The sequence below is a fragment of the Nicotiana sylvestris genome, chromosome 8, assembly GCF_000393655.2.
Source record: "Nicotiana sylvestris chromosome 8, ASM39365v2, whole genome shotgun sequence".
Taxonomy (NCBI): Eukaryota; Viridiplantae; Streptophyta; class Magnoliopsida; order Solanales; family Solanaceae; genus Nicotiana; species Nicotiana sylvestris.
Genome location: NC_091064.1, coordinates 37,914,867 through 37,986,955, shown reverse-complemented (window position 1 = coordinate 37,986,955; position 72,089 = coordinate 37,914,867). Strand labels below are relative to the sequence as shown.

At 39.1% G+C, this 72,089-nt stretch overlaps 2 protein-coding genes across 2 annotated transcripts; one reads left to right on the top strand and one right to left on the bottom strand.

Moving 5' to 3' along the window:
* Positions 1-35,011: 35,011 nt before the first annotated feature.
* Positions 35,012-47,933, top strand: LOC104248429 (calmodulin-binding receptor-like cytoplasmic kinase 2). The gene is made up of 6 exons (XM_009804681.2): positions 35,012-35,334; positions 45,442-45,677; positions 45,767-45,935; positions 46,036-46,125; positions 46,233-46,534; positions 47,344-47,933. Exons 1-6 carry the CDS (start codon positions 35,064-35,066, stop codon positions 47,548-47,550), a joined length of 1,275 nt encoding a protein of 424 aa, XP_009802983.1. The 5' UTR covers positions 35,012-35,063; the 3' UTR covers positions 47,551-47,933.
* A 5,316-nt stretch (positions 47,934-53,249) lies between these two features.
* On the bottom strand, positions 53,250-53,828 carry LOC104248421 (agamous-like MADS-box protein AGL29). Its single transcript, XM_009804668.2, has one exon. It carries the CDS (start codon positions 53,826-53,828, stop codon positions 53,250-53,252), a length of 579 nt encoding a protein of 192 aa, XP_009802970.1.
* Between the last annotated feature and the right edge of the window lie 18,261 nt (positions 53,829-72,089).

The following is a 72,089-nucleotide window of genomic DNA, read 5'->3' as shown; positions in this document are numbered from 1 at the left end:
AATGGGTGTACTCTTCTTTCTCTGACGGTGACAAGTGAATGCTTATGGGGGTTTCTTTTACTGTTTTAGAATCTCCCAAGTTGACTATCTCAGTTTCGTCTAGGTTGGACCTAGGCTTATTCTCAAAATTCTCAACTTCTCTGAGAATTTCCTCAGATATCACATCATCTTCAACTATCTCTTCTGACTCACTATCCTTATGTTGTGTTGTCTCATTACATGTCACGGTCATGTGTTCATTAGGATAAGTAATAATAACATTATGGAGATATGTAAAGGATAATAATGAATACTAAAAATAGCAATGCATTAAATACACCTTGAAAACATCAAACAAGTATGGCTCGATAATTCGAGCATTTATTTCAATACAAAATACATTCAAAACAAAATAATGAAAATGTCTTAAATGCTTAAAACTGCTTTAAAAAGATATATCATGCTAATTGCCAGGCTACCCAGGAACTCGAGGGGCACGGGAGGGTGAAATAGTCCAGTTCTTGAGAATAGCTCCCTTTCCCACTGTCTGAATTGTAAGCTTTTCCTCCTTCTCCTCCTCAACTATTGCACTGCAATCCTTGTTTCATCATCCAAAAATAGGTTCCTTAGGCCAGCTAAAGCGTCATCTTCATTAGACCCCCATATCACGTCAGTCTGTTGAAATGTCTAGTGCAAATGTGGTATTGGTTGTTCAAGGGGTAATAAGGACCATGCTAGGGTGGCGACCAATTCTGATACTCGTGCCAGGTGTATTCATACCCAAGTCCAAAGGTTGTGGCGTGGCGCTTTAGCTGTATCGATTTGGTGATCCCTTGGAGATTCTTGTCGAGACCCTTGCCGGGTTCATATCCTATCAATGTCAATATACTTTCTATCTTGTTACTCCACCATTTGTCTTTCTCGATTGCATTGACGCGCTTGATGCAATGGTCCATTTCTCCACCCAACTTCCTTCTATTCTCGTCAACCGGAATGGTTTGATTAGTTTAAATGGGATTACTTCTGTCTCCATGAATGATTACTTCCTGATGATTCCATTCAAACTTCACGGCCTTGTGTAGCATAAAAGCTACGGCTCCAAAAATATGTATCCAAGGTTGTCCCAACAGTAGATTGTATGTGGCAGATATGTCCAATACTTGAAACTCAACATCAAACCAAGTTGGACCCATTTGCAGACACAGGTTTATGTCCTCGATCGTGGCCCTTTGCAACCCGTAGAATACTTTCACATTTATAGTTCCTGCTCGTATCTTATACAAGCCTTTACCCAACCTCTTCAAAGTAGTAAATGGACAAATGTTGAGGATTGAACCCCTATCTATTAGGACCCTGGCAATGAATTTATCCTCAAACTGCACTGTGATATATAGTGCCCTGTTGTGACTCAGTCCTTCTGGTGACAACTTGTCTTCGTGAAAAGTGATCTTGTGGCTTTCTATTTACCTTGAAAATGGTAATTACAATTATATTTAATTTTGTGGTCCTAAAATATGTCATTTATTTTTATGCTAGTTGTTAGGCAGCAGATGCTAAGTGTGAGACTAGAAAATAAGATAAGAACTCGAAAGCAGTGTGTTTAAGCAAACTGAGTAGCTAAGAATCGGGGCTTCGAGCCAGGTTATACGGGGCCTCGAGGTCGATCTAGGTTCTGAGTTGTGACCGGCCGATGAAGGTCTAACAGTTTGAGAGCTTTGATGAAGGCTATGTATGATCAATAATGCACAATAAATGAAGAACAATTAATAGAACATAATAAATGCAAGCAATAAATATAAATAATAGAATCAAGAGAGAATGTGTTCGAGAGCAGGGAATGTTCTTGTATTGAATATTGTAAGTGGTATTATGTATGTTACAAAATGACAAGGGTCTCCTTTATATACTAGGGGGAATCCCAACATAGTACAAATATATTTTTTACAAAGATATATGGCTAGTATAGCCATATAATACCACGGTACAGGCTTGAACTAGCCTAATAGACTTGGTCAGCTTTAGTCACGTGCCTTGGGAACTTCCCGTTAGTCCATCATAGCCACTGATTAGCATTGCCTCGAGGTAGATCATTGAGAACCCTCGGGGTCGAGCCCCAAGCTGAACTTTGAGCCTTCTGGGGGCGGTCTTTACGAGGTGCCTCAATGGTCACAAAATTGGACCCTCTGAATTTTGCCGTATACAGACAGTCCCTGCGTTTCTTAGATTAAAATTACAAGAAATGATTTTGACACTGATCTCCTCGAGCCTCTTGTGACGATATCATTCTTATGACGTAAGCTTTTGTGATAGCTGAGACGTCTCATCGGTACATCTTTCTAGAAGCATCCAATGTAGCACCGGTTTATTTTCTTAAAGAGATAATGTCACCACCGATTTGTCTCCCAAAAAGCATAGATTGCGCCTGTCGATACGTTTCCCAAAGGCATTGATTGCGTCGTCGGTTACGCTGCCACCTTTCTATAAATAGAAGCTTTCTTGAATCAAAACTTCATTCAGTCGTTCTTCAACAACCTTTAACTCCTTTCGTCTCTTCATCCTCATCCAACTCTACTTCCCATGTTTAAAGCTCGTGGCCATAAGGTCACACGGTAGTGTTCTCACCAGTTATGTCATGGCTCTTTCTTAGAGCTTTCCCCTACTGAGTGGGATCGCACTGGTTTATTGTTGTTGTTGTTGGCTCAAAATAATAAGAGAGGGGCTTCAAGCTATTCCTGTAGTAGAGGATATGTGGACCATGAACTTCTTCTCACCTCTCTTAACTTCAAGCTAGTGTGGCGCTTCAGTCCTTTTGCTTTCCATGGAGTGAGGTGGTGCCATCTACTAACTTTTGCATCCCACACCGGTGCAATGTCTCAAGAAGTGTCTTCCCAATAGTAGTGATAGCGAGACCCATACTAGCCAAAATTTTCACCCAGCCACTTCATCTTTTTCTGCTTCTTCATCCTTTTCTACTTCTTCATCTTTTTTTGCTTCTTCATCTTTTTCTGCTTCTTCATCTTTTTCCGCTTCAGAGGAGGTTCTCGAAGACGTCGTTTGGAAGGTCGAGATAGGGTCTCCGAGGGAATGGTTCTCTAAAACATTTCCCCCGAGGGTGTACCTCCGAGAGTAGATTAGACTTTTAGCTATTATTTTTTTGCTTCTTTGTTTCTGTGTAAGGACCCTCTGTGGGCTTTTGTGATCATGTGTAAGGACCCTTCGTGGGCTTTTGTAATCATCTTTCATTAATACAAAAATGTTTCTTCAATTTGTCTCTGATTTGTGCTGGATTTCCCTTTATTTGCATTTATGAATAATCTAAGCACGTGACTTTACCAATCGATCCGAATACCGAACTCGGGCATAGGTATTCCCTCGATTCCTGATTGGTTAATATGATATTCTATGGAACCCTTTGCCTTTCCTTGGAATGTGCCCGGATTGAATTGATACAAAGATAGGCCGCCGGGACCCCTGACTTCGAATTGAGTGAGAATAGGGCTTCAAATTTTAGAACGAAATTTAGCCTTTTAGGCCTTGTTGATAGTCCTCGAGGGAGCATTTGCTTGAACATCTGAGAATAAAGATAGCCCTAAGACTTTCACAAACAGTCCCCGAGTGAGAGGTAGCTCGAGTTCGGGCAGCCTAAATAACTTGATTTGAACTTAGAGTGAAGATAGCCCTAAGGCGTTATATATACACCCCAGATGAGGATACGCCTGGACTCGGATGGCCCCTGGACTAAAGTAATCGAGAGAGAAATTAACTTGATCTGAAGGCGAAAATAGCCCTAAGGCTTTATTAGTAATTCTCAAGTGAGAACTGGCTCGGGCTTAGGTAGCTCGAGGGCCAAAGAATCGGGTGGTTGACCTGCACTTGTAATAGTAGAAACCCTCGAGATAGGGTACCACCTCGAGGTTAGGTTTATGCGAATAGCTCCTTAAAGCTTATTTTTTGTTTTGACAGAGATCCTCGAAATCGGGACCATCTCGAGGCTTAGAGTGATATTGATGGCTCCTTAGAGCCTATTTTCATTTTGACAGAGATCCTCGAGATGGGGCACCATCTCGAGGCTTAGAGTGATATTGATGACTCCTTATAGCCTATTTTCATGGTATCATAGATCCTTGAGATGGGTACCATCTTGAGGATAGGTTGATACGGGGGTCTTTGATCCCTCGAACATTGTACGACAGTGTTAATTGTATGACACGCTCATGAAATGATCGAGGTGATTCTGCGGTACATCTCCCCGAAAGTGATAATGGCCTAGTCAAAATTAATTGGAATTTTAGGGTAGGCGGACAATCGCCGCTTGCTCTATATATGAGTTTATTTCCTTCTTTTCTGAGTATTCCGTTATTTTGAGCCGTTATCCCTTTTCGTAGAGTTCTTCTTCCTTGCTTCAGCTTTTTCATCATTTTAATTCAAAGTTTTCGCCTGAGTTTTCATTTTCCTTCTCTTGTTTTATCATAGCCATGGGTGCTATGCCCAAATATCTTCACCAAGAAGAGGAGGGTTCCGCTTCTTCTTCCCGCTCAATCGTTGGTACACCACCAGCGTCTGGCGAACCAATCCCAAGATGCTTTGTCTCGAGGAGGGACCTTTCGCTAGAGAGGCCTCCCAATGTCGAGTGCCATTGGGATCATGCATCAAGGTTTACTTCATCAATAGAAGAGGAATACCTCAAGGCAGTGAGGAGAGACTGCGGATGGGGATAAAAGGTGGTATTGCAAGTACCCTTCCCGGAAGAGAACATTACGGCTTATACAGAGGGGGTTTTACACGTATATATGTACCCCTTCATGATGGGACCTCTCGATAAAGTCGTGCTTGACTTCTATCGAAGATATAGGGCTACACTAGCACAGGTTCACCCGTCGTCTAGAGGATAGTGCTGATGAGGAAGTTCTTTGTGGAAGAAGTCGGGCTCGAGTTCACCCTTAGCCATCTCATCAGATTGTACCAACCCTTTCATTGCCGAGGCCTGATAGCTTTGATATGCTGATCCACTAGGCCCTTCATTGTCGGCGCTAAAGAGGACGGGGGCCGAGGATGGATGAATTGATTCATACGAGTAAGTACCATCGATGTTATCCCCGTGGAGTTCCTGCCATTTCCTGAGAAATGGAATGTCACACGAAAGTCGTACACTTGTGTTTTTATCATTTTTGCTCATAGTGGAGATGGATTCTGAAAAGACGCTTTCTTTTTCTCTTTGCACCAACCTCGTGGATGCCATACGAGGTCCCCGACCTGATGGATTGGTCTTGGAAGCTGGTAGCCCGCTCGACCTATAATGAGCGTAAGTGGCGAGATCTATCTATGGATAGATGGGAGGCAAAATACCACGGTACGTGTTATGTGGTTTGCTTTATTTGGAGGGTACTCTGTGTGTACTAACCTCATCATCGTAGGCATTGGAGAATTTCCTTAGGTGAGATCGTTCTCCCTCGGAGAGGAGGAGGGGTCGTTGGCTTCAGGACTGAGGAATAATAACAAACGGAAGGAACCCTCGTAGGACGATGGTGCTCATAGGGAGACAAGTCCTGCCTGGAGGCCTAGAGAAGATGTCTCGACTGAGCCTGCAACACCCGAGGCTTCCAGCCTTGGAAAAATGGTTCCTCCTTTGCCATCATCTTCTTTTCCCATCGAAGGTACTTTGAGAGGTGTTCGAGGCCACACGTTCCTATTGGGAGCGGTTCTGCTGGGGCCGACGAAACCAGACTGGTAGATGTGTATTTGACCTTCGAGGAGGTTCAACGGCTTTGTTCCATGGTGAGTTGTGGACGATTGTATCAGTTTTTCAGTTTTGCACTCCCACTTTCTTATTGAGCTCCTTTTTCATAGGCCTTTGACAAGCTCAAGTCCGAGTTGCTCCGCCGTGAAGCCAAATTGAGGAAAGCCTTGGATGGGGTGAAATCCCTCAGGCTTCTTTATGATAAGAGGGGAGATGAGTTGGTATACCTGCGGTCGAGGCGAATCGGAGCCTGAACTACGAAAGCCACCTTGAGAAATAGGCAACCTTTGCTCCGAGGGAATGCATGCTTCTCTTTCTATCCGCAAAAACTAATGTTTTGGTATTTCAGTTGCAGATCAAGACAGAGGATTTGCAATACCTTTGGGGTGCGGTTGGCCAGGACAAGTGTGAGTGTAATGGGCGAAGGGCTCATATAGATGCTCATGTTGCGTCTAAGAAGAATGCTTTGGCCAAGGTTTCTGCCCTCAAAGTGCAGCTCCAGAATGCCCATAAGAGCGGCTCGGTTCAAATGGGCTTGAGTCCTAGCTTTTGGAGATGAAGGCCGAGGTCAAGGATGCCCGGGCTGAGGCTAAAGAGATTCGGGCTAAGGCCGACAAGAAAGTGACCGTCTATTTAAAAACGCTGCTGATGCTCGAGCTAAGTTGAGAGGTGCTTTCGATCGAGAGGGCAGAAGTAATGAATGTGACCGGTGCAAATCTCGGAGGGAAACCCTCGAAGAGATTCATGCTAAGGGCTTCGATCTCTCGGAAGAGATAGTTCAAGCCAAGGCGGATGAATACGATGCCAAGTTCCTTTTGTCCGATGCCGAGGATAATGAGGAAGACGCCGACGGGCCACAGTCCCTAAGGGGGACGTAGACTAGGCTTTTTCTTTTTGATTCTTTGTACAGGGCTCTTAGAGAGCATTTGCAAATATAGCCTTGCATTGTTTCATATGTGCATATATAAAGAAACCTTTCGGTTTTCTCCTTCCATGAATTTCTATTTGCTTGTGTATGCCTTTCTTTGTCTTCAGTTTTGACATTTTGTTAATGATTAGCCAGACGAATTGTCCTTTGAGTAAAACCCCTTAGGTTTATAATTCGGCCCTGGGGCTTGTTAGGCTGGCTCGTAGGCTCTTACGCATTTGCCCTTAGGCTCTTTTAGTAAACTATTTTAGGCTCAATCTTCGAGTCAAATATAGACTCAAGCTCATTGAACCTTAAGTTTTTGAATTATAAGCTGTCTCTTAGGCTCTTACGCGTAGGGTTGGTACGACCTCTTAATATAGGCTGGCAATAGTGGCTCTTACGCGTTGGGGCGGTACGACCTCTAATGTGGGCTGGCAACAGTGGCTCTTATGCTTTGGGTCGGTACGACATCTTATGTAGGCTTTATTTTTCCCTCGCTAAAGACTTTTTGAAGTTTTTGTGCTCGCCCGACTCTTTGACGATTTGATAAGAACCTCGATTATGAGTCGTTATGTAGTGATAAATGAGTACCTTAGAGGTTTCGCTCGATGGTTGAATTGTTTCGAAGCCTATTGTTTGGAGCTGATCTCAAAACTTTTTTGCTTATGTTGAGGGTAGCCTGATTAACCGGGTTTTTTCGAAATTTTTTCGAAGTAATTGAAGGCCTATGATTTATCGCGATGGTCGAGCGTCCCTGAGTCACGTGAGTTTGGCCGAAGCCATGTGACCGGAATCATTGAGTTTGGCTGGAGCCTTTTAGTCCCCGAGTGAAGTAGTTTCAGCATTTATATCGAGTGTATGCCTTTTTAGGGGTCTTATAAGTTCGGATATATAGCCTTAACTTTAAGATCGAGATTATACCTTTTGTAAGGTCTTACAAACTTAACATGCCTTACTTGAGGTCTTATAGATGAGTTACTTGGTACAAGTATGGTTCATGCCTTGCTTGAGGTCTTACATGTAAGTTACTTGGTACAAGTATGGTTCATGCCTTGCTTGAGGTCTTACAGTTTTGGTGTTGCCTTATAGAGGTCATACATTGCTGACAATGCCTCGTGGAGATCTTACAATTTCTAGTATTGCAGCATGGAGGGTTTTTGGGCTCGAGGTTACCCGCTTGGGTTCTTACGGCATTGAGTTTCAAATTGCTCGATGGGATGACAATTGACGACAGTCCCCAAGACGTCAAAGGTTTTTTGGCTTTGGAGCCATTCTTTGTAAACTTGGTGTTGCCTCATTGAGGGCTTACGAGTTTGAAGTTTCCGACCCGGAGGTCGTATGGCTTCGAGTTTTTGACATCAGTCCCCGAGTGTTCGGGAAATTTCTATCTCTGAAGTCGTTTCTTGTAAAAATAATAGCAGACTTCTTTGAAGCATAAAGCGTTTTGACGGAGGAAAAAATATTCTTTGATTACTTTGCACAAGTATACATGTTTTTGCCGTCAAGGGCTCAATTATTCTATGCGGACATGGTTCATTCAACCGTTTGGCTCGATACAACATTTCCCTATTGAGGCCCTTTTTGGCTCATCTTGACTTCTTCGAGAAGGAGATCTCCCCGAGGGATGCCCCCAGTATTCGAGGTTGATTGAAGAGAAGCCTTGGATACTTATTGAGTTCTCCTTAGGTAGCATATAGATGTTTCCTCGTTAAAAACCTTATCGGTAAAACCCTTCTTGGGATAAAACCCGATCGAAGGAAAAGAGTGCAATGTATGCTTTGAAACCTTAAGGTCTTCGAGCTGGACAGCGCTTCGGTTGTTCTGATCGGACATCTGCAAAAAGGTTAGTGTAAGATTTAAATAAAAAGGGAGATGCTTATACCTTAGTGGCGATGGCGCTTCGAGCCTCGATATACCTTCAATGTTTGCTTCGAGGACGCGGCACGGTCCTTTGCTTGTTTTATTCACGTATAGCCGAGAATGTGTCTCGTGATTGCTATTTCATTGTTTGCTTATCCTGTAGCTCCTTCGATGTCGAAGGTGTCGATGTCGGTGCTACGTTGTGAACCGCGAACAACTCTCTTACTGTGTGTTGTTCTCCGTACACGGTTTTTACTCCGTCTTTTGTCGGAAACTTCAACATTTGATGAAGGGTTGATGGTACTGATCTCATGCAGTGTATCCATGGCCTTCCAAGCAAGGCGTTGTACCTCATGTCTCCATGGATGACATGGAATTTGGCATTTTGTGTTGCTCCGGCCACGTTGATCGGGAGGGTGATTTCCCCTTTGGTTGTCTTGCTCGCCATATTGAATCTGTTGAGGACTCGAGAGGCGGACACGATCTGGTCAAGCAGTCCGAGCTGCTCCATGACTCTTGACCTAATAATGTTGGCCAAGCTACCTGGATCTACAAGTACACATTTAATTTGAAATGTATTCACAAGAAAAGATTACCAATGCGTTGTTATGAGGCTGAGATAGGATCTCGATGTCCTCATCGCTGAACGTGAGGGCGTCCTCGGGTATGTAACCTCGAGTTTGCTTTTCCTTGGTGATGGATATTTTTATTTTTCTGATAGTGGGTTCTTGTGGGATGTCGACTCCCCCAACAATCATGTGGATGACATGTTGTGGTTCATTTGTTTTGTTTTTCTTGTTCGCCTCTCTTTCCCGGAACTGATTTTTGGCTCGGTCACTAAGGAACTCTTAGAGGTGTCCTTTGCTGAGTAGTTAGGCTACTTCTTCTCGGAGCTATCTGCAATCTTCGGTCCTATGACCGTGTGTGCCGTGAAATTCGCACACCATGTTAGGGTTCAATTGTGACGGATCTGATTGTATGGGCCTTGGCCACCTAGTGTCTTTGATTTTACTTATGGTCGATACGATGTCTGAAACATCAATATTGAATTTGTACTCGGATAACTAGGGTGCCTCTATCGGTTCGGTGTATCTATCGAATCTGGCTTTTTTTATGAGTCCCCGGGGATTCTGACCTCGGTTTGTCCTTCATTTTTTTTTAGGGTATGCTTCGCCTTGGGGCATTTCTTCGATCTTCAGTATATGGTTGGTGCTTTTATTTGTTTGGCTTTAGCTCATTTGCTAGGATTCTGCTTAGATATACCGAGCCTAAGGGGGCTCCCAACTGATTGTCCTCGACCTTGATCTTTGATTGGTATTGATTGTGGACATCCGACCAGGTCACGGCGATATATTCAACCAAATTTTACTTTAGCTGCATCGAAGCCACCTAGCTTCGTTCATTCAAACCTTGGGTGAAGGCCTGCACTTCCCAGTCATCGGAGACTAGTGGTAATTCCATTCATTCCATTTGAAAGCGAGATACGAACTCCCGCAGCATCTCGTTTTCTCTTTGTTTAATTTTGAAGACGTCGGATTTCCTTATAGCCACCTTGATGGCACTGGTGTGTGCCTTTATGAAAGAGTCTGTCAGCATGGCAAATGAATCTATTGAATTCGGAGCTAGGTTGTGATACCACATCATGGCCCCTTTCGAAAGTGTTTCTCCGAACCTTTTTAGCAGGACGGATTTGATCTCGTCGTCCCTCAGGTCGTTGCCCTTCATTGCACAAGCAGGGGTGGATCTACCATGTAAAACATGGTTCACGTGAACCCGTAGTCTTCGGGTTAAAGTATAGATATAATGTATATAATTTGGTGAAAAATAGGTATATATACTTGATGGAACCCATGGTCAAAAGAGACCAAGTGGTGCACTGGTTTTGATCTCTTATTTCCAATAGCCTAAGGTCAGGGGATCAAATCCCCTACAAACCTTTTTGTTTAATGTTTTTTATTAAAAAGTAATAGTGCACCCATCCTCCGGAAATCCTAGATCTGCCTCTGCACACAAGTGTAAGTAGTGATGTGCTCATTGGGGTCCGAGGTTCTATTGTACTTCAGAAGATCGGGCATCCTGAATTTCTTCAGGATGGGCTTTGGAGAGGCATTTGATGTTAATGGCTTTTGTATGAATTTCTTTGAATCAACACCCTTCAGGATCACGGGTGCGCCCGGGATCTGGTCGACCCTTGAATTGTAGGTCTCCACCTTTTTGTCGTTAGCTCCCATCATTTTTTTGCTGATTAAATCCTCTTTATGAGGTCCTTGAGCATTTTCATAATAGCGGGGTTGGCTGCTGACCCTTTGTTACTCGATCTTTCCGGTACCTATTCGGTTTGAGGGGCCATTTTCGGGGCCGCTGCACTTGGGGTTTTTTGGTGGCTTTGCAGTTGAGCAATTGTCAGCTGTTGTGCCTACAACATCTCAAAAATAACGTGAAGGCTAACCTCTTGTTCCTCCTGAGCTGGGGTTTTCTGATCTTCTTATTGGTCTCCTTAGCATATGCTCCTGTTAGTATGGGAGCTTACATCGACGTGTTGGGCATCGCGTGAGACCACATCCGTGAAGATTGGCTTTGGTGCGTCCTCAGGGTTTAGTGGTGGTACACCAATATCTGGAACGGCTACACTATTCTCTCCATGGTCTTCAAGACCGTTGTTTTCATATGCATTCACTGAGTTAGACATTCTGACCTGAAATCAAAGATTCTTGGACAAGAAAAGCGTGAAAGATGACTTGGTTATGTAGTAAACCAGTAAGAAAACAATCACTATTATTTTTAGCCCCACGGTGGGCGCCAAACTGTTTACCTTGAAAATGATAATTACAATAGATTTAATTTTGTGGTTCTAAAAATACGTGATTTATTTTATGCTAGTTCTTAGGCAGCATATGCTATGTGTGAGACTAGAAAATAAGATAAGAACTCGAAAGCAGTGTGTTTAAGCAAACCAAGTAGCTAAGAATCGGGGCCTCGAGCCAAGTTATACGGGGCCTCGAGATCTATCTAGGTTCTGAGCTGTGACCGGCCGATGAAGGTCTAACAGTTTGAGAGCTTTGATGAAGGCTCTTTATGATCAATAATGAGCAAAAAATGAAGAACAATTAATAGAACATAATAAATGCAAGCAATAAATGTAAATAATAGAATCAAGAGAGAGCAAGGAATATTCTTGTATTGAATGTTGTAAGTGGTATTGTGTATGTTACAAAATGACAAGGGTCCCCTTGATATACCAGGAGAATCCCAACATAGTACAAATGCATTTATTACAAAGATATATGGTTGGTACAGCTATTTAATGCCACGGTACAGGCTTGAACTAGCCTAATAGACTTGGTCAGCTTTAGTCACGTGCCTTGGGAACTTCCCATTAGTCCATCGTAGCCGCTGATTAGCACTGCCTTGAGGTCGATCATTGAGAACCCTCAGGGTCGAGCCCCGAGCTGAACTTCGAGCCTTCTGGGGGTGGTCTTTATAAGGTGCCTCAACAGTCACAAAATCGGACCCTCTGATTTTGCCATATACACTTTCCAACACTCGTCCCACCATATTGGCCATTTCTCTACTAGTAATGTTATTGGGTGCGTAAGCTTCATTCAACACTTTCATCAGTGCGTTCCTATGCATCTCAGAATTTTGTAGTAGTGATAGAATGGATATCTGAGCAGGGGTTCTGTTAAGGTGATCAACTACAGAGTACTCTATTGCTTGCACCTTTCTCCAAAGATCTTCTAGTCCTGTTTCAATGATAGGCTATTTGGGAGAGGCTTCTTTACTTGTTCCTCCCAAATGCTCGAGTGTATAAGCCCTGCCGGTCCTGGTCATGCCTTGTGCGGCACCTATTTCTTCCATTTTCCCTTTTCCTTTCCTTCTCGCCTCTGCAGCATAGTCCACCTTAAAAGGAGTTGGTGCGGTTGAGGGCGTTGTTGCTTTAACCTCAAACGGAGTTGGCGTGGCTATTGCAACCTCAATTGGCTACTGAATCTGCACTATAATAGGTATGAGAGTGACTGGAGGTACTTTGGGTTCATCCCCTTCACAAATGAGTCCAATTAATCCTTCTGGATCCTATTCTTCATCAGTTTCAATCACATTTATTCCCTCGCTCCTGTGATCTAGAAGGGGGTTACTGTGGACATTTAGTGCAGCCTCTTTTGCTTGTATAACTTTGGTGTCAATCAATGTTTGGATCTTATCCTTCAAAAGGCGACATTCATCAATATGTCCCTTCATGCCCGAGTGATAAACACATGTCTTGTTTGGATTAACCCACTGGGAAGAGTTTTCCATAGTAACAGCGGGAATGGGGTGACATAACCGGCAACCTTCAGTCTTTCATACAAATGATCGATAGGTTCAGCAATAGGAGTGTATTGTCTGGGTGGTCTGCGATTGAAATTTGGTCTGGGTTTCTGGTATTTGGGCGGGCCGGTGGTGGTGAGTGGTGATATACAGGTTGTGTGTTATAAGTATAGTAGGTGGCGGCAGGTTGTTGGTACCTGGGAGGTGAAGGATGATATGTGGGTAGAGGTGTTTGATATGTGAGAGGAGATTTCGGGCCTTGGGCTACCATCACGACTCCTACTTCATTCTTCTTGGATATGCCTCCTTACTGCAAGGCCTTGTTTGTAGCTTGGAGTGCCTCAAAGTTTGTCACCATTCCGCTTTTAATTCCCTCTTCTATTCTTTCTCCTAATTTGATGATGTCAGAAAATTTGTGGTTTTCAATAACCATCAACCTCTCATAGTATTGTGGATCCTGAGCTCTGACGAAGAACTTATTCATCTGTTCTTCTTCATGTGCTAGCCTTACCTTTGCAGCTTCTGATCTCCACTGTGTAGCATACTCACAGAAATTCTCTGTTGGATTTTTCTTAAGATTATTAATATAGAAGACATCTGGTGCATTCTCTGTATTGAATCTGAACTGATCCATAAAATCTGACACCATGCTTGCCCAATTAACTCATTTCTTCGGGTTTTGACTGATGTACCAGGACAGGGCATCTCCTGTAAGGCTCCTCATGAACAACTTCATGCGGATTCTTTCATCCTTATTAACTCCTATGAGCTTGTCGCAATATGTCCTTAGATGTACCTTTAGGTCACCTGTTCCATCGAACATCTCGAACTTAGGAGTTTTGTAACCCTCTAGTAGTTTGACGTCCGGCTGAATACATAAATCTTCATAATTTAGACCTTTGATGCCTTTACCGCCTTTAACAACCTGGACTTGACTAGTAAGCTTCTTGAGCTCCTATGCCATATTATTGATGAGTAGGTCCTTCTCGGTGGATTCGGGTATGTATAAGGTTTGTTGAGAAGTGTGGGGTAAGGTTTCCACATATATGGGGTTGCTTTGATGGACTCCAGGAATTTGGGTATAGTGGTGGTCATTGGTTGAGTTTTGAGGATCGGGGGTGGGTTGTGGTGCGTTATGAGGAGTGTGATAGGTAGTGGTTTATGGATACTGGGTTGGCTGATGATGATGCTGTGGAGGAGTTGGTACTGGTGGAGGATTGGGATTTTGAGGCGGTGTGGTGTATTGGTGAGGTAGGGGAGGATTTTGTTGGTTTTGTGTGTTCTGGGGAGGTACTGGGTTTTTGATGTTTTGTTGGTTGACGTCGGGGACGTTAAGGGTAAGGGAAAGGTTTGCCAAGTTTCGGACCTGCTCAAGTTCCCCTTGTAACTCCAGTATCTTCTGTTCCAAATGCAAAACCAAGTCATTCTGTGCCGGAGTGCTTCGACCATCTGAAGTTTCGACATTCTCTTCATGCGTAGCATTGTCCTTCCTGATATGTCACGACCCGGATTTCCCACCCTGGGGAGTCGTGATGGCGCCTACTAATGAGAGTTAGGCAAGCCAACCCTTAACTATCTAATTCCTTACCAAATTACTTCCTTTTAACCATTACGAGCAATAACATAAAAATAGCAGAACTTTAAATAATTAAGCGGAAGATAACCATGAAATGTCTGAAGGATACGTCTATTACAACTTTTAAAACCTCAAATACCCCAAAACCTGGTGTCATAGTATCACAGACTGTCTAAGAGTTTCTACATACAAGGTCTGAAGAAATGCAATACACTATTTCTGAACAAAGGAAATGAAATAGGAAATAGAGATAGAGGGATATGCCAGGGCCTGCGGACGCCTACAGGTCTACCTTGGGTCTCCGAGTGGACTGAAGGAAGCTCTCCAACTACTGTCCGAAAGCTGCTCCAGGATCTGCACACAGTGCAGAGTGTAGTATCAGCATAACTGACCCCATGTTCTGGTAAGTGCCTGGCCTAACCTCGGCGAGGTAGTGACGAGGCTAGGACCAGACTCCAAATAAACCTATGCAATTCTATAATATATGGCGGAAAAGTAAACAGATAAGAAGCAATTAAAGCTAGGAAAGGGGAACATGCCTCGGGGATAGATGATAAAGCAAAATAGCAAGGAATAAATAAGGAAGCTGACAATATAACTTCTAACACAGCTAAGGAAAAGTAAAGACAACTTTAACTTTCAGTTTCCATCTTGTTGCAGGCGTGCAACCTGAACCCATTTCTCATATCTTGTGGTAGGCGTACCACCCGCTCCCATTTTATAATATCTTGTGAAAGGCGTACCACCCCCTCCCATTTCATAATATCTTGTGATAGGCGTACCATCCGCTCCCATTTCATAATATTTTGTGGTAGGCGTACCACCCGCTCCCGTTTCATAATATCTTGTGGTAGGCGTACCACCCGCTCCCATTTCATTATCTTGTGGTAGGCGTACCACCCGCTCCCATTTCATAATATCTTGTGGTAGGCGTACCACCCGCTCCCATATCATTATCTTGTGGTAGGCGTACCACCCGCTCCCATTTCATAATATCATGTGGTAGGCGTACCACCCACTCCCATTTCATAATATCTCACAATTTCAAGGAACCTCGGCAAGGGAAAATAATCAATATAATAACTTCTCGGCAAGGGAACACAACAATGTAATAATTTTCCTGGCAAGGGAACCACAATATTGAAATAGTCATTCCGGAAAGGGAGAATCAGCTATAACCAATCTCACTTAGCTGGTACTCAGTTCAATTAATGGAAATGCTCAATCATAGAAGATCATTAATTAAAGCATACAAGGTGTTATTCAAGAACACAACAACTTTCAATTTAAGACCCACGGTCATGCTTGACACCAACATATAGATACTCGTCACCATGCCTATACGTCGTACTCAACAAGAAGTAAGTAGCAAATATGACTAAACTCCTAATTCCTCAAGCTAGGGTTAGACCAAACACTTACCTCGATGCCTTGAACACCACTCAAGTCTCAATTATAGCTTTACTCCTTGATTCCACCACCAATCCGCTTGAATCTAGTCATAAGTTACTTAATTAAATCAATAAGTGCTAAATGAATCAACCCCAATGCATGAAAATGAGTTTTCCAAAGTTTTACCCAAAAGTCAAAAATCACCCCCGGGCCCACGTGGTCGAAATCCGAGGTTCGGACCAAAACCCGATTATCCATTCCCCCACGAATCCAAATATATAATTTGTTTTGAAATCGGACCTCAAATTAAGGTCCAAAACCCCAATTTTAGAAAAAACCTAGGTTCTACCCAAAACACCCAATTTCCCCATGAAAATCTTTGATTTGAAGTTGAAATCATGTTAAAAGATGTTAAGGAGTGAAGAAAATGAGTTAGAAATCACTTACCAACATTTTTGGAGAAGAAAGGTTGTTTGAAAAATCGCCTCTTATGTTTTTGGGGTTTTGAAAAGTGAAAAATAACTGAAATTCCCATTTATTTATACCCCTCTCAGACCCCCTGTGCGGACCGCATCAAATGGACCGCATCAAATGGACCGCGGCCGCACAGGCCTCCCTGAAGACTTGCAGTTCAGCACCCTGTGCGGACCGCACAAAGGCAACTGCGGCCGCACAGACTCCACCGTGGACCGGACAAAGGCGACCGCGGCCGCGCTGGCCCCTCCTCGATCGCACACGATTTCTCGCGGATTGCACTAGAGGGTTCAGAGACTGCAACTTCCTGAACTTGCAACATCTGACTTTATAAGCCTAAGGCATCCCGGACCCACTTGAAACTCACCCGAGCCCTCGAAACGCCAACCCAAGTATACACACAACCTCAAAAACATCCTACGGACATATTCGTGTAATCAAATTACCAAAACAACATCACGGGCATCGAATTAAACCTCGAGATCAATAAATTTCTCAAAACTCTTTTAAATATCAAATTTCTCAATTAAAGTCCGGATCACGTCAAACGACGTCCGTTTATAACCAAATTTCATAGGAATGACTCAAGTCATATATAAGACTTGTACCGGGCGCCGGAACCAAAATACGGGCCCAATACCATTGCTTTCTAATCAGTTTTCATTTCAAATTTCCTTAAACAATTTCAAAAAAAACAATTTCACTTAAAAATATTTATTTCTCGGGTTGGGACCTCGGAATTCGATTCCGGGCATACGCCCAAGTCTCATATTTTCCTACGGACCCTCCGGGATTGTCGAATCACGGATCCGGGTCCGTTTACCCAAAAGGTTGAACGAAGTTAAATTAACTCATTTTAAAGTCAAGACTTAACATTTTTCACAGAATTTCATATTTAAGCTTTCCGGCTACTCGCCCGGACTGTGCACGCAAATCGAGGCTACTCTAAATGAGGTTTCTAAGGCCTCGGATGCACAGAATTCAATTAAAAATAGGTGATGGCCCTTTGAGTCGTCACATTCTCCACCTCTAAAATGCCTTAGGAGGATAACGGCTACGCATGTCATACTCGGACTCCCAGGTCAATGCCTTAGGAGGCTGACCTCTCCACTGAACACGAACCGAAGGAAAACTCTTCGATCTCAACTGACGAACCTGCTGGTCTAGAATAGCCACCGGCTCATCCTCATAAGACAAGTCCTTGTCCAACTGGAAAGTACTGAAATCTAACACGTGGGATAGATCGTCGTGATACTTCCGAAGCATGGACACATGAAATACTGGATGCACGGCTGATAAGTTAGGCAGCAATGCAAGTCTATAAGCCACACTTGATCAAGAATCTCAAATGGACCAATGAACCTAGGGCTAAGCTTGCCCTTCTTCCCAAATCTCATCACGCCCTTCATAGGCGACATTCGGAGCAATACCCGCTCACCAAACATAAAAGCCACATCTCGAACTTTGCGTCTGCATAATTCTTTTTCCTGGACTGAGCCGTATGATGCCTCTCCAGAATGATCCTGACCTTGTCCAAGGCCTCCTAAACCAGATCCGTACCCAACAACCGAGCATCCCCCAGCTCAAACCATCCAACCGGAGATTGACTTCGCCTACCATACAAAGCCTCATAAGGATCCATCTGGTTACTCGACTGGTAGCTATTGTTGTAGGCAAACTCTGATAAAGGCAAAAACTGATCCCACGAGCCTCCAAAGTCAATGACACAGGCTCGAAGCATATCTTCCAAAATCTGAATAGTCCACTCGGACTGCCCGTCCGTCTGAGGATGAAATGTTGTACTCAACTCAATTTGAGTGCCTAACTCTCGCTGAACTGCTCTCTGGAAACGCGAGGTAAACTGTGTACCTCGGTCCGAAATGATAGTGACATGCATCCCATGAAGACCAACAACTTCTCGGATATAGATCTCAGCTAACCTCTCGGATGAATAGGAGACTGCCACAGGAATGAAATTTGCTGACTTGGTCAGCCTATCAACAATGAGCCAAACTGCGTCGAACTTCTTCTATGTCAACGAAAGTCTAGTAACGAAGTCCATAGTGATCCGCTCCCACTTCCACTTGGGAAGCTCAATCCTATGAAACAATCCACCAGGCCTATGATGCTCATACTTAACCTGCTGACAATTCAAACATCGAGCCACATATGCAACAATATCGTTCTTCATGCTACGCCACCAATAATGCTGCCGCAAATCCTGATACATCTTCGCAATGCCTGGATGAATAGAGTACCGGGAACTATGGGCCTCCTCTAAAATCAACTCTCGAAGCCCATCCACATTAGGCACACAAACTCACCCCTGCAATCTCAAAACTCCATCATCACCTAAGGTAACCTGCTTGGCACCTCCACGCTGCACCGTGTCTCTAAAGACACATAGATGGGGATCATCAAACTGTCGATCACGGATATGCTCCAATAATGAAGATCGAGCGACCGTGCAAGCTAATACTCGGCTAGGCTCAGAGATATCCAATCTCACAAATCGATTGGCCAAAGCCTGAACATCCAACGCAAGTGGCCTCTCACCAACCGGAATATAAGCAAGACTACCCATGCTGGCTGACTTTCTACTCAGACCATCAGCCACCACATTGGCCTTTCCCAGGTGATATAAGATAGTGATATCATAATCCTTCAACAAATCCAACCATCTCCTCTGCCTCAAATTCAACTCTTTTTTCTTGAACAAATACTGAAGACTCTTGTGATTAGTGAACACCTCACATGCCACGCCATACAGATAATGCCTCCAAATCTTCAATGCGTGAACAATGGCTGCCAACTCTAAATCATGGACCTGATAGTTCTTCTCATGAATCTTCAATTGCCTCGAAGCATAGGCAATGACCTTTCCATCCTACATCAACACTGCACCAAGCCCAATACGGGAAGCATCGCAATAAACTGTGTAAGGCCCTGAACCTGTGGACAAAACCAACACCGGTACGGTAGTTAGAGTTGTCTTGAGCTTCTGAAAGCTTGCCTCACACTCGTCCGACCATCTGAACTGGCACCCTTCTGGGTCAACCTTGTCATTGGGGCTGCAATAGATGAGAACCCCTCCACAAACCGACGATAGTAGCCTGCCAATCCTAAGAAACTCCGAATCTCTGTAGCTGATGCTAGTCTAGGCCAGTTCTTGACTGCCTCAAACTTCTTCGGATCAACCTGAATATCCTCTACTGATACAACATGACCCAGAAATGCAACTGAACTCAACCAGAACTCACACTTCGAGAACTTAGCATATAACTGACTATCCTTCAGAGTCTGAAGAACCACTCTGAGATGCTGCTCGTGCTCCTCCTGGCTGCGGGAATATATCAAAATATCATCAATGAAGACTATCACGGACGAGTCCAAAAAAGGCCTGAACACTAGTTTCATCAAATCCATAAATGCTGCTGGGGCATTTGTCAACCTAAATGACATGACCAAGAACTCAAAATGCTCGTACCAAGTGCGGAAAGCTGTCTTAGGGACATCGGATGCCCTAATCCTCAACTGATGGTAGCCAGATCTCAAGTCGATCTTTGAAAATACCTTGGCACCCTGAAGCTGATTGAACAAATCGTCAATCCTCGGCAGTGGATACTTATTCTTGATGGTGACCTTGTTCAACTGTCGGTAATCAATGCATATTCTTATTGAACCATCCTTTTTCTTAACAAACAAAACCGGCGCACCCTAAGGTGACATGCTGGGTCTAATGAAACCCTTCTCAAGCAAGTCCTACAACAGCTCCTTCAACTCCTTCAACTCTGGCGGGGCCATACGATATGGCAGAATAGAAATGGGCTGAGTGCCCGGAGCCAAATCAATGCAAAAGTTTTCCCTGTCGGGCGGCATACCTGGTAGGTCTAAAGGGAATACCTCAGGAAACTCACGAACCACGGGCACAAAATCAATAGAAGGAACCTCAGCACTGGAATCACAAACGTAAGCCAAATAGGCCAAACACCCCTTCTCGACCATACGCTGAGCCTTCACATAAGAGATAACGCTACGAGTACAATGACTAGGAGTTCCTCTCCACTCTAAACGAGGCATACCCGGCAAAGCTAAGGTTACAGTCTTGGCATGATAGTCCAAAATAGCATGGTAAGGTGATAACTAGTCCATCCCCAATATAACTTCGAAGTCGACCATGTCTAGAAGTAACAAATCCACACGAGTCTCAAGACCCCCAATCACAACTACACAAGAGTGATGGACTCGATCTACCACAACAGAATCACCCACTGGTATAGACACATAAACAGGAATACTCAGCAAATCACTAGGCATGACCATATACGGTGCAAAATAAGATGACACATACGAGTATGTAGACCCTAGATCAAATAACACTGAAGCATATCTATCACAAACTAGAACCGTACCTATGATCACTGCATCTAAAGACTCAGCCTCGGGCCTGGCTGGAAGGGCATAACATCGGGGCTAAGCCCCACCACCCTGGACTACCTCTCTAGGACGGCCTACTGTTGGATAGCCTCCACCTCCGGCGGCCTGAGCTCCACCTTTAGGACCTTTACCTCCACCTCTAGCACCTCTACCCCCACCTCTAGCTGGCTGGGTAGTCTGTGGAACATCTGGTGCCTGAACCATAGCATGAGAACCCTGATGCGGAGAACTGCTCGAAGCTTGAGGGCAATACCTACAATGTGCCTCGAGTCGCCACAAGTAAAACAAGCTCTCAGCTACTGGGGCTGACGACCTAAAAACTCTGAAGCAGTGGTGCACTGATAGGTGCCGGTGGTGCACTGAAGGACTGCTGATCAGAATACTGAATTGGAGGACCACGGCCACCTGAAGCACTATGAGAAACCTGAAGAGCTGACTGAAAGAGCCTAGGAAGATGGGTTCTACCATATGAATCTCTACCTCCAGACGAGGTACCACTGAATCTGCCTGAATGACAGGGCCTCTTATCCAACCCATGACCACCTCCATGTGACAAAACCATCTAAACTCTACGGGCCACATTGGCCGCCTCCTGAAAAATAATCTCACTCCCGACCTCCTTGGCCATCTGAAGACGAATTGGCTGAATAAGACCGTCGATAAACCTCCTCACCCTCTCTCTCTTGGTAGGGAGTATGACAAGAGCATGGTAAGCTGAATCGATGAACCTGGTCTCATACTGGGTGACCGTCATGGAACCCTGCTGGAGGCGCTCAAACTGCCTTCGATAGGCCTCTCTCTGAGTCACGAGGAGGAACTTCTCCAGAAACAACACTGTAAACTTCTCCCAAGTCAAAGATGACAACCTGGCTGGCCTAGCTAAGCAATAATCCCTCCACCAAATCTTGGTGGATCAAAACAAGCGGAATGTTGCAAAATCGACCCCATTGGTCTCAACAATACCCATGTTCTTGAGAACCTCATGACAGCTATTTAGGAAATCCTAGGGATCCTCTGAAGAAGCACCGCTGAAAGTAGTAGTGAAGAGCTTGGTGAACCTATCTAGCCTCTACAAAGCATCGACAGACATAGACGCTCCATCGCCGGTTTGAGCTATGGCACTCGGCTGAACTGCTCCAACTGGCTGAAATGCTAGAGTTTGAATATGGGGAGCTACTTACTCCAGAGTGCGTGTAGCAGGAGTCTGAGCCCTTCCTCCAGCCTGAGAAGTGGCTGGTGCTATAGGAAGCAAACTTGCTCGGGTGACACTCTCTATGAGGCCCACCAATCGGACCAAAGCATCCTGAAGAATAAGGGTAGCAATAAACCCCTCTAGGACCTGAGCTGGGCCCACCAAAACTGCTGGGGCCAGAACCTCCTCCTCAAAATCAGCCTGAGGCTCTGCCACTGGTGCTGCAGCTCGGGGCTGAACTCTTCCCCTACCTCGGCCTCTAGCACGGCATCGGCCTCGCCCTCTGCCCCTAGTGGAAGTTGTTGCTGGGGGATCGGGCTGTTGAGCGGTAGATGTAGGAAGTGCATGTTCTCGCCATCTGCGAAAGAACGGAATAGAAATTCAATCAGTATTAGGAAACAGAACCGCATGACAAGAAAGAACAAATGTGAAGTTTTCCTAACTTTGTAGCCTCTGGATGATAAATACAGACGTCTCCGTACCGAACCCTCAAACTCTACTAAGTTTGTCTGTGAACTATGAGACCCATGTAACCTAGTGCTCTGATAACAACTTGTCACGACCCAGATTTCCCACCCTCGGGAGTCGTGATGGCGCCTACTAATGAGAGTTAGGCAAGCCAACCCTTAACTATCTAACTCCTTACCAAATTACTTCCCTTTAACAATTCTTTAAATAATTAAGCGGAAGATAACCATGAAATGTCTGAAGGCTATGTCTATTACAACTTTTAAAACCTCAAATACCCCAAAACCTGGTGTCATAGTATCACATACTGTCTAAGAGTTTCTACATACAAGGTCTGAAGAAATGCAATACACTGTTTCTGAACAAAGGAAATGAAATAAGAAATAGAGATAGAAGGAGACGCCAGGGCCTGTGGACGCCTACAAGTCTACCTTGGGTCTCCGATTGGACTAAAGGAATCCCTCCAACTACTGTCCGAAAGTTGCTCTAAAATCTGCACACAGTGCAGAGTGTAGTATTAGCACAACCGACCCCATGTGCTGGTAAGTGCCTGGCCTAACATCGGCGAGGTGGTGATGAGGCTAGGACCAGACTCTAGATAAACTTGTGCGGTACTATAATATATGACGGAAAAGTAAACAGATAATAAGCAATTAAAGCTGGGGAAGGGGAACATGCCTCGGGGATAGCTGATAAAGCAAAATAGCAAGGAATAAATAAGGAAGCTGACAATATAACTTCTAACACAGATAAGGAAAAGTAAAGACAACTTTCACTTTCAGTTTCCATCTTGTTGCAGGCGTGCAACCCGATCCCATTTCTCATATCTTCTGGTAGGCGTACCACCCGCTCCCATTTCATAATATCTTGTGGTAGGCGTACCACCCGCTCCCATTTCATAATATCTTGTGGTACGCATACCACCCGCTCCCATTTCATAATATCTTGTGGTAGGCATACCACCCGCTCCCATTTCATAATATCTTGTGGTAGGCGTACCACCCGCTCCCATTTCATTATCTTGTGGTAGGCGTACCACCCGCTCCCATTTCATAATATCTTCTGGTAGGCGTACCACCTGCTCCCATTTCATTATCTTGTGGTAGGCGTACCACCCGCTCCCATTTCTTAATATCTTGTGGTAGGCGTACCACCCGCTCCCATTTCAAAATATCTTATGGTAGGCATACCACCCACTCCCATTTCATAATATCTCACAATTTCAAGGAACCCCGGCAAGGGAGAATAATCAATATAATAACTTCCCGGCAAGGGAACACAACAATGTAATAATTTTTCTGACAAGGGAACAACAATATTGAAATAGTCATTCCGGCAAGGGAGAATCATCTATAACCAATCTCACTTAGCTGGTACTCAGTCCAATTAATGGAAATGCTCAATCATAGAAGATCATTAATTAAAGCATACAAGGTGTCATTCAAGAACACAACAAATTTCAATTTAAAACCTACGGTCATGCTTGAAACCAACGTATAGATACTCGTCACCATGCCTATACGTCGTACTCAACAAGAAGCAAGTAGGAAATATAACTCAACTCTTAATCCCTCAAGCTAGGGTTAGACCAAACACTTACCTCGATGCCTTGAACACCACTCAAGTCTCAAATATAGCTTTACCCCTTGATTCCACCACCAATCCGCTCGAATCTAGTCACAAGTTACTTAATTACATCAATAAGTGCTAAATGAATTAACCCCAATGCATGAAAATGAGTTTTCCAAAGTTTTACCCAAAAGTCAAAAATCACCCCCCGGGCCTATGTGGTCGAAATCTGAGGTTCGAACCAAAACCCGATTACCCATTCCCCCACGAATCCAAATATATAATTTGTTTTGAAATCGGACCTCAAATTGAGGTCCAAATCCCCAATTTTAGAAAAACCTAGGTTCTACCCATAACACCCAATTCCCCCCATGAAAATCTTTGATTTGAAGTTGAAATCATGTTAAAAGATGTTAAGGAGTGAAGAAAATGAGTTAGAAATCACTTACCAATGTTTTTGGAGAAGAAAGGTTATTTGAAAAATCACCTCTTATGTTTTTTGGGGTTTTGAAAAGTGAAACATAACTAAAATTCCCATTTATTTATACCTCTCTCAGACCCCCTGTGTAGACCGCATCAAATGGACCGCGGTCGCACAGGCCTCCCTGAAGACCTGCAGTTCAGCACCCTGTACAGACCGCACAAAGGCGACTACGGCCGCACAGCCTCCTCCGCGGACCGCACAAAGGCGACCTCGGCCGCTCTGGCCCCTCCGCGGTCGCATGCGATTTCTCGCAGATCCCACTAGAGGGTTCAGAGACTGCAACTTCCTGAACCTGCAACATCTGACTTTCTAAGCCTAAGGCATTCCGGAACCCACTCGAAACTCACCCGAACCCTCGAAACTCCAACTCAAGTATACACACAACCTCAAAAATATCCTACGGACATATTCGTGTAATAAAATTACCAAAAAAACATCACGAGCATCGAATTAAACCTCGAGATCAATAAAATTTCTCAAAACTCTTTTAAACATCAAATTTCTCAATTAAAGTCCGGATCACGTCAAACGACATCCGTTTTAAACCAAATTTCACAGGAATGACTCAAGTCATATATAAGACCTATATCGGGCGCCGTAACCAAAATACGGGCCCGATACCATTGCTTTCTAATCAGTTTTCATTTCAAATTTCCTTAAACAATTTCAAAAAAAACAATTTCACTTAAAAAATTTTATTTCTCAGGCTCGAGACCTCGGAATTCGATTCCGGGCATATGCCCAAGTTCAATATTTTCCTACGGACCCTTCGGGACCATCGAATCACGGATCTGGGTCTGTTTTCCCAAAAGGTTGACCGAAGTCAAATTAACTCATTTTCAAGTCAAAACTTAACATTTTTCACAGAATTTCATATTTAAGCTTTCCGGCTACGTTTCCGGACTGTGCAAACAAATCGAGACTACTCTAAATGAGGTTTCCAGGGCCTCGGAGGCACAGAATTCAATTAAAACAGGTGATGGCCCTTTGGGTCGTCGCATGATATTACTTGTGTTATCCATTCTGGATTTTCCTTTGCTTTTAGGATCACTTGGAAGAGGAGGAGGTGGAGGACCTCTAAATCTAGTATGATATGCTGATGATGCCAGTGTGTACGAACAAACCTTAGGGGATGGGAATAATCAAATAAAGAAAAGAAAAGAAAAGGTAAACAAGTCAGCGAGGAGTATTAAAAGGATGTTTGCGGTATTTAAACACATATTGCAGAATTATAAATTTGCGTCCGAATTTAGGGACCTCATTGTGCTCGAGGTAGGCCTAGGCGACACATGCATTTGGAGAAAATCGATGCCAATAATTGCGTCATTTCATTTATATGATAAATAAACTGAATCTCTACTAAAACGACAATAATGATAAAGAGTCACTAGTGGCATGTGTCTTATTATAACCAAAGCCTAAAACGAGTCTAGAAAGCAAGTAAAACATAATTCCTAATCTATTTGGTCTCAGAGGGACATTCTTCATGCTTGGCCTTCTTTGTTCCATCGATCAAGTTCCCTAGGTCACGCATGTCCAGCAGGAGATACGCCCTTGCCAAGAGCCCTCCATCATTACCATCCATGTTTTGACAGCCTGTAACCCTATTTCTCATCTTCCCTTCCAGCTCATCAACCCCTGCTCTAAATATTCCAACCTCTCTGTTGATTTAGTAGTGATTCCTCTCTATTCATTAATTGCTTCCATGTCTACTTTATGTTGTTCCAAATGTCTTGACTCAGATTCAAAAATCCTTTTGTGTAACCTCCTATTTTGACTTATGCCTCGGCAGCGTCGTCTATGACCCTGTTTCCCAAATCAATCCCCGACTTGACTTCTACTGCTATGTCATTGACCAACCATGATGGGTTGAAACACACATGGCCAGCATGATACCGATCTGGCTCGATGGTATCCTTTTCCACAATGACTTTTAGATGCCACGTGTGTTGTGCCTCATACTTGAATGGAATAGCATCACCTTAGAAATCTTCTTTGTAGTGAACCATCTTGGAAACTCGGGGTATAACTTGTTTCCTCCCAGCTTGCCTCATGACTCTGATAGGAGCATAAGGATAGATTCCCTTTAATCTGATTAGCACTAGATAAGGAATATCTCTTGACCTGATGATGAACTCGCTAGTAGGGAACAACTCGAACATCCAATGGACCTTGTCGTCAGTCAAATTGCTAAATAAGTGTACCCAACCCACAGCGTTTACTGGTTGTGCAAACCTAGCCGGGATAAAAGTTATTCTTTTTGAGTGGTAAAAAGCTATGTGGTCATTCCATGGTCGCCGCGGAATTTCTTGCCGGTATTGTCCCCTTTGAAGATGCTCCAACAGCTATATTTGTAGTAGCAAATTACAACCCTCAAAATGCCTATATTTTTTCATGCAGCGGTCCAAAGCTCGGTATATCTCTGCTACAATCATTGGGACAATAGTGTAGGTCTATCCCTCAATCCCTTCCATTAGGTTTTTGGTAACCATAGCTAAACGAGTGTGAATCATGTCTCCTTGTATAGGGAATACCAACATTCCCAGAAAATAAATAATAAACAAAAACCTGGCGGTGGGTCCAAACCAAAGAAGTAATGGCAAACTAATCATGGTAAAGGCAGTAGGATTTGTTGTGCCCATAACGTTCATAAAGGAAGTTGAAGGGTATATAAGACTTCTTCAGGCAGACTAACTCATCATTCTTTCTAAAAACCATCATTTTCAGAAACCCCCGAGAAGTGTGGTTTTCCAATACCAATAGACTAGGGCTATCCCAAGGAAGTCCGGTAAAGCCCCCTATTTTCTCTAGAAGGAGAGTCATTTCTATATCACCAAAACGGAAAACAACCCTCTTTTCATCCCAGAACATAGTACCAGCCTCGATCAGTACATTGTTTTGCTGAATGTCTAGCAAAGAAGGTAAATTCCCAAAAACTCTTTTCACATGGTTTTTGTCACTTGGTGCAATATTTTCCCACCAATATAGTAGCAAAGGTGGGATATTCCAAACCATGCCGAACTTGGGGACCTCGTGCCTCATTTCTGCAAAACAGATAAACTTAGCCGTTTCCCCCTCAAGATTCGATTATTTACACATTAATGATTAGCATATAAACAGGCTGTTTTCTCCAAATAATGCACAGATCGTGATTGTGTCCATTGGGATCATAGAAATCCAGGCGGACTTTGGACAAGTCTTGTCTTAGCGAGTTATTGCGCGGACAACATTCTAACTCATACTAGGTTTAGACATGATGCATGCACAGTTATTTTTTTAGAATGGGGTTTCTAGAAGAGTTTAAACTGGTACCCTCAAGCAGACAACTTGAGAGGGAAAGGCATAGAACCGTCAATTGTACCGCTTATCGACTAGTTTTACCACGAATAAGCCTTTTCAAATTTAAAGGGTGATTTAGGAAGAGCGCGGACACTCATTAAGTGCCGCTATGGTATTAATACGCACGAATGGAATAAGATGTGGAGCATGCTTTATGCAAAGATAAAATAACACGTTGTCAAGTATTTTTGCATGTTGAAAGCAGTAAATACGGTATTGAATGAAACATAAAGACATAAAAGAAAGGAAAACAAGGAAAAAAGTTAGTTCGCGTAATGAAAGAATTGTAATAAAGTAAATAAAGGGGTAGGGATTGGGGAAAGACATGATATAACAAAATTAAAAGGTTTAGTGCAAGCGAACATGATTAGAAAATAAGGGGAAATACAAGTTGTAATCAGATTAACGAGGAGTTGCATATGAGTTCATATAAAAGGGAAATAGGGAAGAGGATGTGCATGTAGCAATAAAATGGGAAAATGGGAGCGGATATTCAAGTAACAAAAACATGCTTATCGAGAGAGACTAATTCAAGAGATCAAGTTCGCAATGGTAAGAGCCTAAAAAATATTCCCAGCAGAGCTGCCATGCTGTCGTGCCGCTTTTTCTCGCGAAATCGGGTTTCGACACGTGACAACTCTTTTAAGAAAGGATTTTAAAATAGAGAGTCGCCACCTAACGGATTAAGGTGCATTAGGGCACCTATTTGGAAATAACTCTGTTTGACTAGTTTGTGTCACCAAAGATCTGTTAGGGGCTCGAAATTACCTCGAAGAGAAGGTGTTAGGTACTCTTCGAGGTCCACAACTGTGTGTCCCAGCCAAACTCAATTATATGAATTAGTCTATGTGATCAAAGACAAGAAAATAAAGGGATTTGGGGAGTTCATTATTAAACATAAATAATTGATTGAAAGGCAAGGTGGGGGGTCCTAAATTTTTTAGGCTAAAGGATCACCCCGTGCAACATAAATAATACTTCGTAACTCCCTCGAGATGGGGTGTTACTCATATTATTTAGCGGGCACAAACTATCATATTCTACTACCCAATTAATATCTTTGAGTTGTTTACCTAAAGCGCATTAATCAATTCTAAGTCGTATCCTACGCGTGCACTACCCATCCCATACCTATGGTCCAGGAGGCATTTGGACCTCTATCTCAGGGTGGTTCTAGACCTTAACTTAGGCTGCTCAAAAATGAAAAATACTAGACGACATATAAAACATTTTGGACTTTCACTTTTAAGCAAATAATGGCCCAAGTTGGCCTCCAAATTTAGACAACGAATGCACGCAAGTCAGATTAACAAAGACAATTGTTGATTTTAACAAGTTGAGGTTGCAGAAACCTATAGGCAGGAACTCTATATGAATCTGGATTTAATGAGTGTGCAATTTACAATCTCTGAAACCTACGAAATTGCCTACTAATAATAGGTGTAAGAGATTAAGACTAAGCATGATATCTAGGCATTTTATGCAGTAACTAATAATGGTGATCACAAGATTAGGTTCAGAATTGGTTAATTGAGTCCTATAGGCATGGTTTCTAGTGACAATAGTTAACACAACGTTGAGGACTATTAAAGAAATGAGTAGAACAATTAATTAACTGATTCAAATCCTATAGGCATGATCTCTACAATTAAAACTGATTTTTAGATCCTATAGGCATGATCTCTAAAACTGATTTTTAGCTCCTATAGCCATGATTTCTATAATTAAAACTGGTTTTTGGATCCTATAGGCATGATTTCTAACAATCAGACATAGAGCATATTTGAACCAAAAGGAAGAACATATTGGCAGGATTTCTATAATGACTGGAAAATAACACGTTGTAGGCAAAGACAAAATACCTATAGGCATGATTTCTAACACATGATAGCTAAACATGTTTGAACATAATAGCATATTTTAATTAAGTAATGAACCTATAGGCAAGATTTCTATCCATTTCAATGCAAGTATAAAATAAAAGTCCCTTTCCCGATTTCACTAATACCCCAAAATGTTATTACAAAAATTATTACAGACCCAGAATGATTAGAAAAAATACAAAGTAGAATAGCTATAGGGAGCCTACAGCATGCCCAAAAGTGCACTTGGCCAGGCCAGGCCTTCATTCTTATAATTCACAACAGCCTTAAAATTACATATTCATAGACATAAGGCAGCCAAGACTTGAGAGATTCACACAGTAGTCTTAAAACAGAGCTGAGCATATAGAACCAAGACCCTAGTGTGTCATAGATCCCAAGGGCTTCAAGAACCCAGGGCAGTGCTCACACTAGGGAGGTTAACGGAGATAATTCAAAGGAGGGACTAGGGACCAAGTCCTAGTGTGTCAGAGTTTACAAGAGGCTCAATCAGACCCCGAGCAGTGCTCAAACTAGGGAGGTCAGATGATAGAACCTAAATAGCCTTGGCTTTTAGCCGGCTAAGAATGAGAACTCAAAAAGCCCAAGCAACAGGTGAAAAAAGAAAGGACTAAGGTTGAGGGACAGGCATTGAAAGGTTTTAGCAGACACAACCAGACTGAGCAAATCAGGCAGACAGTTAATTAAATCACAAAACAAGCTTAATGCAAACTGAGGAAAACAAGTTCAACACTTAGCATAGAAGCAATCACATACTGAAAGAACATGTTTGTAGGATTGACAATATATAGATGCACATTACTAGACATGTTGAAACATGGTTGGAAATTATGCTAAATATACAAGAAACAAGGTAGCATTGTGATAAGCTAAGTAATCAAAGAAAGAACCGGGCATCGTGTTAGCAAAGGGGCAAGTCACAGACACATAACGTATGTCAGAACATCTCTACAAAGATTCTGGATAGAATGAAAGGTAACTCATGTCAAGTAGGAAATTTGGGCATTCAAGCATTGTTATAGAGGTCTAATTAACAGAAGATAATCCAGCTGGTACCATAGGTTTAGCCTAACACCTCAAAGTAACAATTCAAAACATGCTGAGATAACTTTTCTAAATCACAAGCAAATACTAAAGGGGTATGAGATCAAGTGAGCATACTGAATTACATAATGATAGAGAGACAAATCATTACTAACATTGAAAGTCTTAACACAGATTACTACAGGGATTCAGGGGGTAGGTGAATAAACATGTTCATTAGGCATTCAAGAGTCAATACACTAACTGAATATGCCCTGAAGAAGATTCAGATTACCCAATTAGGCCTAGATAATCTTAGAACTAGTTGTATTAAGAGTAATTAAATGTAGAAGTTAACAGAGTGATGTTTAAAAGTAAACCAGGAACGTATTAAGCCAGGGTTTCAGATGTAAGAACACATACAGATTATAGGCATATAAGGATAAAATTGTAAAAGTCAAGTAACTCACCTGTTAAACGAAGAATGCAAGAAAGAACAAGACCCACAATGTTCTGAATGTCAATGAGAAGCAAAACCTAGAATTTAATGGCCTTGGCTTTCAGCCGGCCAAAACCAAAGTATAGAACGAAATAACAGAGTAAAGTTTTAGAGCTAGTGAAGTTATAGTGATTCAAAGTTTGTCCTAAGAGAATGCGGGGAAGGAGTTTATATAGTGGTAGAAATTAACACATAAACATGGAAAATCATCAATCAAACACTAGAAAGGAAAGCAATCGAAATCAGTAAGGAAAAGTGGAAATTTCGGAACCCTAATTTTAGGCAGAGTACACAAATCGACAGAAATAAAAAGTAAAAATCACATGTTGCATAGAATAAGATGAACATAGATAGAAATACTATTCAAAACCAAAGAATCGAGCCAGATTTGGTTTGATTTAAAAGAATTTGCAACCCTAATTTAGGGTAAGTAAAAATCAGCAAAAAGTAACAAATCTACACATAATAGGCGAATATAGACGAGATAATACTTAAAATCAAAGGCTTGAACCAACTTTGGTTCGAATAAAAAAAATCTAAAAACCCTAGTTTTGGGGTAAGTAAGAATCTCAAAGATGAACAGAGATTCATAAAGATTCATACCATAAAAGAACAAGAACGAACACAAACGGAAAAGGACAAGGAATTGAACCATATTTGGTTCGATTTCTAAAACATTTGCTTTCCATGTTTAGGCAAGCAAACTAGGTAACACCACAGACGAACCAGTAGTGAGGGGAGGTAAATAAGGCAAGAGAATCCATGGTGGATTCCATTTTGAGGCCGGATTTGGAGGGGTTAAGAGAGACGGGGGCTTAGGGTTCGTGAGAGATGAAAGATGAGAGGGTTTCAGGGCAGTGGGTGGTGAAGAATGATTAGGGTTGGGGCCTAGGTGTAGTTAAAGAGGAGGGTGTAACGTGGACCGTTGATCTCAGAGATCAATTGCCACGATTTAAAAGAGTTCTGAGTCGGGTGGTTTAAACGGGTATGGGGTTGGGCTAATCGGTATTGGGCCAGGGGTAATTAGGTTAGTGTAAGGGTAGTTTTAGGTCCGAAATTGGGGTAAAATTTGAGCTATTATTTAAATACCCAATATTTAAAATAAATAATTTATAAAAGCAATTAATAAATAATAAAAATATTATTTGTGAACTAAAACGATTTAAAATAATTACTTAACATTATAAAAATAAGAAAAGTTAATTTTGCAAAAATCATATAATTATGTATGTATATGGGCTATTATTGCAAAAAATATGCAATTTAGCCAAAAATACAATTGCAATTATAGGAGAGGCACTGAAAATATTTAAAATCTTATATTGATATAAATGATATATTTAGATGATTAATCATCATAAAGATAATTTGGAGGGTAATTATTAAATATTTATATAATAAAATATAGAAATAAATTGATTTAAAGCCTTTAAAAATTATAAAAAATTATAGAAATACTTGTGTGTGCTCATAAATCAAAATGATGTTGTATATGCACTATTTTGAAAGTATATACAAATATATTTAAAAATAAGAGAAAAATTGGGTATCAACAATGTTTAGGCAAGTAATAGGTAATACCATGGAGAATCAACCAATAGCGGAAATACACAGATATGGTAAGTGAGTGAGAAGGAAATCCAATTAGAAAAGGGATTAGGAGAGGAGTTTCGTGAGGTGGCGGGTTAGAGTTCTTCAGAGGGGAGAGAGTAGAGAAGGTTTAGGGGCGGTGGGTGGTGAGAATGATTTAGGGTTAGGGGTATTAGGGTAATTAAAAGGGAGGGAATAATGTGGGCCGTTGATCTCAGAGATCAATAGCCATGATTAGCTGGGGTCTTGGGTCGGGTTGCTTTAGTTGATTGGGCTGGGGGTTATTTGGTTTGGGCTTGAGATTTGTTGGGGGGACTGGGTAGTTAGGTCCGAAAATAAGTGGTTTTAGGCTAGTTTTTAAATACCCAATATTTAATAAATAAATAATTTATAAGAGTAGTTTATAAATAATAAAAATATCATTTGTGCATTAAAATGATTAAAAATAACTACTTAATATTTTAAAAATGTAAAAAGTCATTTTCTGCCTAAATAATGTAATTATACATGCATATTAGCTATTATTACAAAAATATGCAATTAGCCTTAAAATGCAAATGTAATTATAAGAAATGCACTGAAAATATTTAAAACCTCATGTTGGTATAAATGAAAAATTATATGATTAAATCATCATAAAAATAATTCGGAAGATAATTATTGGATATTTATATAATAAAATACAAGGAATAAATTGGTTTAAAGTCTTTAAAAATTATAAAAAATATTTGTGTAGGCTTATAAAATGGGTATCAACACTATTTTTATGAGGAAAAAATTGGGTATCAACACTATTTTTATTTTTTTTTACTTTATAAAATGTTTTGTTTATTCTATATGTAAGTCCATAAAATAAACTAAAAAGAGAAAAATATAATATTAAAAAGTATTAAAAAAAAAGAGAGAGAGAGAGAGACAAAGTTGATAATTTAGTGGATAAAATAGGCATTTAATAATCAAAAGTTTGAGAAATCTAGTTGAACGACTTTCTAAGTGTTATAGGCATAGTTAAGTGACTTTGTTACAAACGAAAGAAAAATAACTTTAGTAGGTAATTTTGGATAGTTGAGTGACCATTTGAGTAATTGATACTAATTACGCATACAAAGACTTTTCGAATTCTCTAAAAGTATACTCAAATCAACCATTTGTAGCTTGATTTTAGATCTAATTCTTATCAAAATTTAGAACGTGACGATGACGGCCAATACTTCGCGATTCACTAATAATATTATTACTCTTAAATATATATATTTTTTAGTGAAAAATAGTTTTCATCTACCAACTAAACACCGAAGGTATTTTTGGAGGAATATTTTTTTCATGAAAAATAACTTCATCGTACGCTCACTGCCTCATTCAGCCCTGAAATCCTATCAAAATACATGTTTATTCCTAGTTTTTTATGTTGATATTCTTTCTACTATATATGCTAAAACGTTAATAGCGCCTCTGCGCCTGCGACATTTTATATTAGTTGCCGTTTGACAAAAATAAAAGAATAATATGGTTATATTGAATCAGCTCTGAAAAGTCAAATTTGGACTGCAGGAATATATATCTTCCAAATTTTCATAGTCTGGAATTTGATGACTGCTAGGCTGTTATTCAACACAATAAAGAGAATGGACCATATCCTGTCACGTCTGTTCTTGTATGGTGGCATGCATTTGGTAGTTTGATCTAACTTATGATTGTTGAAGTACATATTTAATTACGTAAATTAGAGTTAAATGTACTGATTGTTTCGGTTATGTTAATTAGTTAGTGATAATCTTCGGCCCCATTGTTGTACTCAATTAAATTGTTAACTTTCAGTGTAGGACTTTTTGATAGTCAATGACTATACAATCTTATAACTTTAATTGAAGTATACATAAGAATGTTAAATTTTTTAAGGCAATGTGCGTGTTTAAAAATTTAGTACAATATTATAGTTCATTAGCAGCTTAGGAAGATAATGTTAGTCTTAATTTGATATTTTTTCTATCTGATTTTTTAATTCTTCGTTTTACAAAAATTTTATAAAAAAAAGTAAGAGTAAACTTCTGATACCTTAGAACAGGTGACGTTTCCTTATTTGATTTGAAACAATTTCTTTCTTGTAAATTCTGCAGCTAAATGAAAAAAGAAAAGGAAAAAAAATCTAATATATAAGGTTTAGAGTATTAATTAAGAAAATATCCTTTTCATGTATTTATTGACTTAGTTAGCAACTAGGCGTCAACCCCACGTTAGCCCCACAACTACCATACGAGAAAAATCAAACCCCATTATTTTCATATACAGTTGAAATATCCCAACTACTACTGCTTACCCGCCATTTCCACCTCTTCATTTGCCATGAAAAGTCCAAATTCTCTATTTTCCGATCGCCGGAGATCTAGTTCCGGCACCGGATCTATCTCCTCCAGCTTCATGACCCATTCACCTAGTACATCCACCTACTCCTCCACTACTACATCTTCAAACAAGTCAACTCCAGGTAAAAATCCGGTCAAAATCGCCGCCAAAACCGTCGCTGAAGCTTTCGTTTCATGTTTCACTCCGCCTGAGCCTAAACCTTCGAGTAACAACTTTGGTGATTCTTCTGATTCATTTAAAGCTCCTTCAGGTATGTTGAAAAAGCACTTGAGTTATGAACTTTTTAATACCGTCGATGTTATTATAAATGATAAAATAGAAAACTGTGCCGGGTGAACTAAGTTGGAGTACATGATAGAATCAAAGAAACCAGCCAAAATAAAAGTTCCAAATTACAGACAACTTTGTCCATTTAAAAGTAAAAATTATGTATTTAAACTATAAAAAGAATGAGAGAATCTGTAATATCATATTCACTTCTACTTTTTTTCTTCATAAGGATCACTTTCGCAGCTGCTTCCATCATCGTCCTTAGCTTAAGCTCCAAACTAGTCAATGCTCAAAGCAGTGTCTATTCTGAAAAAAGAATTATCATATAAGCATTACTCTTCATTTAAACTCTTCTACACATTGTAAGAGGTTTCTGGGCATTTTCAACAGTGTTAGCAGTGGAGGGAATAAACCAAATCAAAACGAATAAATTAAATTTTGTATTAGAGGAAATTACCTTTTTCGACGATTTCAAGTTTTTGAATTTATTCTAAAAGATCTTGAAGCTTGCATTCTTTAGATGATGACCGCAACCATTGTTGACATAAACAAGAGCTTCGACTGTCTTTGTTGATAAAGAACTTCGATAACAATCAAGAATCCGATCACCAGTGCTAAAAGCTGATTCCGAGGCAACAATAGACGTAGGAATAGCAAGCACGTCTCTTGCAATCATAGAGACAACTGGATATCTTTCAGATGAAGCTTTACACCAAGCTAAGACATTTAAATCCTTATTCTTCTCCACATCATCCATCAAATACTTCTCAAGCTCACTCGTATTACTAATATTATTCTCATCTTCAAGAAATTTCTCCCATTGCGATTGCCACACATCACAACTATGCATTGTATCAGTTTGACTCACACTAGTTTGATCTCCAATATTTTCATTAGAAGCCCCAGAAATAGAATCCTTATAGTGATTATACAAGCGAGATAAAGTATCCATCACTTTGGTAGTCTTTCCCTTTCCCTCCAAAGAACTATAAAATTTGCTAAAAAGGAACTTCACATACTTCATTTTGTACCGAGGATCCAGCACAACAGCAACAAATAACAACATATTCATATCCTCAAAATTAGCCCAACATTTATCAAACTTAAGTTTCATCTTCTTAGACATATTAGTCAAGATAGAATCAACACTATCAGAATATTGGACAATTAAGCTTTGAAGATTAAAAAGCTCATGAAAGAAAGAATTAGAAGTAATATGTGAAGTTCCTGAAAATTTCAAAGTGGTTTGGTAAAAAATTTCAAGAAACTTGAGAAAGGCTTTCACATTCTGTCAATCTTCTGAAGATGGATGCCCTGCCGTTCTACTCAATTCTAGACAATAGTTAAAGTACTTATGATCATCAATATACATTTTTGAAAAGGATTTTTCAAATTTTACTGCAGTATCTAATATCAAATATGTAGAGTTCCACCTTGTCTCAACATCTAAACTCAAAAGACCATGAGTGTCTAGTTTGACCTTCTCAACATGTGACTTAAAGGAAGCAGATCTTGCAGGAGAAGACTTCACATATTTCACAGCCATCCTCACTTGAAAAATAGACTCATGTTGCTCACTTAATCCTTCTTTTACAATTAAATTTAGGATATGTGCATTACACCTAACATGCAAAAATTCATTTTCCAAGATGACACCTTTCCAATCATTAATTCTCCCTTTCAAGTATTTGATTGCAGCATCATTAGTTGTCGCATTATCTAGTGTCAATGTGAATGGTTTTTCAATCCCCCAATCTAATAAACAAGCCTCAATACCCTTAGCAATTGTCTCACCCTTATGATCTAGAGTTTGAAAAAAGTTGAGAATTTTTTTTTGCAAATTTCATTCATCATCGATCCAATGGGCAGTAATGACCATATAAGTCAAATTTTGAATTGATGTCCATGTATCACTAGTAATACATATACGCTGATCTCTAATAAGTCTTTTAAGCTTTTGTTTCTCCTCTTGATAAATTTTAAAACATTGCCTAACAACAGTAATGCGAGAAGTAACTCATAATTAGGCAAAATAACCGACATTAATCTCTTAAACCCTTCCCCCTCAACAACTTTAAATGGTTGTTCATCAATTATAACAAACTCGGCAATTGCCCTCCTAACCTCAGCAATATTATAAACAACCCTTTCTAAACTTCTTTGTTCCCCTCCTTTTATAGGTATAAGTTTGAGTGTTGGTTGCTTCCTATCAATTACCTTGAAAGCGGATTTATCACACTTGTTGGTTAAATGTGCCCAAAGGTTAGAAGTTCCATTCCTACTAGGACAAGCAAAATCTTTCGGACAGTAATTGCATTTTGACCTTAGATCGCCTTTTTTATCAGTAAACTTTGTGAAGTGTGGCCAAATTTTAGATTTTTCCCGACCATTCCCCCAGGCCTAGGGTCTCGATCACACAGAGTTGTTCTTTTTTGCTTTTTAGGAGGATTGCGCATAGTAGAAATATCAGGAGTGTTACCATGTGCTTGAGTTGCCGCAGATGTTGGTGTAGCTGGAGTAGTATTTTTTAAGGTGACCTCCAAATCTTCAACCTCGGTCCTTTTCATCTGAAATAAATTAGGACCCATTTTATCAGATGCCAAGAATAAATATTGATTAACATCACTTTGTTGAATCAATAAAAGGTCAAGTGAGTAACAAAGAAAAATTAATTTAAAATGTAATGCCTAACATCACTTTGTTGAATCAATGATAAAGTAATCATTGTAATAAATTACTGAAATTAGATTTTTACGTTCATAAAAATCTTCTCAAACTATAGCTCGTAGTCTTGCAATTTGAATTGCTTTTTTGACTTTTGTGGTAGAACTTTTTGTAACTCTTAGTCTACTGTTAGCAAAAGTAGATACCGAGAGACTAGGGTTATAGAATTTGAGTCTCTTAAGGAAAAGAAATTGGTCAATTCCTATTACTTTGGGCTTAAGCAATCTTTTAAGATATAAATAGTATAAACCAAAATCTATATATAATAATTAAAATTATTTGCAAAAAGATGTGATACTTTATATAAATAATTATTAAATTTTATATATAATTTATCGGTTTGGTTTATTTTTCGGTTTTTTATAATAGAACCAAAACCAAACCAAATATTATCTATTTTTAAAATTTAAAACTAAAACCAATTCAAACCAAGAAAAATATCGGTTTACTAAATCGGTTTGGTTCGGTTTTCGGTTTGGATCGGTTTTTCGTCAAACCATGAACAGCCCTATGAGTTGCAAAGTTATTAATTATTCTTTTACTAATCAATTTCTTTTAATAATTTTTTTATGTGATATTATACGGGGCAATCCATTTAATATTTCTTGGCACGTTTATTTATCTAAGGTAAGAAAAATATAAAAAATATCAAATTTTAGATTAAAGAAAATCCAATAAAATAAAATTGGAATAATTGAACTTGATTCTTGACTTTGATGACTTTAATTATTTCAAAATAGAGTTGCACTACGTTAATTTGCTTGTTGCAATGCTTCAAATAGTGAAATAGAACATGTAATTAAAAATGTGCAATGCACTACATGCCTTGTATTTGACAGAATTTAATAGCATACTTGGACAAAGGGGGAAAAAAAATAGAAGTACATGTCTCTCGTAAGAAGTGAAAAAATGAGAAGCATAATTTGGTCATTTATTCCAAAATTAGACGTAAATAGAATAATTTATATTCAGAGGAAGGCGAGAATCTAAACGAGTTATTGCTGTTACCGAAGTTATTTCTAAATATTAAGCACTCTTTCAAAAGTTTACTTTCCTTTTTTATATTTTTTTTTAGTTTTTGTACCATAGTATTTATTAATTTTTAATGAAAAAGCAACATATACATATACTATTATTAGGAAATGGGGTGAAGTTCCTAAAGCAAAGGCCTTAGTGGCCTCCCTTCTGGCCTAGCGGTGTTCGTCGGTTGGTACGGTACGGTACGGTATTTAAGCATTTTGGTTCGCTATTTTCGGTATTCGGTTTCTTAAAATGCTATACCAATACCGTACCTAATTAAATTTGGTATGGTTCGGTTTTTCTCCTTTCAGTTTCGGTTTATTCGGTTCGGTAACTTCGGTTTATTCGGTTTGAATACTAACTAATGCATAAAGTCATACACTATAATATTCTTCATTAAAGTACTCAAAAGTACAAAACTAAAAACGTTTGTTGACAAAAGTTTTGTCCAAAACTAGTAAATATCAACCTAGAGAGAGAAAACAGTACATAAAAGAATAAAATTGATCATTAGAAACGTCTTGTTACTTGCTTAGAGTTAATTGATGAACTTAGAGAATAAAGGAAAGCAAAGTTTTAGATTTTTTATATTTATGTTATAAGTAATAATATGTATATTGTACAATACACTCCCTCTGTTTCAATTTATGTGAATATATTTCCTTTTTGATCCGTGCCAAAAAAATGACCCCTTTCCTTATTTGGAAACAATTTGCCTTTATGCAATGATATAACCACACAAAATATATGTGCCTCATTTTACATCACAAATTCAAAAGTCTTCTCTCTTTTCTTAAACTCCGTACCCAGTCAAATGGGTTCACATAAATTGAAACGGAGGGAGTAATATATATTTCCGTACAGTATTGGTATTTCGGTATTTCATTTTAAAATACCAAATACCATACCTAATACCAATTTTTTTTTAAAAAAATTAAACCAAATACCATACGGAATACCAAAATATCAAATACCAAATACCAAAATTTTCGGTTACGGTACGGTAGTTCGGTACTCCCTCCGGTTCAAAATAAGTGATTTTTTGGATGTTTTCACACAGATTAAGAAATTCACCTTTTAGCATTAATTAGCAATGGAATTGACCATATTAACCTTTATTATCTCACATAAATACTCCTAACACATATTCCAACATTATTTACTCCAAGGACAATATAGGAAAAAAATAATTAATTCATTCTTAAAATCTGGAAAAATCACTTATTTTGGACCACAAGAAAAAGGCCAAAAAATTACTTATTTTGGACCGGAGGGAGTATTTACCAAATTATGCACAACCCTACTCTGGTCGGCCCTGTTATTAATCTATGCGGTTAAGTAGAGTTACTTGCAGTACCTTTTAAGTAATCCTGATTTAGTAAATATTTTTTACACCGTCAATTCATGATATTATGATTTTTATGCACTTACAATATAAAAAATTATATTTTCCATAATCGGCTCACCTAAGAAATAATTACGTTACCGTCCAATGTTCTTGTCCATAATAACCTGGAAAATGAAACAATTAACCAGCCACAACAGGTTAAAATGCATCGCTAGTGTAAAAGAGTTTTTACGCAATTAGGCTAGATAATTGGAGGTAAAGGTCTAATTAGCCATAATAACTTGGAAAATGAGATCGATAGTGTGCTATTATTGTAAAATACACTGATATTTTAGAAACTCTTTTACTCAACATATATAATTGAAATCTATCTTCCATTCTACATGCAAGTCTCTACATCTATGTGCTTTTAAGATTGATTAATCTAGTAAATTCATCATCTTAGCATTTGGATTTGCCCATGAGCAAAGATACAGTGGGTTCACGTGACCCATGCTCCTGTCCCTAGACTGCATATAGCACTCTAATTCTTCTGGTATAATACTTAATTAGATCTGGGTGAACCCATGCACAAGATGCCACTTTGGTTCATTGGTGGCTGTGTGCCCCTTTCATAGTCCAGCTCTTCTGTTTCCCTTTATATGATATTTCCTTGTAATAATAGTATTAACTACGGTTTGCTTGATAAGTTGTTGTCACACAAATTTTGATAGAGTCAAACTAGACGGTAGTATAGTGCACTCATACTCTTAAAATACTAGATACGCCTTTGCAAAGATAGATCTCAAAAACAATAGGTGCAGCCGTGCAGGTGCATCCATTATTTTGCCCTTGAAATAAACAATGTGCATAGAAAAATTTCACTATATATCATGTATATATGCATAAATCTTGGGTACAACACACATTAGGTTTTTAGGATTTGGATCCCGAGGCTGTGTTTGAGTGGAAAGGAAAATGATGCATTTCATATATTTGAGTCATTCTCATTGATTAATATTAATAGTATTACAGTAGTTTGAGACGGATTTTACATGAATGTGTTTGATTTCCAAGTTCAATTCCACATTGGTTGGTTATGCAGAGTTTAGATGATTTCATAACAAAGAATACAAAATTTAAAGGTTGATATTAACTCTGTATGAGAAGTACAGAAGTGAGATCAGAACAAGCCATAGGTACAAAATTTAACTTCGTAATACTCAATTTAAAAGTTGTTTGATACCAAGTTCTATTCCACATAGGTTGGTTGTATGGATGTTTTCCTATATGTAACAAGAGTGCAACTTAAATTTAACTTGTAATCAAATTTATTGGTTAAATTTTAACTCCTCACGAAGAAGTGTAAAACTCAGATCAGAGCCAGACAAATGGTATTTTACTATTGTGAGAACTGAAGAAGTGAGATTCATGTAACCTTTTGCATGACACATGTTAAATCTTTTTTTCTAACGGAAGTGAAAAACCAACCAAAACTAGAAATTGGATGCGTAGTTTATAATGGAAGAAAAATTAAGCCAATTACTTGAGGGTTGAGGAGGAGGCTTGAGGGCTTAATGAGGTTATCTATATCTATCTATCTATATTATATTAAAAGCGCGAAGGCCTTTAGCGAAATATCGTTCGTCTTTTTTACCCTTTTAAAAATAGCTTTCACTCTAGACAAAATCGTCATTTAGTTATTTTCCTTAAATTTAGGAATAGTCATTTAATTGTTTTCCTAATATTTAAGATTTTAAAATCAACTAAATTTATATATTGAATCCTTCCTTATTTAAATTTATCATATAACATATTTGTAAAGGCAAAATAATAACAATAAAAAAAATTCTTATTAAGCCGTGTAGGAAGGCTTAATATTTAAAACATCAACTAAGACTTTTCCTAATATTGTCCGCTATCTTTTGGCTTAACTTGGGCAACAATCTGCACGTGCATTTCTCATAATTTGTATGCAGTTATTATTTACATGCAAAGTTCAACAAGGAAACTGTAGAACTTTGAAATTAATAAAATATTTGTCATTTAATTATTTTTTTAATGTTAACTACTCTCTCCGTTCCAATTTATGTGAACATGTTTGACTGGGCACGGAGTTTAAGAAAAAAATGAAGACTTTTGGAATTTGTGGTCCTAAACAAGTCCAAATGGGGCCCAGAGTATTTGTATGGTTATAAAAGCTTCACATTAAGGGTAGAGTTGTAACTTTAAGCTAAATTGTTACCAAATTTAGAAAGGGTTCATTCTTTTTTAAACGGACCAAAAAGAAAATAGGTTCACATAAACTGGAACAGAGGGAGTAAGACTTTTCCTAATATTGTCTGCTATCTTTTGGCTTAACTTGGGCAACAATTTGCACGTGCATTTCTCATAATTTGTATGCAGTTATTATTTACATGCAAAGTTCAACAAGGAAACTTTAGAACTTTGAAATTAATAAAATATTTGTCATTTAATTATTTTTTAATATTAAGACTTTAAAATTTTAAAAAATATTAATAAATCTTTTTATCTAAACTATGTAAGAACTTCTAATATTTAAAATTTTAAAACTGAGTAAGAATTTGTTTGTAAAAATTATTTCGTTATATACAATGCACAAAGTAATTATAGTTTGTCAATCTATAAGGTAGAATTAAAATAGAATCATCTTATTAATCTTGTTAGGAGTGGAATAACTTGTCCAATACTATACCTTTTAGGATTAAGATCAACTAGGAAATATTAAGGGTTTGTTTGGAAAGCCACCAGATAATCAAAATTGGTGTAATTACTAGGGTAGTAATTATACAATATTGTAATTACGAGACCTGTTTGTTTGTCATAGTGTAATTACTGTATAATTACAAGTGTATTGTTTGGTTGCACAAGCGTAATTACATAGTTAGATTAAATTTTAAATATAAAGTTAATTATCAAAAATTGAAAGCTATATTTAACAAATATATGCATTTATAAATAATATTAAATTTGACATTTAAGATAAATATTATTTCTTGAAAATATATTAATGATAATCATATATTTATAACTAATATTTTTAAAATAATTCATATATATATATATATATATATATATATATATATTAAATTAATAATATTTTATTTTAATCAATTATAAAATTTAAAAGTACATATTTTGTAAGAACGTCATGGACTACATGATTGATAAAACAATTAATATTTATAAATATAATATCATAACATTGCTCAAATATTTTACGAAAAAAATAATTTATCAATTCTAACTGAAAAGAATGGCATGCAATCTGAATTAATAAGTAAATACTAAAGCAAATAAAATGTAAGTGAAAATATAACATAAATTCAAAATCAAAAAAAAAATAACATAATACTCTTATATAAAATTAAAACATAATAAAATAAGTTTTAACATAATATAAGTAAATATAATTCGAAAGAAAAGGAAAACATAAGTCTATAACCTCATTCAACAATGATTCTACTTTAATGACATCACTCATTATATGCTAAGTTTATTAATGATTCATTATTTTTAATATTAGGAGGAGTAGTTTCATAACTAGAATAATAGCACAATTATGCTAAATGAAGAAAATAAAATAAAAAATATGAGCGACTACATGGAATCACAAAAATAAAGATTGGAAAATGAGAATATTATTTAAATATTAAAAAAGTAATCTATCATTTTAACGTAGTTAAGTTTGCATATAACCTGATCCAATAATAAAGTTCAACTTTAATGACATCACTCATTATAAGTCAAGTTTGTGGATGACTTATTCTTTCAAAACTTACGAGGTATAATTTTGTGAAAAAATTAGAATAATACCATAGTTAAGTGTAATAAAAAAATAAAGCAAAATAATTAAGAAAGAAACAAAATATGAGAAGTTATATTGACGAAATATTTTAAGATTACATACTCATTGATACAGGGTACACGCGCAAAGCGCGTACCCGTACCCTAAGACTAGTAAGAAATTAAAATCATGCTAGCCTTTTAATAAAACTTAACGCCAAGGATTTGACAGAGTGAACGCACATCCTCAGATGCAGTTCAAAACTTTTAGTTCATAAATTTATACTAAACTCATAGTCAGAGAGAATATTTGGTGCGATAATACCTGACACCCTGCTGGCTTAAATTTTGGACTAGCTTCTGCTAAGGGCCATGGGGCCGAATTGCATAGTGTTTTACAACTATCATAGATGAGTTGTTTATGTTGGGGTCCGAGAAAAGATTGTCTTGATAATTGAATTGTAGAATATGTGTAGTGAGCAGTGTAAAAACTAGCCGACAACTGTGAGGTTTATTGGATCAAAGTAGACAATATACACCTTGCAACTGTAAGGATTAGTGAACCGCTGCAGATGAGCCGTGGGATAAAAAATTTAACAATTAATAGAGATTCTCAGGCATGATTTCTGCTATTGGAGAGGAGTTTGAGCTGCACTAAACTTAGTAGGGGACCTGTATGACCCTTTGAGTTAAAGCAGACAAATATGAAGCCGAACTAATGTAGATGACTTGGAAATATTTAGCCAACAATTTATTAAGGTTCTTAGGCATGATTGGTGTAATTTATTGGCGGCTATAATTTTCCACAAGAAATCATTTGACTTTCGTCTACTGATTTGCCGGCTATTCTCATTCTCCGATGGCCATTTGAAACAGGAAGAGTAGAAACAATCAATTTCAAAACTTCATGTGCAGGCACTATGCGATTAAACCTTTTGCCCTTCCCTTTTATATTTGCATTTCAGCTAGATTATTGCTCCCGAAGTTCTTTTAGCCTCATGCTAAATGTTACAGAGATTAAGGCCTAAAATTCTCTATTGCTGCAATCCTTCTTATCCCATTGACAATAATTCTTGCATTGTGATTTTTGCTATTCCATACAGCTGAAACTCCACTTAAATTCTTTTTTTTTTTTTTCAATAGAGAAAGAAAGTTCAGTAAATACTTAAACAGATGCTTAACAAATTTACTTGGCTGCAAATTGATCAGTTGCATCTGATGGCGGAAGTGAGAAGAGACGCAGTAGAGGTCGAAGCATCTATGCTAGTGAAAGTAATTCAATCCACGCAAAAGAGGCAGGGAGTGTTAAATTCACCATGGGAGAAATCTACAAGGCCACAAGGAACTTTTCCCCAAGCCTTAAAATTGGTCAAGGTGGTTTTGGGATAGTTTACAAGGGTCGCCTTGAGGATGGAACGGTTGTCGCAATCAAACGTGCCAAAAATGTGAGCTTACTATTAATTGCAAGCTTGTTCCTGTATATGTTCAAGAGCTTGAATATTATCAAGACTACTTAACTGCCTTGTATTTGCAGACTATACATGATAAACATTTGGGGGTTGAATTTCAAAGCGAGGTTCGAACTTTGGAAAAAATAGAACATCTGAATCTAGTAAAGTTTTATGGATTCTTGGAGCGTGGAGAAGAAAGGATTATCGTGGTTGAGTATGTTCCTAATGGAACTCTTAGAGAACACTTGGACTGTGAGTTCTTCGTCTTACTTCTGCAATTCTCAATTCCATCAATGTTTGGCTCTGGAATTTTGATACTTATCCTTTATAGTGATGACATTTAATGCTGCAGGTGGTCCTGGAAATGTTCTTGATTTTGCATCAAGACTAGACATTGGAATAGATGTTGGACATGCAATTACATATTTGCATATGTATACTGGTAAATTTGTGTTATGAGCTTTCAGGTTTTCTTGAATTCTTGGCTTATTTGTCTAGGATTTCTTATTCTTCCAGTATATCATAAAAGAAAGGTCGCTTTGGATGCAGATCACCCTATTATCCATCGAGATATCAAGTCTTCTAATATTCTGCTCACTGAAAACCTTCGAGCTAAGGTGGCTGACTTTGGCTTTGCAAGGCTAGCAGCTGACACTGAATCCGGAGCCACGCATGTCTCTACCCAAGTTAAAGGGACTGCCGGTTATCTAGATCCTGAATACCTCAGTACCTATCAACTTACTGAGAAGAGTGATGTCTATTCATTTGGTGTTTTACTTGTGGAACTTGTTACTGGAAGGCGGCCTATCGAGCCAAAAAGGGAAATCAAAGAGCGAATTACTGCAAGATGGGTATGTTTTTTTCCCAATTTCACTGCAAAAAAAGAAGTTTTTCTAGCTTTTATGATAATTCGTAATTGTTAGTTGAATGAAATTGTAATGGATATGAATTGCCGTATGCTTATGTTGATCCACTATCATTTCTTTTTTCCTCGAAAGAGTAGTTTACACCTATCTACTTTTGATTCTTTTGGGGCCTTCCTTTCTTCGAACGAATGAAAACGGATAGAATCTGGCCGATTCCCGAAATGTCTTTCTGGATATTTCTCAGTGTCCCTGCTATTTATGGAATGTGAGAAGCAGATGATCAATCCAGTGCCTTCCTTCTAATCACTTCGAAGAAAAAAGGAAACAAAACAATAAATGTTCACTTTCATTTGTACTCCCTCCTACACATATGTGCGAGAGCGGGCGCTAGTTTTCTTGGACAAGATTGATTGACTCACTCACTAGAATTGGCCTAGAATAGTTTGGAGCGGAGGTTAACCCACTTCTTTTTTTTGGGGGGCTAAATTAAGGGGAGGACTTGTCACGGGTGATTGATCATCTGTTTTTAAAGGTGAAGGTAGACCCAAATTGGCATAAAACAACCCACAACTCCTTGGGGAAGATGCTAGCATTGTATCTTTGGTTAAATCATCCCAATTCTTATCTCATGCAATTTTGGATTGATAGGTGAAATCACAAGTTATATCTTATAGTAAAAATCTCTTATGACCCTTTTTAACTGTATTTTCTTTTAGCTAGATAGGTTGATAAAGTAGGTTTTTACACCATTTGTTCACCAATGAAGTGTTTGACAAAAGCTGGTTAATAAACAGGCAATGAAGAAGTTCACAAATGGAGATGCAATCTTAACTTTAGATCCAAGGCTAGAAAGATCTGCTGCAAATAGTTTGGCCATGGAAAAAATTTATGAACTAGCTTTGCAATGTTTGGCTCCTCATCGACACAACCGGCCTACTATGAGGAAGTGTGCTGAGATTCTATGGAGCATCCGCAAGGATTACAAAGAATTAGCAGGATGAAATACGTGCTCACTCTCTCTCGACTCGCAGAGCAACCTATCAATTATAGAAGAATGAACAGAATGTATATGATGAGAAAGATATCAATCAAAAGAAGACAAGATATATTTTGTGATAGTTGCATAAACATTGGAATATGAAGATAGCTACTAATAGATTTGAGGGAGAGATAAGTACTTTGCAATTAAAGGAAGTTTGGGATTTTGGCAAAGATTGTGAAGGGGCAAACTGTCCATACCATTGGCTTGTATATAGTGATCTATTTAAGAAGGAAACTCAACAATTTTTTGGTATCTTTCTTAGGGACTATATTTGCATACATGCTTCGAAAATTTCATCCCAATGAAAATATCATTTCCTCCCTTTTATCTTTTGATACTAAATTGTCATGGCTTTAGTCACAAGGGTACAATTTCTCTAGGTCGCAAGTTCAAATTCTAATGTACTAGTATTTTTTGCCTTTTTCAAAATTTCCCTTGTTAAAACTTCTGCCGCTGCGTGTCACGTAAAATATTTGGGAGGATGAGTGAAAATATTCTATATCAAAGTTGTGCTAAGTGCAGTAATTTTGACTTGTTTATAGCTGGAAAAATGATATTGTATAGCTGCTGTAATAATAACGGCCGAAATATGTATAAAGTTTGTGTGTGTGTATATATATATATATATATACTCGAGTATGTATGTTTTATACACTTTTTCAGCTATCAAAAATAAATAGTTTCTGGAGAGCTAAATATTTTCAAGCTAATAGCAACCAATGCTAAAGGGAGAAATTCAAAAATAGCCAGATTTACAAGTGGACATACAAAAATAGCCACAATTTCAAAAGTAATTGAAATTTAGCCATTTTTCATGTAAAGATAAATCTGAACAAAAATATTGTTCAAAATCCGGAAAAATACTCTAGTATAATATACTGGAGTTCCAGTATAATATGCCGGTCCAACATAATATACTGAAGATTGGAGCACCGGTGCTCCAATCTCCAGTATATTATATTGGAACTTTTCCCGTATTGGAGTTCTAGCATAATATGCTGGAAGTTAAACACATATGTGTACCGATCTCCAGTATATTATGCTGGAACTTTTCGTGTTGTAGCAAAATAGTGGCTTTTTTCAATGACTTTGCAAACGCTGGCTATTTTTGAATGACCAGTCCGAAAACTGGCTAGTCCGTGCAATTTTTACAATGCTAAATGCCTTGAAAAAATTGTGCGTCCACACTTTATGCTCTTTATAAATAATCACTGCATCCAATTGTCATGCTTAGATTATATGAAGTGGATTTGAACAAGTAATGGAACTGAAAGTTATTACCAATAATCTCTGGGGTACCCAAAAGGTCATCACTTGTTTTAAATGTAAATTCTGCGTTCCGAGGCCTTAAAAAACTCTTTCGGTATCACCTTGATTTGCGTGCGCAGTCCGGACGCGTAGCTGGAAAGCCATTTTGTGAAAATCTTTGAAAAATGATGAATTTTACCTTTAAAATGGATTTAAGTTGACTTCGGTCAATATTTTGGGTAAACGGACCCGGACCCGTAATTTGACGGTCTCGGAGGGTCCGTAGGAAAATATGGGAGTTGGGCATATGCCCGGAATCAAATTCCGAGGTCCCAAGCCCGAGAAATAAATTTTTAAAGAAAATTATTTTCTGGAATTGTTTATGAGTTTTGGAAATGAAAAGTGTTTAAAATTTGATGGTATCGGGCTCGTATTTTAGTTCCGGCGCCTGGTACAGGTCTTATATGTGATTTAGATAAGTCTGTGAAATTTGGTAAGAAACGGACTTGAAACGACGTGAATCGGATCATTTTTGAGAAAAATTGGAAAATTTGAAGTTCTTAAGAAATTTCATGATTTTGATGCTAAATTCATAGTTGTTGATTTTAGTGATTGGAATGCACGAGCGAGTCTATATGATATTTTTAGGTTGGTGTGCATATTTGGTTTGGAGCCCCGAGGGCTCGGGTGAGTTTTGGATAGGCCACGGGTGGATTTTGGACTTGGAGAATTGCAGGTTTTCAGCTGTTTCAGTGCAGGCCCGTAGGCTTCGCATTTGCGAAGCCTGGCTCGCAAATGCGAGTTCGCAAATGCGAGGGCCATGTCGCAAATGCGAAATGTAGCCCAGGCCAACCTACCTCGCAATTGCGAGGATTCTATCGCAAATGCGATCCCCCTAGTTTCAGCCAGTCGTCGCAAATGCGACAAGTTGTTCGCAATTCCCAACTTGCAAATGCGAGAACTTCTTCGCAAATGCGAACTTAGTAGAAGTCTGGGTTCGCAATTGCGAACCCTGGTCGCAAATGCGACATCTGCAACCTGCAATTTTATAACTTAGCCGAAAATCTTTCATTTTCACACTCTTTCAAAACCAAAACACTCTTGGACAATTTTTCAAAGACAACTCTTCTTCCAAATCGATTGTAAGTCAATTTAACTCGTTTTCTTCAATTATTAACATCTTTTCACATGATTTCAACTCAAAATCAATGATTTTCATGGGGGGAATTGGGTGTTTCGGGTAGAACCAGGTTTATTCAAAAATTGGGGATTTGGACCTCGATTTGAGGTCCAATTTCAAAACAAATTATATATTTGGGTTCGTGGGGGAATGGGTAATCGGGTTTTGATTCGAACCTCGGGTTTTGACCATGTAGACCCGGGGGCGATTTTTGACTTTTTGGGTAAAACTTTACAAAACTCATTTTCATGTATTAGAATTGATTCATTTAGCATTTATTGATGTAATTAAGTAACTTGTGGCTAGATACGAGCAAATTGGTGGTGGAATCAAGAGGTAAAGAGATAGTAGAGGTTTGAATTGTGTTCGTGGCATCGAGGTAAGTGTTTGGTCTAACCTTAGCTTGAGGGATTAGGAGTTGAGTCCTATTTTCTACATGTTACTTGATGAGTACGACGTATATGCATGTTGGCGAGTATTTATACGTTGGTATCAAGCATGACCCCGTGAGTCTTAAATTGAAATTGTTGTGTTCTGAATAAATACTATGAATGCCTAAGTTGTTGATTCTCTGAGTTGAACAAGGATTATGATTATCCTCGTGGAAATTACTTATGATTGAGAATTGGTGCTAATCAAGGTAGTTAGATGTTGGAACAAGTTTGGTTATAGCTGATTTTCCCTTGCCGGGACGTATTTACTTATACCGTCGATTCCCTTACCGAGATAGTGTTGTTTCTTTATTGATCCCTTGCTGGGACTCTCATTGTGATTGGTGTTGAACTGTATATTTGGATCGGGTTGCGGGCCACAATAATATTATATTTTAATCGGGTTGCACGTTGCAACAATATTATATTTGGATCGGGTTGCACGCCACAATAATATTATATTTGGATCGGGTTGCACGCCGCAATACTATTATATTTGGATCGGGTTGCACGCCGCAATACTATTATATTTGGATCGGGTTGCACGCCGCAACAATAATATAATTGGATCGGGTTGCACGCCGCAACAGTGATAAATGATATGGATCGGGTTGCACGCCACAACAGAGTTATTATGTTTTGTGATCGGGTTGCGCGCTGCAACAATTGATAATTTGAAGTGTTCATAGATTGGTTATGGGTTCTTTATTGTTTTGCTGTAAATTCTAAATTGTTCTTATGTTTTTCTCTTAATTTACTGTTGGTACTGATATTTTCCCACAGCATGTACCCCCTCCCATCTTTACTTGTTTATTTCTGTTTTATTTTCCGCTGCATATTATATAACTACACAGGTTTATTTGGTAGTCTGGTCCTAGCCTCGTCACTACTTCGCTGGGGTTAGGCCAGACACTTACCAGCACATGGGGTAAGTTGTGCTGATACTACACTCTGCACTATGTGCAGATCCCGGAGAAGCAGCTTTTGGACTGTAGCATTGTGTGGCTGCCTTCAGTCTAGTTAGAGATCCCGAGGTAGTCCTGCAGGCGTCCGCAGGCCCGGCGTTCTCTTCTATCTTTATGTATATTCTGTTTTTATTTGCTTCCGAGACAGATTGTACTTTCTTTTCAGACATTTGTATGTAGTATTCATAGACAGTCCTGATATTGTGACACCGGGTTTCGGGTAGAGATGTATGTTGGCATTGTCGTACTGTTTATGGTCAATTTATCAGATTAAGTCTTCCGTTTGTATCTATTTATCGTTAATATTTCTCTGTTAATCACATGTTAGTTTAAATTGTTAAAAGGGCTAAATAAAAGAGTTAGGGATTCTATATTACGCGGCTTGCCTAGCTTTCACAAGTAGGCGTCATCATGACTCCCGAGGGTGGGAAATTCGGGTCGTGACAGTAGGGATGGGGAATTATTTTGATATTTCTCAAATTTTCAGCTGGGGGAGGGGGGAAGAATATCGGAAACAATCTCTTTACCTTTAAGGTAGGGGCAAGGTGACGAATAAAGTCCTTGGTAAATCGTTGTAAAAAAAGGGCAATGTCTGCCTACACACTATCCTCCCCAGACTATTGTTGTCATTGTTGATGATGAGTAACGAGGGATGGATATTTTCTATTAGAATGAGAAATGTGAATGCGGGGGAAGATCTAGTGAAAAAACTATAGGTTCATCCAAATTCAGTATTGGCTTAAATTTTATATATGTATGAAAAATCGCCTCGCCAGGTAGGGTTAAGGTCTGCATACACACTACTCTCTTCAGGCTTCACTTGTGAAATTATAATGGGTATGTTGTTGTTGTTGTATGAAAAATCGTTAGATAAGCGTAAGTAGAAGTAATGATTTTGAACCTAGTAAATTAGAAAGAATAAGGTGGAATTAAGTTCAAATCATGAATAGATGAGTAACCTAGTAAATTATTGTATATATTTTGTAGATATATCGTGTGTTTGTAATTATTTGACTGACCAACCAAATGTGTTAAAAGCCCAATCCTGAAACTACCTCGGTGGGAAAGAAGAACGGTAAGGGGTGAGGGAAGTTATGTTGTCGGGTAGGAGGGGAAGGGGATGAAGGGGATGAAGGGGAAGGAAATATTTATTTTCTTATATTTTTTCTTCTTTTTATTTTCTAATTACATGTATTATTTTTTAAATTTACAGGTCTTAGGATTTTATTTGTTCACTGAACACATCAATATCAACTATTTTTGTCAACCTTCTAATGTTAATTTTCTAGTAGGCTAATGAATCTCTACTTGATTGGTCATAATTGTATGATCGATCTAACGAAATTCACATGTAAATCTATAAAACTACAGCCGGACTAAATAGAAATTTTAGATATAGGAAAAGGTTGTGGGAGGGATGAGAGAGCAAGTGCCAAACCAATGTGTTCATGCGATACTAAATAATCACTACGAAAGTGGAAGTGTCTATCTGATAGTTCATGTCAAGTTTAAGGAACTATCTAGTAATTTAGCCTTATTAAATCAATATAAAGATGAACCATGTAGAGCAAAACTCAAGAAGGATATATATCGCACGTGCATTTCTTTGAAAGATCGAAAATGCAAACAATCCTAAAAAAAACAAAAAAGAGTTAAAAATTTGTGCAAAGAAATATATGCTTAGGGGATAATATGTAATGGGAGGGGAAAAATGTAAACAATAAACAACAATAATCATTTACTCTTTGAAAAATTTATTCCATATTATAGATCATTATTAGGAAATAACATACTCCATAGACTTCATTTAGATCTACTACATTGAAGTTTCCATTTAGAGACTTAACCAATTAGATGGTAAAGTCGAAGAACTAGTCACATTCATTTCAAGTGCTAAGTTTGGATCTTCTGCGTCATTCACAAACTGCAACTGAGCAATTTCCTCAATCAAATAATTTGAAAGTTTCTTGATATTTTGATCTAATTTTTCAAACTTTTCCAAATCAGTCAGATTGAAATCTTCTGATGGACAGTATGTGAAAATACTTTCCAGAGCTTTTTCTTTGTCCTTGTTTTCTTCTACCTTCTTTTTCTTTTTGTCCATTTCCTCCTTTCTTTTGCGACCGCTAATTCTTTCATATGATATGTAACCACTTAAGGGAGATGCAATTGGCTGCTTTGCCTTCAAAAATCGTCGAACAACCGATTCAACATTCGGACTTCCGAATAAAAATGGTTGACCTATGATTGAAAAGATAAGAATGGCAATCTCGATGCCGCATAAGATAGAAATCTCCTTTGCTTTTTTGCATAATGATTTTTGCATATTGGAGATTGCAACCACTTCAGCACGTTTATCTCTGACAAAGTCCCTCTCAACATTCTTTCTTATTTGAGAACTATTTCTTTCCATGATTACAACAGGAGAAGAAGGAAAGACACAATTTAGTGTTTGGTAACTTAAATTAAAATGAGTACATGCTCGAGCCAAACATGCAAATTTATAGGAGGAAATGGTTTCCTATGCACTATTCCATCATAACCCTTTTTCAATTCTGGAATTTATTCATTGACCGATTCAAGTTTTACTATTTACAAAAGCATCTCCCATAATTTGATAAAGATAAATTTATCTCTTCTCTTTTATGAAATTACTTACAATAATTCTATCGTTCTATATCAATATAAATGACGATCAACTACCTTGAATCTCTTTAAGAAAGGTTATACATAATAAAAGTTGTGATTAATTCAAAGGTATATGTGTCATTTTGCAATAAATTATTTTCTAGTGAGTGGATCCTTGTAATAAACTTAAAAGAAAGGGAAGGTCAGTATAATTTTAAAGTTAGAGAGGGAGGTGAGTATAATTATGTATAATCAGAACTGTACCACCAAATCAAGGAAAAGTATAGAATGAACCAATGTAGATTACCTTAATCTTCATTTTTTGAATTGATTTGCAATATATAAAAAAAAGGAATCGAAGCAATTGTAATCCATATAATAATAACACAAAAAAAAAAATATTGTAATGACATTCAATTTGACTTAGGATTTAAGTTATATATATATTACAATAAATTACTTCTTTATGCAAAAGAAGTGGGATATATATCAAAAAGGAGGTTGGATTCAAATTCTAGCAAGCGCAACAGACAAAAAAGGTCGGATAAAATTAGCGTATACACTACTTTCTTCAATTCTACTTATGAGATTATATTGAGTTTGTTGTTGTTATTGCAACAAATAATAAAGTTAAATTATTTCTTTTCCTCTTTCTAAGCCTCGATAAATAAAGTTATTAGTCAATTGTACTGGTGAGAAATAATATATATTCAATAGAATTGCACAAATTAGCCCAAATATCAGTGGTATCAAAGAAAAAAACTACATCTACATGCATTTACTACATTAATGATCCAAGATAATTCTTAAGAATTACCACAATTTGGAGTAAATATATCAATGAGGAATCGGTAGACTAACATATATAATTTAATTCATGTAATTCATGACCATATTAATTTGTAACTGATTTGTGCAATTTATACACTCTGATCTGTGTAATATATATACAATCTGATTTTTGTAATTCATAGCATTTGGTGTGGTTTCTTTTATATTTTTAATTAAGATTTGTAACTGATTTTATTTAAAAGTATGTGTGAGAGATTGTTAATGGAGTTTCTTGATTATAAAGTCCCACACATGTTATATGACAGTATTTACTCATCTTTCTGAAGCCAATATGAAAGTAAACTTTAGGAAGTAAGCAATTAAATGTTGGGATATTGATTTCTATAGATAATTAGCATTGATACATGTAGGCCAAAAAAAATTGGCAACAATAGCTACTATTTTGTCTTTCTCTTTCTTCACATTTTTTCTCAACCCCAGCCAGATCTCTTATCCAACTACCCCTTAATAACCCATAAAACTTCAATAAAATTTTATAGGTAGTCCTGCCACGATCCAATTTCTCCCGCCGTGAACTGTCGTGACGGCGCCTAGTCTCTACGACTAGGTAAGCCTAATATTGCGAAAATAAAATGAAATCACAAAGATAACAACTAACAGATATAATTAATAAGCGGAAGCAGTGCCACTCGGCATATACAATAATCATCTTTCCCAAAACCCGAAATGTCGCAATGTCACAAGCTTCTAAGCGTTTCTAACTGCTCTATACATTCATGACTGAAGAAAACAAGGGAAAAATTAACACAAGGGTATAGAAGGGGACTCTGAAGTCTGCGGACACGGGAAGTTGTACCTTGAAGTCTCCTGAGGCAACAACTACACAGCTAGACTCGAGGTTGATAGCTAGTACCTAGATCTGCACATGAAAAATATGTGCAGGAAAGGGCATGAGTACACCACAACGGTACCCAGTAAGTGCCAAGCATAACCTCTATTGAGTAGTCACGAGATCAGGTCAGGGCCCTACTGGTATAAATATAATGAAATAAGACAGAAAGAAATATTACAATAAAATAAATACAGAAATCTAACAGGAATAGAATTCAATGAAAGTCAACAGCTCAGAACACAGTAATAGCAACAGGGGATCTCCCGGGATACAATCATGTAGTCCCAAACGTAAATGTGCAGGGGGATCTCCCAGAATACCGTTCCGTAGTCCCAAAGTAAATATACAGTATTGGAGGATCTCTCGGAATACCGTTCCGTAGTCCCAAAGTAAATATGCAGTACAAGGTGTTATCTCGGAATATCGTTCCGTAGTCCCAAAGTAAATATGCAGCTCAACCAATATAAATAACAGCCACAACAAGAAAATCTACAGTTTAGATTAAGTTCAAATCAAAGAAAATCAGGTAATTTTACTAAACATGTTGCACAAAGTTCAAATAGGCAGTTAAAACATGTAGGCATGCTTTTCTAGTCTAAACAGGATGGTACATATGCTAGTGTAATTTAAACAAGGAGAAAACATGTTATAATTTAGTGAAAAAATAGAGTTTTACAACAAATAGTCCGTGTACGTACTCGTCACCTCACATATATGGCGCTCATATATCAGTCAGTACCAAATCATAAGGGGAGTTCCCCCACACAAGGTTAGACAAGCCACTTACCTCGAACCAAGCCAAATCAATTCGTAATAATGCTCTTTTCATGAATATCCGGCTCCGAGTGGCCTAAATCTAGCCAAAATCAATTACATAATATAAATATAGCTATAAGAAACTAATCAAGCTAACGAAATCAAAGCTAAGGCAAGAAATTCGAAAAACGCCCAAAACGCCTCTCTGGGATAGCGTCTCTGAATCGGGTAAAAGTCACAAAATACGAACACCCATTCGCTCACAAGTATAACCATACCAAATTTACTCAAATTCAATACCAAAATCTCGATCAAAGCCCCAAATTTCGGCCTAAGAACTTTTCTCAAATTTCTCTAATTTTTCATCCAAAATTCAAAATTAAATAATAAATTAATAATAGATTAGTGGGATATATAACCAAAATCAAGTTAAGAATCGTTATCCAATTGATATCTCTTAAAATACCTCAAAATCTCGTCCAGATCCGAGCTCCCAAACTCAAGATTTCATAAAAAATGGCTAACCCTCGTTTTTTAAAAGTTTATATCTGCCCAGGTGTTCTCTTCTTCGCGAAAGCGGTCAACGCCTCGCGTTCGCGTTGAACAAAAAGATGTTGACCATAAATTCCTCCTTCACGAACGCCAACGCCTCGCGTTTGCGTTGAACAAAAAGATGTTGACCATAAATTCCTCCTTTGCGAATGCGAACCTTACACTGGATAACCCTACGCGAACACGGAACCCTCTTCGCGAACGCGTAGGCTTAATACCTGAAACTCCATTTGACCATTGACTCTACGCGAATGCGAGGTCCTGGTCACGAATGCATAGCCTTAGTATCCCATAGCTTCGCGAATGCGGGAACCACTTCGCGAACGTGAAGAACAATCCAGCTGCCCTTCCTAGATGCCTTATGCGAGCGCAAGAACTCCATCGCGAGTGTGATAAAGAAAAACTCTGTAACAAAATACCAGAAAATCTGCCAACTTCCAAAGTCCAAAATGATCCGTTAAGCACCCGAAACTCACCCAAGGCTCCCGGTACCTCAACCAAACATACCAACAAGTCCTAAAACACCCTACAAACTTAGTCGGGCCCTCAAATCACATCAAATAATGCTAAATTCATGAATCACCCTCCAATTCAAACTTAAAGAACTTGAAACTTCAATCAAACCACGTTCGATTGACCCCAAATTTTTCACACAAGTCATATTAAACACTACAGACCTACTCCAACTTTCGGAATCGGAATCCGACCCCGATATAAAAAATTCCACTACCGATCCAAAACTCCAAAAATTCGACTTTCGCCATTTCAAGCCTAAATGAGCTACGGACCTCTAAAACGCAATCCGGACACGCCCCTAAGCCTAAAATCAACCAATAGAGCTAACAGAATCGACAAAATTCCATTCGGAGCCATTTTCATACTGTTCCAACTACGGTCTAAATCTTTAGGCTTAAACCCCCATTTAGGGACTAAGTGTCCCAAAACACTTCAAAAACCAAAATGAATCTTCTAGGCAAGTCATAATAGCGTAAAAAGAAGGAGATTAGGTCTCTAACTCTCAAAATGACTGGCCGGTTCGTTACATCCTCCCCCTTTTAAAACAGTCGTCCATCCTTGTACGAGCATAGAGACATACCTAGAGTGGTGAAAAGAATAGGATAATTGTTGCGCATATCCTGCTCGGTCTCCCAAGTGGCCTCCTCGACCAGATGACCCCGCTGCTAAACCTTTACTAATGTAATGTTCTTTGACCTAAGCTTTCAAACCTGCCTGTACAAAATAGCCACTGGCTCCTCAATATAAGATAGATCTTTGTCCAACTGTACTGAGCTAATATCCAACACGTGAGATCAATCGCCGTGATACCTTCAGAGCATCGAAACATGAAATACCGGATGGACTCCTGCTAGGCTAGGAGGTAAGACAACCTCATAAGCAGCCTCCCCAACTCGCTGCAACACCTCAAAGGGACCAATGAACCTTGGGCTCAGCTTGCCCCTCTTTCCAAACCTCATAATGCCCTTCATAGGCAAAACCCGAAGCAAGACCCACTCTCCAACCATAAATGAAACATCGCGAACCTTCTGGTTCATATAACTCTTGTATCTTGAATGGGCTGTGCGAAGTCTATCTTGAATCACCTTAACCTTCTCCAGAGCATCTTGAACCAAGTCCGTACCCAATAATCTGGCGTTGCCCGGCTCGAACCAACCCACTAAGGGCCGACACCGCCTACCATACAGAGCGTCATACAGTGCCATATGAATCTTGGACTGATAACTGTTGTTGTAGGCAAACTCCACAAGTGGCAAGAACTGATCCTAAGAACCTCCAAACTCCATCACGTACGCACAGAGCATATCCTCAAGAATCTGAATAGTGCACTCGGACTGCCCGTCCATCTGAGGTTGAAATGTTGTGCTCAGTTCCACCCGAGTACCCAACTCCTGTTGTACGGCTCTCCAGAACTGTGATGTAAACTCCGTACCCTGGTCAGAGATGATAGATACTAGCACGCCATGAAGTCTGACAATCTCATGGATATAAACTCGAGTCAGCTGCTCGGAAGAATAGGTAGTCATCACAAGAAGGAAATGAGCTGACTTGGTTAGCCTATCCACAATTACCCTGAAAGTACAGGGGGGGGGTGAATTGCAAATACTTAAAATTAATTACTTATAAGTTGACTTATAACTTGAGTAGTCGACTGAATATGATAATTTAGCAGATATGGTAAAAGAAGGTAAAATGCAGAAAATAATTGCAGGAATTAAAAACACCGGGATTTTTATACTGGTTCGGATTTAATGTGAATCCTAATCCAGTCCCCTTGGGTTGCAAGGGAGTTCTCTTTAGTAAATGAGTTTCCTCCGAGTACGATGTGGTGTATATCACTCAGTTTCTCTAGCACTCATTTTTGATACAATGGTTCACCAGTTGTGTGCTCTCTTTCTATCCCTGACTTGTTACACAACAGATCTTAGTGAACTACAATGCTTGTTTGCAGTAAAATGAAGAGAGTGATTTGGTTTGATCAAAGTATGTCTAATCTAGGTTTTACAAGGGTGTATAAATACTTTGATGGATGGTAGAGGCTTGACAACCAAAGAGATTTGATCCTTGGAAAGAATTGATTCTTTCCAAGAATAAGGAATGAGTCGTTGCTTCTCTTGATTGCTTTCCTTCAGCAGAGGATTGCTTCACTTGATTTCTCCTTGATTGTTGTATCTTCCAAATGAGGTCGCTTCCCAGATCTTCTCGTATCCTTTAGTCTTCCGTGATTCTGCCCATGATTTGTGCCTTTGTCCAAGGCTTATTCGACTTTTTCCAGCTCAGCTAATCATTGTTATCGCTGATTGATTTGTTGATTAGATTGCGCCTAGATTTATGAGACCAATCCAGATTTGCTGATCACATGCTGATTGATTTCTTTCCTTCTACATCATGAACCATTCCAGCAGTCTTCTTTACTTCTTAAACTTGATTTCATGCATATGTATATTATTTGCATCATTAAAACATGATCTAACAATCTCCCCCTTTTTGATGATGGCAAAATAATATAATAAGGTAAAGAAGTAAACACCAGTCGACTTCCCTGTGTTTTACTAGTCGACTTGACTCTCCCTCAATGTATGCAATCGACTTGACCTGTCCATGACTCTCCCCCTCAATGTGTGCAGTCGACTTGTACCAACTTGTACCTGTACAATATACAATATATGCTAGCTATACACATGTAAAATGTGTGCAGTCGACCTGTACACATACACAGATAGACGCATAGTCGACTTGTACCTATATACATACACATAACATAAGCAAAATAACATAGGCTTTTTCTCTCCTTTTTTGTCATCAGCAAAGAGGGATTGGAAACATAGATAATAGTAAAGCAGAAAAGGTAAAGAGATTATCTAGCGGCTGGTGAAACAGCCCACAGTAGCAAAAAAAATAGAATTATCCAAGGGCTTAAACCGCAACCCACAATACCACCAAAACAAGATGTCAAAAAAACATAGTTTTGAAAAACATCCACACTAGTGGCAGAGAAAATAGGTAAGAGTGTTGCAGATGGCTTCCTTTAACTATTCGAAGCTAGTATTTGCAGCAACGCTTAGACCATCCAGCCTGTCATGAACCTCCTTGAAGGCTTTGACAACATTCTCCCTTACTTTGAGAATAGCAACTCTGACTTTTGACACGTCAGACCCTGTTTCCTTTGAAATAGCATGAATATCACTCATAGTGGACAGAATGGCGGAAAGAAGATTCTTGATGTCAGAGAGTTTGGAGTCAATAGAGCTAAGCTTCTCACTAAGCTCAGAACTGACAAGAGTAGGAGGAGGAACAGCTGATGAAGGTTTGGTTTCCATAGGGGCCTGCTTTGCTTCACTCTCACGTTTCTTAACCCAGGAGCCCTTGATACTCACATAGCCCATAGTAGCAAAAGCTCTAGAATTATAGGACTTGGAGACAGTAATGAAGGGATAGTTGGATAGAGAAATTTGATGGGCTTCCAGAATATGAGTGATTGCCATGCCATAGGGTAAACTAGTGGGGTCTTCAGCACTTTCTATCATGAAATTGATGACCCAGGAGGAAAGCTTGAGTTTGAGTTTGGTGATGAGGCAGTAGACAAAGAATGTATCCCTTTGAGAGAAAGTTGAAAAGGAACCAGTACGAGGAAGCAGGGTGGTTGCCACAATATGGGCCAGAACCCGAATTTCAAAACTTATATCACTAGGGCCCAATTGGTTTGGAAGAATTTCAGAGGGACACTCAACAATGCACTGTTTTGCTTGGTAAAAAGAAATTTCAAAATCCTCAGGCCACACATTTTTAAAAAGAGTAGGGAAACCAGAGCAACGATATTGGAAAAGAGAGTCAAACAAGGCACAATCAAGAACAATGTGCTTACCTAGCACTAGATATTCTAGCTTATATGGTTTACTAGAGCGAAGATTTGTATAAAATTTTTTGACCAGGGGTTCATATACCTTAGGCGGAGGAATAGAGAGGAATTTTTCCCACCCTTGATAAACAAAGAGTTCTTTAACCTTACAGTTGAGGTCTTCCCTATTATCAAGATCCACGACCCTTCCATGGGCGATGGGCTTGTCCTTAAGAGTAATGAAAAGATCCCTATTTGGGGTATCCCAGAAATTTAGGTCCGACTCGAGTGAGGCAGAGAAATCAACCTTTGATTTCTTTGGGGTGGATGAAATGGGAGGATCTTCCATGGGTTGTTTGCCCAAGGCTTTTTCTCCTAGAAGTTGGGAGTGTTCTGAGAAATCACCCTGAGATGAGGCGAAGCCTTCAGAGTGATCAGACCCTAGGTCTACTTGCTCAGGAGGCGCAGAAGGGGGTTTCACCTTAGAGTGGGTACTTTTTCTGGTGGAGGCAGAGGGATTCTTGGAGTGTTTCACCATTGTAGAAGAGGGGATTTGCTCGAGGTTTTGGAGAGAATATGGAGATAAGAGTGACTGAAAGGGTTTTCTAACTTAAGAAGAGGGTTTTGACGGTTGAATACAGAAAAGGAAAAGTTGTTAGTTGAGAAGACGTGATGATTGGCTTTCCATTTTCGAACTGCGAACTGATGTGAACGAAGTGAAAAAATAGGGAAAAAAATCGGAGGCATAATAAATGCGTGGGAAAAGGACAATTATATCACTTTAAAAGTAATTGAGCACATAGGTCCTAAGAGTTATTAGAAAACCAAATAATGCCAAGTAATTTTCTCAAAGTACAAAATCTTTCTTCTAACAAAGGCTTAGTAAAGATATTAGCTAATTGAGCAGAGGTGCCAACAAAGGCTATTTCTATATCTCCCTTAAGAACATGATCTCTAATAAAATGATGCTTAATATCTATATGCTTTGCTCTAGAATGATGCACAAGATTTTTTGAAAGACAAATAACACTAGAATTATCACAAAAAATTTGTATAGGTTTAAACGAAAGCTCATAGTCACCCAATTGATGAGACATCCATAGTAGTTGTGCACAACACTATCCAATAGCAATGTATTCAGCTTCAGTAGTGGAAAAGTCGACTGATGCTTGCTTTTTACTGTTCCAGGATATTAATGCCTTTCCTAGTATTTGACAAGTGTCGCTAGTGCTCTTTCTATCTTCTTTATCACCTGCAAGATCAGCATCTGAAAAACCTTCTAATTTAAAAGAGTTAGAGTGAGGATACCACAATCCATGAGATACAGTTCCAATGAGATATCAAATGATTCTCTTTACAGCAGTCAAATGTGATCCTTGGGAGCTGACTGAAACCTGGCACATTTACATACGCTGAACATAATATCTGGTCGACTTGCTGTCAGATATAGCAGTGATCCAGTCATAACCCTGTATTTGGTTTCATCAACTAGCGTGCCGGTTTCATCTTTGTCTAGATTTGTAGCGGGGCTCATAGGAGTGCCAATTGATTTTGCATTGTTCATACCAAATTTTTGAATCAGCTCTTTTGTATATTTGGTCTGACAAATAAAAATTCCTTCTTCGGTTTGTTGGATTTGTAGCCCAAGGAAGAACGTGAGTTCACCCATCATGCTCATTTCAAACTCGCTTTGCATAAGATTTGAAAATTCCTTGCACATAAGAGGGTTAGCACTACCAAATATAATATCATCAACATAAATTTGAATAATGAGATTACCTTCTGATGATCGTTTAATAAACAAAGTAGTGTCTATTTCACCTCTGGTAAAGCCATGATCAATAAGAAAAGTACTCAGCCTATCATACCAGGCACGTGGAGTTTGTTTCAACCCATACAGTGCTTTGGTAAGCTTGTATACATGGTATGGAAATTTTGAATCCTCAAAGCCTGGAGGCTGCTTTACAAAAACTTCTTCCTCGATAAATCCATTCAAAAAGGCGCTTTTAACATCCATTTGAAACAGCCTGAATCCTTTAAAGGATGTGTATGCCAGAAGAATTCCTATAGACTCCAAACGAGCTACTGGGGCGAAAGTCTCATCATAGTCGACTCCTTCTTGCTGTGAATAGCCCTGAGCAATCAGTCTCGCTTTATTTCTTATGACCTTTCCATCCTCGTTTAGTTTGTTTCTAAATACCCATTTTGTTCTGATCACAAGCACATTATCAGGTTTAGGTATTAGTTTCCACACTTGATTTTTGCTGAACTGATCTAATTCCTCCATCATGGCTTGCACCCAGCTTGAATCCTTCAGTGCTTCCTCTACCTTTTTTGGATCAATTTGAGAAATAAATGCAATATTTGCTTTCTTTTTTAGGGTAGCCCTAGTTATCATTCCTTCGTTTGGATCCCCTATAATAAATTTCTGAGGATATTTGGGTTCGCTTTTCCATTCATTTGGTCGAATTATATTTGTAGTCGACTTGACTTATGGGTCTGGAGTATTGCTGCTATTTTCTCCAGTTGACTCGATCACCCTAAATATGCTAGTCAACTCCTGTGATTTTCCTTTGTCCTGAGCTTCTTGAGTTTGATCTTCATCTCCTGCAGTAGTTCCTTTCTCGACCAAGGGATTATTTTCATCGAATATAACATGTACAGATTCTTCTACACATAAAGTACGTTTATTGTAGACTCTAAAAGATCTACTATTTAATGAGTAACCAAGAAAAATACCTTCGTCACTTCTTGGGTCAAACTTTCTAAGATTATCTTTACCATTATTGTAAATAAAACACTTGCTTCCAAAGGGATGGAAGTAACTGATATTTGGACGTTTTCCTTTCCAGAGTTCATAAGCGGTCTTCTTTAGAATTGGCCTTACGAGGCAACGGTTGAGGATGTGATAAGCAGTATTTATGCCTTCTGCCCAGAAATGGTTTGGTAATGAATGTTCTTGTAGCATGGTTCTTGCCATGTCTTGGAGAGTTATGTTCTTCCTTTCCACAACCCCATTTTGCTGTGGTGAGCATGGTGCAGAAAAATTGTAAGTGTATCCTTGATCATTGCAGAAGTCTTCAAAAGCTCTGCTTTCAAATTCTCCTCCATGGTCACTCTGAATTTTTTGAGATCAGATATCCCTTTTATCTTTCAACCTTTTTGTAGAAAACTTTAAAATTTCTTAAGGCTTCATCCTTATAAGTCAAGAAGATTACCTAAGTGAAACGTGAAAAGTCATCAACAATAAGAAAAGCATACCTCTTACCTCATATGCTAGCAGTTCTAGTAGGCCCAAATAAATCCATATGAAGCAATTGCAAAGGTTTTGAAGTAAATACTATATCTTTATTTTTGAAGGAATTCTGGTTTGCTTACCCATTTGAGATGCATCACAAATATGAGTTTTAGAGAAATTCAGTTTAGGCAAATCAATAACTAAATCATGTTTGGATAGTTTTTCAATCAAATGCATGCTAGCATGGCCAAGTCTTCTATTCCATAACCATGGATCATCAGACATAGAGGATAAGCAAATGTGGCCATCTATCTTTTCAAAACCATCAAGTATATAAATATTTCCATACCTTTTTCCAGGAAGAATTATCTTACCTGATTCGTCTTCAATAGCACACCCTGTTCTCTTAAACTTTACCTCATATCCTGAGTCACAGAGTTGACTTATGCTCAAGAGATTGTAGTTTAGGCCATCAACAAGATATACTTCAGTAATGTCACAATTGTTATTGAAAGGAATTGTTCTAGCGCCAACTATTTTGCCCCTTGAATCGTCTCCGAATTTTACACTTCCTCCATCGATCTTTGTAACTTCCTTGAACAGGTTTTTGTCACCTGTCATATGACTGGAACATGCACTATCTAGATACCATTTTCCTTTGCGGCATACTCTGTGGTGTTCCTGCAAGGCAAGATGATCACTTTCTTTTTGGTACCCAAGCTTGCTTGGGTCCTAGTGGGTTAGTGTTGCTAGGTTCAGCATTTTTTGGTTTCCAAACCCATCCTGACACATTTGATTTACGAAAGCAACAACCAGAATATTTATGCCCACTTTTATTACAGTAATGACATTTAGCTCAGACCTGTTTTCATAAGTGTTAGAACTAGCCGACTTAGATTTAGCTGGTTCTTTCCCAGTTGACTTGTAAGTCATCTAGTCTGACCGACTAGTCGACTTGGTTTTGATTAGTTCCTTTCCAGTTTACTTGTAAGTCGTCTGGTTTGACCTAACAGAACTATGACTAGTGGATTTGCCCAAGCTATTAAGCTGCATTTGCAACTCCTCAAACTCTTCTTGAAGTACTTTTTTCGATTTCACATACTTCATGTTTGAGTTTCTAGTCTTTAACCTCCATAGTGAGTCTCTTAAGTTCATTCATCATTCTTTGAGACTCTTTTAAGATGGAATCAAGAATATCCTGCAATTCATTACATCTTTCGCAGTCATAAGATCTTACCTCACTAGTTTCACCCCGTGCCATGAAACAGTTCTCGTCATCTGAATCATCTTCATCTGTCCAACATCTTGAGGTTTTGTTTATTTCATTTTCCAGAATTGTCATGAAACAAAGATTTTCTATTTCTTCGTGGTCTGAGTCGTCCTCATCGCTCCAGCTTCTAAAGGATTTGTTCTTGTTGAAGCCTCCAGAGATCTTCCTTTTCAGTTCTTGGCATTCAGCTTGAATATGCCCAAATTTTCCACATTCGTAGCATTTTCCATCGTTCTTATCCTGTTCATTGTATTGGCTGGATCATCTTGGTGGGAATCTTCCTTTCTTTATGTTTCTGTATCTTCTCATCAGCCCATCCATATTTCTAGACATCATAGCAATCTCTTCTTGTAGAGCTTCAGGATCATCAATTTCATTTTCAGCCATTTCAGTAGAGATTTTGAATGCAACTATTTTCTTTTTCTCCTCTTGATTTGTCTTTTTCAAATGCGTCCTTTCGAAAGCAATGAGTTCTCCTCGCAGTTCATCATAGGACAATTTGTTTAGGTCTTGAGATTTCAGTGTGACTGCTTTGGTCTGCCAAGTGATTGGCAGACTTCTGAGAATTTTTCTGACTTGATCACCACTGGTGTAGGGCTTGCCAAATACCTTTAAGTCACTAATTATTTTACTAAACCTGGCAAACATTTCTTTAATGGATTCTCCTTCTTTCCTTGAGAAGAGTTCGTAGTCATGAACTAGCATGTTGATGTGAGTTTCCTTTACTTTGCTGGTTCCTTCATAAGTGACCTCAAGTTTATCCCACATCTCTTTGGCTGTATCACAACTCGATATTTTCTCGTATTCTTCACCACTTATAGCATTGTGAAGCAGATTTCTTGCCTTGTTATTCACTTGTACCGCTTCCAGTTGCTCCTTTGAGTATGAATCTATATCATCAGGATCAGCAAGTGGTGGAGTGCTAGCAGGTAGGGGATAGTTTCCCTTTTTAATGACTCTCCAGACTTTGACATCGTATGCTTTAGAAAAGATTTCCATTCGTACTTTCCAGTGAGAGAAATGTTGTCCATTGAAGTATGGTGGTCTAACTTGTGAAGTTCCTTCCTGAAAGAGAGCTCCTATGATAATTTGATTTGCCATGATCTTTTCTCACAAACTGTTAAGCAAAAGGTAAAATGTGAGCCTTGCTCTGATACCAATTGAAAGTACATGTAAATACTTAAAATTAATTGCTTATAAGTTGACTTATAACTTGAGTAGTCGACTGAATATGATAATTTAGTAGATATGGTAACGGAAGGTAAAATGCAAAAAATAATTGCAGAAATTAAAAACACCGGGATTTTTATACTGGTTCGGATTTAATGTGAATCCTAATCCAGTCCCCTTGGGTTGCAAGGGAGTTCTCTTTAGTAAATGAGTTTCCTCCGAGTACAGATGTGGTGTATATCGCTCAGTTTCTCTAGCACTCGTTTTTGATACAATGCCTCACCAGTTGTGTGCTCTCTTTCTATCCCTGACTTGTTACACAATAGATCTTAGTGAACTACAATGCTTGTTTACAGTAAAAAAAAGAGTGATATGGTTTGATCAAAGTATGTCTAAGCTAGGTTTTACAAGGGTGTATAAATACTTTGATGGATGGTAGAGGCTTGACAACCCAAGAGATTTGATCCTTAGAAAGAATTGATTCTTTCCAAGAATAAGGAATGAGCTGTTGCTTCTCTTGATTCTTTTTCTTCAGCAGAGGATTGATTCACTTGATTTCTCCTTGATTATTGTATCTTCCAAATGAGGTCGCTTCCCAGATCTCCTCGTATCCTTTAGTCTTCCGTGATTCTGCCCATGATTTGTGCCTTTGTCTAAGGCTTATTTGATTTTTTCCAGCTCGGCTAATCATTGTTATTGATTCATTGATTAGATTGCGCCCAGATTTATGAGACCAATCCAGATTTGCTGATCACATGCTGATTGATTTCTTTCCTTGTACATCATGAACCATTCCAGCAGTCTTCTTTACTTCTTGAACTTGATTTCCTGCACATATATATTATTTGCATCATTAAAACATGATCTAAAATACCCAAACTGCATCAAACTTTTGCTGAGTCCATGGGAGTCCAACAACGAAATCCATAGTGATCCTGTCCCACTTCCACTCAGAAATCTCTAACTTCTGAAGCAATCCACCCGCCCGTTGATGTTCGTATTTCACTTGCTGACAGTTTAGGCACCGAAAAACATACTTCACTATGTCCTTCTTCATCCTACGCCACCAATAATGCTGCCTCAAGTCCTGGTACATCTTTGTGACACCCGGATGAATAGAGTACCACGAGCTATGAGCCTCCTGAAGAATCAACTCATGCAAACCATCTACATTAGGCACACATAGCCTGCCCTACATCCTCAATGCACCATCATTCCCAATGGTGACCTCCTTAGCATCACAGTGCTGGACCGTGTCCTTAAGGACAAACAGATAGGGGTCATCATACTAACGTTCCCTGATACAATCATAAAGAGAAGACCGAGAGACCACACAAGCCAATATTCGACTAGGCTCAGAAATATCCAATCTCACAAACTGGTTGGCTAAGGCCTGAACATCTAATGCCATGGGCCTCTCTGCTGTTGATAGATAAGATAAACTCCCCAAACTCTCTGCCCAGCTACTCAAAGCATCGACCACCACATTGACCTTCCCCGAGTGGTACAAAATAGTGATATCATAATCCTTAAGCAGCTCTAACCACCTCCTCTGATGCAAATTAAGATCCTTCAGCTTGAATACATGCTGCAAACTCCTGTGATCAGTATAGATCTCACAAGGGACATCGTACAACTAGTGCCTCCAAATCTTCAAGGCATGAACAATTACTGCTAGCTCAAGGTTGTGGATAGGATAGTTCTTTTCATGCACCTTCAGTTGTCTGGATGCGTAGGCAATCACCATACTGTCCTATATCAACACTGCGCTGAGGCCAACTCGTGACGCATCACAATAAACTGTATAAGACCCCGAACCTGAAGGCAATACCAATACTGGGACTGTTGTCAGAGCTGCTTGAGCTTCTAAAATATCTCCTCACACTCTTTTGTCCACCTGAATGGAGCACCTTTCCAGGTCAGCCTGGTCATGGGTGCTGCAATAAATGAAAATCCCTCAACAAATCAATAGTTATAGCCTGCGAGACCAAGAAAGCTCCGGATCTCTGTAGCTGAGGATGGCATGCGCCAACTTTGCACTGGTTCCACCTTCTTCGGATCCACTTTAATCTCTTCACTCAATACTACGTGACCCAAAAATGCCACTGAATCCAACCAGAACTCACATTTTGAGAACTTTGCATATAATTTCTTCTCTCTCAAGTCTGAAGTACAGTCCTCAGATGTTTCTCTGACCTTCCCCACTCCGGGAGTACACCTTAATATCATCAATAAATACAATGACAAACGAATCAAGAATAGGCCGAAATACATTATGCATCAAATGTTGTTGGGGCGTTGGTCAGCCCAAATGACATAATGAGGAACTTGTAATGACCATACCGAGTCCTGAAAGTAGTATTCGGGATATCTGGCTCCCGAATCTTCAATTGATAATAACCTGAATGCAAATCAATCTTGGAAAACAATCGAGCACCCTGTAGCTGATCAAATAAATCATAAATACAAGGCAAAGGATACCGGTTCTTCACTGTTACTTTGTTCAACTGATGATAATCAATACACATACACATGCAACCATCCTTTTTCCTCACAAACAAGACAGGAGCACCCCAAGGTGACACGCTGGCCAAACAAAACCCTTATCAAGTTCCTATAACTGTTCCTTCAACTCCTTCAACTCAGGAAGGGCCATATGGTAAGGGGGAATAGAGATAGGCTGAGTGCCCCACAACAAATCAATGCCAAATTCAATATCTCTATCGGGTGGCATGCCCGAAAGATCAGCTGGAAACACATCAGGGAAATCTCTCACTACTGGGACAGGCTCAACTATAGAGGTATCAATACTGACATCTCTCACATAATCTAAATACGCATCACAACCCTTCTCAACCATTCGTTGAGCTTTAGGAAATGAAACAACTCTGCTGAGAGTGTAATCTAAGGTACCCCTCCACTCTAATCGCGGTAAACCTGGCATAGCTAGAGTCATGGTTTTGATATGACAATCAAGAATAGCATAATGGGGCTACAACCAGTCTATGCCCAAGATAACATCAAAATCTACCATACTGAGCAATAATAAATCGACTCTGGTCTCAAAACCACTAAGAGTAATTAAACACGATCGATACACGTGGTCCACAATAAGAGAATCTCCCAGAGGAGTAGACACATAAATAGGGGAACTCAAAGAATCCCGAGATACACCAAAATGCGGGGCAAAATAAGAGGACACTTATGAATAAGTGGAGCCTGGACCGAAGTAAACCGATGCATCTCTATGATAGAGTGGAGCAATACCTGTAATGACAGAATCAGAAGCAATAGCTCTATACGAGCCGGAAGAGCATAGTATCGGGCCTGGCCTCCCCCTCTAGGGTGACCTCTACCTCCCTGACCTCCACATCGAAATGGTGTCGTAATCATAGCCTGGGAACCTTATAGAGCACGCTGTGGCTGAGAAGTCTGCGGAGGTTCACCCCTCTTAAATCTGGGGAAATCCCTCACCATATGATGAGTGTAGCCACACTAAAAACAAGATCTAGGAGGGCGTGGTCGCTATAAATGGCTCGGGCCAGGTCGGCTGGACTAATCGTTGATAGCACCTCGTGCAGGAGGCACACTAGATACTGGAGGTGCATAATAAGGCTCCTAAGGTCTAGGAGGAGCTAGAATACCACTGGCGGCTAGAAGAGCTGAATGAACGGGGCGACTCACATAACCCCTACCATGACGAACTGCAGCTGGGGCATGGGCACCAGAATAATGACCTGACTCTCGAGACCTCTTGGCCTCTCTTTCCTCCCTATCCCTAGCAAGCATGCCCTCTACTCTCCTAGCAATACTCACCACCTACTGATACGGGATATCCATCTCTAACTCCCGGGCCATGCTAGTCCTGATACTGGGAATGAGTCCTTTAATAAACCCGTGGACCCTCTCTCGGACTGTAGAAACCAAGGCCGGTGCATGTCTAGCCAAGTCACTGAAACAGACTGCATACTTTGAAATAGTCATATCACCCTGGTGCAACTGCTCAAACTTCGCATGTCATGCGTCCGTAAGGCTCTAAGGGACATACTCTCTCAATAACATGTCCGATAACTATGTCCATGTAAGGGAAGATGCCTCATATGGACTGTCTAAATCATAAGCACGCCACTATTGATAGACTGCTCTTCGGAGCTGAAAGGCGGTGAAAGAAACCCCACTCAACTCTACTATGCCCATAGTGCCGAGGATATGATGGCACTCCTCCAAAAATCCCTGAGCATCCTCTGATGCTAGACCACTTAATGTATGATGGTCATACTTCTTATACCTCTCAAGCCTATGTTGTTCCTCCTCTGAAGCTGCTGCCCTACCCTCGGGCTGAACTAGGGCTACAAGTGGTACCGATATAACCTCTGGAATCTGATCAACCTGAACCCGTTGCTCTAAGATATGGCTGCAGCAAGGGGAATCAACCCTGCCTAAGCTAGAGTGTTGTACATGCTCAGGAACTTTGCAATGGTCTCCTGAAGAGCTGGAGTAGTAGTAGTAGGCGTATCAGGTAACTGTGCTCCGTCTGGAGCACTGGTGGCTCCTCTGTAGCAGCTCGCGGGGGTGCTCTAGCTGCACCACACGTACGTCCTCGACCTCTACCCCATCCCCAGCCTCGGGCATCTCTAGTAGGGGGCGCGGGTGCCTGGTCATCTCCCGTAGCACATGTCCACACCATCTATGAGAGAATAGAAGACAGAAGTTTAGAATTTAAAAGTCAATAATTTCGCACGACAAGGAATCAAATGAAGTGGAATTTTCCTAACAATTCCATAGCCTCCCGAAGATAAGTACAGACGTCTCGGTACCTGTCACGACCCAAAATCCACTAGTCATGATTGTACCTAACCCAACCCTCTAGGTAAGCCAATTAAAAATTAACCATTTCCATTTAACTTAATAAAACAACTAAACAAAGGAATTATCTAAATCTTATACATTTCCCAAGGACTGGTAGTACAAATCATGAGCTTCTAAAACTAGAGATTTCAAAACTGATAGGAAATAAATACA

What these genes read in the sequence shown, in the direction of transcription:
- LOC104248429 (XM_009804681.2), top strand. Translation starts at nt 35,064, where the DNA reads ATGAAAAGTCCAAATTCTCTATTTTCCGATCGCCGGAGATCTAGTTCC. An exon ending in TTCATTTAAAGCTCCTTCAG is followed by an intron (nt 35,335 to 45,441) that starts GTATGTTGAAAA and finishes CAAATTGATCAG; the next exon opens with TTGCATCTGATGGCGGAAGT. An exon ending in AGCGAATTACTGCAAGATGG is followed by an intron (nt 46,535 to 47,343) that starts GTATGTTTTTTT and finishes GTTAATAAACAG; the next exon opens with GCAATGAAGAAGTTCACAAA.
- LOC104248421 (XM_009804668.2), bottom strand. Translation starts at nt 53,828, where the DNA reads ATGGAAAGAAATAGTTCTCAAATAAGAAAGAATGTTGAGAGGGACTTT.